The 72089-nt window shown below is 32.6% G+C and overlaps 3 protein-coding genes across 3 annotated transcripts; 1 reads left to right on the forward strand and 2 right to left on the reverse strand.

Annotated features, from left to right (window-relative positions):
- Positions 1-15623: 15623 nt before the first annotated feature.
- Positions 15624-22711, forward strand: LOC139525143 (QRFP-like peptide receptor). Its single transcript, XM_071320329.1, has 3 exons — positions 15624-15867; positions 20256-20755; positions 21400-22711. Exons 1-3 carry the CDS (start codon positions 15624-15626, stop codon positions 21604-21606), a joined length of 951 nt encoding a protein of 316 aa, XP_071176430.1. The 3' UTR covers positions 21607-22711.
- A 12498-nt stretch (positions 22712-35209) lies between these two features.
- Positions 35210-35977, reverse strand: LOC139525144 (uncharacterized). The gene has a single exon (XM_071320330.1). The coding sequence runs from the start codon at positions 35975-35977 to the stop codon at positions 35210-35212; it is 768 nt and encodes a 255-aa protein (XP_071176431.1).
- Positions 35978-57491: 21514 nt separating this feature from the next.
- Positions 57492-63431, reverse strand: LOC139524025 (uncharacterized). The gene is made up of 4 exons (XM_071318550.1): positions 63262-63431; positions 61029-61207; positions 60378-60513; positions 57492-58028 (listed from the first exon to the last, which is right to left on the reverse strand). The coding sequence occupies exons 1-4, from the start codon at positions 63393-63395 to the stop codon at positions 57791-57793; spliced, it is 687 nt and encodes a 228-aa protein (XP_071174651.1). The 5' UTR covers positions 63396-63431; the 3' UTR covers positions 57492-57790.
- Positions 63432-72089: the final 8658 nt, after the last annotated feature.

Consider the following 72089-nt stretch of genomic DNA (forward strand, 5'->3'; position numbering starts at 1 on the left):
GTTTGTAACCCGGATTTGTTTTTTCTCTATCGATTTATGAATTTTGAACAGCGGTACACTACTGTTGCCTTTATTTATTAACCTCGATATACTCATATTGGTATTGAAAATTAAAATCCAGTGACAAACTGTGCTTTGAACGCAATTTACTTAGTCAATCGACATATTTCAGAATAATAAGGATATTATTATGTTTTAGATCTATCTATTAGTTTAAACAATATTTTATTTTTTCAAAAGTTCACAAAACAGAAATACTTGGATTCGAAAAAAAAACTCATATTAATCCGTCTCCCTTATTAATCTTATTTGTATGTATCATAATGGATTTATATAATATGATTCTTAGGTGAATTACAAGTGTTACACCTTTATCAGCTAATTGGAGAGCATAAAATGAAGACGATTTATTAAAAGCGACGAGTGTTAAACCTAACACCTGTCTCTAATTAAGAAGTAAACAAATAGTATTTGTCTGAAATAGCACAGATTGCGTATCACAGCCAATATTCATATATGTATGGCTAAGCGTCTTTCGCCAGCCCAGTAGTCAACACTTCGGTGTTGACATGAATATCAATAATGTGGTCATTTTTATGAATTTCCTGTTTACAAAACTTTGAATTTTTCGAAAAACTAAGGACTTTCTTATCCCAGTCATAGATTACCGTAGCCGTATTTGGCACAACTTTTTGGAATTTTGGATCGTCAATGCTCTTCAACTTTGTACTTGTTTGGCTCTATAAATATTTTGATATGAGCGTCACTGATGAGTCTTATGTAGACGAAACGCGCGTCTGCCGTACTAAATTATAATCCTGGTACCTTTGATAACTATTTTCATACAATAAAAAATAGAAAAAGACAAACAGCAAACAACAGTTTACAAAACACACCCTTGAAAACTAAAGACTAAACACGAACCCAACCAAAAACTAGGGATGATCTGAGGTAAGAAGTATACATCCTGCTCCACATCAGGCACCCGTGTAAAATCCATATTCGTTAGAATTAGTCCAAAGGTCTTTAGACAAAAAATACAGGAATTGCCCAATAGTGTATGAATTTAATTTAAATTATATGAGAGATACATACTAGTAGTATCGATAAAGCAGATATTGCATTGTTTATTAAAGGAGAGATAAATGGTATCGATACAAAAAAATAATCATGGTTATCTGAGGGCCATCAATTTGATAATGTATTCATAATTGGTACACAATTCCAAAGGAGCTTTTTTGAACATAAGACAAAAGATTATACGCAAGTTGATATGATATGATGTGAAATCATATGAGGCGCCGTTTTACTATTTATTCCTTATTTTCTGATATCAAAAAATATTTCTTGATATCAAAAAATAGAATTTCTGATATCAAAAAATTGAATTTCTGATATCAGAAAATATTTTTTGATATCAAAAAATATTTCTTGATATCAAGAATTCAATTTTTTGATATCAATAAATCCATTTTTTGATATCAGAAATTCGATTTCTTGATATCAGAAAATAATCTTTATTTCTTGATATCAATAATTCGATTTTTTGATATCAGAAAATCATTTTTTGATATCAAGAAATCCATTTTATGATATCAAGAAATAGATTTTCTGATATCAAATAATACTGATGATTATTTGATATCAAGAAATACATTTTTTGACATCAGAAAATGATTTTTTGATATCAAAAATTTGAATTCCTGATATCAAGAAATGATTTTTTGATATCAGAAAATAAGAAAAATATCAATGATTGCCCCCTGTGTATCAATAAAAGCCTCCGACCTCACCCATGAGTCCTAACATTTGGTATAGTGTTTCGGTCTTGTTTAAGGAAAGAATATTACAGAGTTTGGCTTCATTAGTTATAAGAAATTTTGTATGATTGTGTATCTCACATATTTTTTTTATAGTCAACAATTGTATTTCTTCATTGAAAAGCAATTGTACGTTCCAGTTTCTTTTATAAGCAATTGTTAGTTTCCTCTGAAACAGATTTGTCCAACTAGGTTTTTGGTAATATCGTTTTCTAAGGTTTTTTTCCAGTTGATGATGTTGCGAATTTAGTAAGTCAATTAGTTCTGTTTATTATATAAAAATCAGGAGATGTGGTATTATTGCCATTGAGACAACTATCCACTAAAGCCAAATAAAATGAAGTGGATATAAGAAATTATAGGCAATCGTTCGGCCTTTAATAATGAGAAAACCCAATACCGTAGAGTAGGCTATAAAATGTCCCGGCATGAAAAATATGAAAAGATTTATTAAGAAAGCTAACGGCCTAATTTATAACAAGAAAAATACGAAAAACAAATATGACAGACACGAACCAACGACAATTGTATATCCTTACAGGCTTCTTACGTGGGACAGACACTTAAAGATTGTGGCGGCCTGGGACACTGGTGTTTTGTCATAACATACTGTAAGAACAAACAATTTATGTTTTTATTGGTATTAATATTGATTTTGTTATCAGTAAATTCAAAGCAAACTGAATATTATTGTCTTTTTGTTGATTGGATATAGAAGTATCCGGCCACGTCCACTCTGTGTAGTATTTGTACTTGTATTTATCTGATGAGTTAAGCCTTTTTCAACGGATTTTTATAGTTCGTTCTTATGTTGTACTGTTACATCCATATCCTAGGTTAGGGGAGGGTTGGGATCCCACTGACATATTAAACACCACCACCATTCTGTATGTATGTGCTTGTCCCAAGCCAGGAGCTTGTAATTCAGTGGTTGTCGTTTGTGTATGTGTAACATATCTGTTTTTCGTTCATTTTTTTTTACATTTTACCGTTAGTTTTCTCGTTTAAATTGTTTTGCATTGTCATTTCGGGGCCTTTTATAGCTGTCTATGCAGAATGAGCTTTACTCATTGTTGAAGGCTGTACAGTGGCCTATAGTTGTTAATTTCTATGTTATTTGATCTCGTGTGGAGAGTTGTCTTATCGGCAATCATACCATATCTTCTTTTTTATATATAAAAATCAGTTGAAATGGTCTATATTCATCAGATCGATACAACGAACAAAAACAGCTAACAAAAAAAAAACACAGACTGGACGTGGCAGTATAACAATACCAAGAAGAAGAATAATACAGTTCGGAAAGCATTCTCACCTACTTACAGCTAGTTCAAAGCCAATAGCAACAAACATTTCTTGTATTTCGTCTATTTACGTGACATTTTTTTAAAGACTGCTATAGCATCTATTATACTGCGCCTTCAGTGGCGGATCGAGAACGTTTTAAAATAGGGGGCCCACTGACTGCCATAAAAAGGCCCACTACAGTAATGCTTCAGTTATTCCCAATTATAAACAACCAAATTCTTGCCATGATGTGTGACCGGGCCATCTAGATCCGCCTATGGCCTTGTATTTAAGAATTGAACGCTCCTTTTTATAAATTCATTGGGGTATAAAAGCGTTGACCGAAGTACATTGTGTATGCAGTGTGGAATATTCTAAAAATGTCCGCACGGTCAAAGGTTTTACAACCCTACGAATTACAAAAAGAAGCATTCGATATTATAATCACATATTTAGCTAGGATAATGAAAACACGATTTCTGTCATTTTTTTCTTTAATTTACATGTGCACTTTATTGTTGGTGCTCGGGTCATCACGAATGTTACATTTCATTGTGTAATGAAAGTTAATTTCAGATTGACGCGAGATTGCTGTTAGCCATTCAAAATAACATTTCATATAAATGAAACATACATGCAATGCAATTATATATCATTTAAATTACATTTGTTTTATATGAGCCTTTACTGTGAAGTATTGAAAAATTTATGTAGGCTTGATGTACGTTTTCATTTCTAAAATACCTTTATTTTGAAAGCGTTGGTCCGCTTTCAAAGTATTACACGACAGTCAAGAAAGGCACAATTCATTTTGAGAATATTAGTATGTTCAATTTAGGTAGGTACATGCATTGCATTAGATATATAGGGCGAAAAGATCGTGTATTACGTCAGTTGAACCTGAATATATCATCAAGCCATCGTATCTAAATCTTGAATACATCATTATTTGTTTTCGATAAGTCAAGTTTTGTTAAACATTTTCCAGTATTTAGTTAATTCTGAGGTCGACTAATTCTTTCGATTGGGATTGTTCGTCGCAAAAGTAATATACTGTGTTATATTTCATAATAATTTCAAATATCTTCAATATATTGTCTTGTTGTGCATCGGACTCGAATTGTGTACTAAGTTTCAAATATTGTTTAGTTTTCTAGAGACTTTAAAGTCTAAATCATCTTTACAAAACTTGAAATGTATAAGAATTTTGTTTTTGTTACAATGGACCCTTTGCCATAATTAAAATGACAAATATCGCCCGGAGAAAAGAAATAGCGCCCGGGGGGAGAAAATAAAGCGACTGGGAAAAGAAAATAATAATATTTTATAACAATAAATGTTTTCCTGAATAAAAAAATAAATAAAAATCATTGCTTGCTTTGTCTAAAGAGTGAAGATAGTGTTGTTGCACTTTTACATTTTGGATTTCAAAATTGTATATAAGTAAGTCGTAAATATAAACAAGAGTAAATAGAAAAATCATGAATGATATTGTTCTCGAACCAAACGTATGCTTCGTTATTAAAAAAACAATCAGTCCCCGAGTCTAATATTCGCAACTGCATGGTGACAACTTTTCAAAGTTTTGTATTTTATTAAACACACTTGAATTGACATTGGAAGATCGTGGAAGGGATTCAACATGCCTGTCACTAAGAATTTGTTTTATACCAAACACCTACTTTTAACATGCATAGTATACTTGTTTTATTTGTTGATGCTAATATACATGTGCGTGTCACTTCTATCGTTCTTAAATAATGTGCAGCTCTTTTAATTTTATAAAATTAATATTTATCTGTGAATTTTAAGTTGTTTTGGCATTTATCATTTTGATATCGTTTTTGAAAAACATGTCTTTTGATGTCTAACATTATATAAATCTTCAGCATAAGCTGTGATCCATTATTATTTGTCTGTCGAAATAGTATTCATATATTATTGTTTAAATTGAAACATTCATACTTGTTTTTGTGCTTTATTACAAATGTCTATTATCCGAATTTGCAAAATACTTGTCTAAAATTTTTTAAAAATCAAATGTTTCATCGACACAAAGTTGTCTCATGCCAACGCAATTTCTATATATTTTCCCCGGGCGCTTTTTTTCTCCCCCCCCCCTCCCCCGGGCGTTTTTTCTTTTCCCCATGCGCTTTTTCTTCACCCGGGCGCTCCCGGGCGCTTTTTAGTAAGACCCAATAATAATTGGTATACCCGGATTTATTATTTCACATTTCACATATTTCCTGATGTTTGGGCTCATGGCTGAGTTTGAATGCTTTTATTGACGCACAGGGAGCCTTCATTTATTCATTTACTTCTTATTTTCTGATATCAGAAAATGATTTTTTGATATCAGAAATTCGACTTTTTGATATCACAAAATCATTTTTTGATATCACAAAATCTATTTCTTGATATCAAAAAATAATTTATATTTTCTGATATCAAAAATTCGAATTTCTGATATCAAAAAATCGATTTCCTGATATCAAGAAATGAATTTTTGATATCAGGAATTCGAATTTTTGATATCAGAAAATATGCTTTATTTCTTGATATCAAGAAATCGAATTCCTGATATCAAAAAATAGAATTTTTGATATCAGAAAATCATTTTTTGATATCAGAAAATAAGTATTAAATAGTGAAACGGCGCCTCATAAAATCATGTTCAAAGTATTTTGATAATGAAAAGCATATCTGAGCACCTGCTGTGACATCATGCAAATGATACATTTGTTCAAATTCTGCTTTCTAGTAGTTTTGGACTTTGTAAAACGATTTCCTTAATCTTATAAGTGTGAAAATAAATAAACATATAATTCTTTCTTTTTTTAATCAATTTTCAATTCATTACACTACAAACCGTTAAAGTCTGAAATGGCCTATATCTGTACTTGACTGTACTGATTTTTACTCGACCAGTCTGAATTGGTCTGACTTTTACTTGACATTACTCGACCCCAGTCTGAACCATACTCGACTGTACTGAATCGTACTTGATCCTTATCTTTGCCGTTGCAAATAGTCTGAACTATTACTCCACCAGTCTGAAAAAGTCTTAACCGATTCTCTACCTGTACTCGACCTTTTTGCAAGTCTAAACCATACTTAACCAAAGGTCTGAACAATACTCGACCAGTCTGAACCATACTAGACCAAATAGGATGAACAATACTCGACCAGTCTAAACCATACTAGACCAAATAATCTCTACTTTTTTAACTGTTAAAATAAATTTCTTTTTAACTGACATATATAACAACAGCCAACAAAATTTATAAATTGTTTAACCTTATATTAGAGATATATTTATTATTATATTTAGGAAAAAAATATATAAATTTATATCAAAAAGGGACAGAATTAAAGAAATAAATAAAATTGTCTTTTTCTGATTAGTGGTGAAATATAGTATTACCTTTACTTGGGGCAAACTCATAAATACGACCACACCTGGTCAGAGGTACTAAATTCTAAATAATATTTATTCAAAATTGTAACATCCTGTTAAACTTGAATAACAAGGCCTTTCGAATATATTAGATAAGTAATACACGATTAAACTGAGGTAATTAGACCATATTAATGTGTTTTATGTATGCCGTTTCTTTAATTTGACAAAAACTGTAATTGACAAAAAATGCTTAAATTAATTGAAATAAATTTTTACTGTTACTTTGGAACACATTTCCTTTTTTAAAAAAAGGTTATCAAGGATTGCTATGGAAATTCTATTATCATGATTATATTAAATTCTTAATCTATATCCTAGACTTTGTTGCATCATGTCTATTTTTAGAAACAGCTTCATTTGCATAATGCCTAAAAAATCACTTAAATATTAGTGAAAATGTGTATAGTTTCAACTCAATAAATTGTGGATTTTGACAGTTTTACTGACCATTTAAGCTTATATTTGCTAAAAATGACCTAAACAGATAAAAATAAACCATGTCTTGAAAGATTTGTCACTAACGATTATTCAGTAGGGGGTTAGTGTAGAAGTCCGTGTTGGCCATATTGAGATTCGAATGAATTTTGAGTCCATCAATCTTCTAAAGTGGGACATATTTTTTCACAAAATAAGTTTCAATGAATAGACAAATGGATATTGTCAAAAATATCAAAAATACAATTTTGGCAAATAATTGCAAGATATTGAATTTTACCTCTAACTTCCCTTTACTTTGATAAATTTCTGATTTTTTTGAATTCTAATTAAAATCCGGTAACTCTCAACTATTAATTTATCTAAGACTTGAATGATATAAAATTATTGCTTGAAACATTTTACACACATTTTGTTATTAGTTTTATGTATAATTACCAATAAATCCTTTAAAAAGGGAAAAAACAGTCACAGGTGTTGATTGAGTTAACTCCCCTTATTTACACTCTTCGTATTGAAAACAGAAAGTTATCATAAATTGTCTGTCATGGAAAATGAGAATGTTTCACTGGTAATTCTTGTGAAAAATCTAAAAATTATCACGATAACCTACTAACAATACCTATTTCACAATGTAATATGAGTACACAAATACATTTGAATGTACTGCAGAGTCTGGAAAGAAGTCTAAGTGCACCAAACTCTATCTCCAACAAGGGCAAAGGTCTTGACTTTTACAATTATCCAGAGGGTTTGATAATTTTATGTCTTACCGGATATTTTAATATTGATGCAAGATTGCTCAATTTAAACAAATAACAGCAACACATAGACTACTTTGGAATTTATTGGGGGAGTAAGCTGGAATGTTGTACCAAATCCAGCATCCAGCAAGGCAAAAGTAAACAGAGGTGCCTCACTAGGAGTTTGCAAGGCATATTGGTTAAAGATAAGAGAGGTCATCCACATAGGAACAGGTAAAAACACAACCCCTTTTCATACAAACACACATAGATAAGATTTATGGAGCAAAACAGACTGAAATGTACATGTATGCTATAAAACCAAAAAACAAACAACAGAAAACAGAAGTACAAATGTACAAATGTGTGTGTGTTTACTGTCACATGATGAAAAAATAGGGTAGATAGGTAGGTATTTTTTAAAAGAAATTTATAAGGTTTTCAAGGTTTAATATCTTTTTTAGTCATAGGCTGAGTAAAATTAATTATTTTCTTATAAGGGTACAATGTAGATCAAGGGAAATAGGTAAATCTGAAACCGAAGCAAACAAATTATTTATTATCTTCATCTGCTGCTACGCATTTATTTTCAACTAAATTATGGTAAAAAAATATTTATATTCCAAGATATTCTCAGACAAAGAATTCATCCAATAAAAAAAATCTGGATTTGGTGTTTCGAGCAAAAATTCTATACTCCGAACTAAGTTTTGAAACCATAGGTACAGAAAGTATGAAATCAGGTATTTTTTGGGGTCCATTGTTCATCAGGTATTTTTTGTGGTCATGGTTATAAATTTTAGTATTCTTTAAGGGTTGAAATTCATTTTTTCTGACAAGCCTTCATACAGAACATTTTAATGTGAATTCACCACAGAAGGATTGAGTAAAGACAACTAAGTACTGCATAGATGACTGTACAAGTCTTGTTTCTCAAACTTTGCTGGTATATAAATAAGATGTGGTATGATTGCCAATGAGACAACTCTCCACCAGAAACAAAATGAAGTAGAAGTTCACAACTATACATAGGTCGCTGTACGGCCTTCAACAATGAGCAAAACCCATACCATAATGCAAGCTATAAAAGACCCTGAAATGACAAATATAAAACAATTCAAATGAGAAAACTAACAGCCTGATTTATTTACAAAAAAAAATGAAAAACAATTATGAAATACAGCAACAAATGGCATCCATTCAATTAGAGGTTCCTAACTTGTGACAGGCACATGCAAAAAGTTGTGGGCATCAAACCTTGCCCCTAACCTCGAACATCTTTCCTATTTCTTGAAATCAAATCTGTATACTACAGAAATGGCACCCCTTTTAAATTTCTTGAAAAGTAATGTTTGAATAATTTTTGCTTATCAATGTATGCATTTTATATAGATATGAATTTGTATTTTGAAAATGGCACAGCTTGACGGGGGCATTTATGTCCTCAGACACATTCTTCTTTTATTTATTGTACAACACTGTTTACTAACTGTTTGATCACTTTGACCTACATATTCAACTGGAAATTATTGTGATATTTTTTTTGGTGAAAAGTGCAACTGGAACTGAATAGCAAAAATAATAAAATGCTCCTCAGGGCACAGATTGATACAACAGCATAGATTTTTAATTAGAAATATTCAGCTCATCTCTAATGTAACTTCTAATCACATGATTACATGTGTACACCCATAACAGTGAAAATAGCAGTAAATGCACCTCTGAACCTCTACAGCATCCCAACACGTACATGTTTTTTTTTGTTCATGCAGGTGAGCACTATCCAACGGAGTGCTCTGAAGAAACAGACTCAAACGCTAGAAATCAAATTGTAAAAATGAAACAGTTATGCTTTAACTGTTTAGGGTCACACCGAGTGGCCGCATGTAAGTCTACAAAACGATGCAAAAAATGTGACGGAATGCATCATACAAGCATATGTAAAGCTAAAGAGGTCATTCCAGGAACGACAGTCACACCGGAGTCTACAATACAAGAGTCAGCAATAAACAAAGTTGAAACACCAAACGAGACTAGAGTAATTTATTCATCACAACAGAGTCACAACATTCTCCTGAAAACAGCAACTGCACCAGTTGTATATAACGACCAAGAAGTAGAATGTAACATCTTATTTGACAGGGAGCAAAGCGTTCCCTTTTAACTCAGAAATTAGCTGATAAATTAGAAATAAAACTCACAGAAAAAGTAAGCATTCAGCTCTTTGCGTTCGAAGATTTGTTTCAGAAAGATCTCAAATTAGACACTGCAACAATACAGCTACAGACCGACACGGGAGAAAATATGGTTAACACGCTTATTTTTCCGGAAATTGCCGTTCCGATTCACAACAGTATTTCACAAATTAGCAAGCTGGTGTTTTTTTTCTTCACCAGAAGAGCGATACAGGCTCAGTTGTTCCTCATGTTTTTTTTTACATTTGTATGTTATATTATATATATCGATGGGTTGCATTTCCACCAACGTAAATTGTCATTGGGTCAGTAATTTTCATCTTTCAATTAAATGTCTGTATATACATGATATATGCTGTTTTATCCTTTTAAATCAGCTGAAGATGTCAAAATTGTGTATGTGATAATTGAGAAACGTATGAAAGATTTTGCATTGAAATATATATAAGCGTTGTGATTTTCGGAAAACTTTGATATATGAATGATGAGAGTTTTTAAAATCAAAGCTGTTCGTTTGTATAAAAAATCTGTTAAAATTGTTAACCAGTACACTTGCATTTAACTTATTGTCTAAATACTTCAAATCTGCCAACAAATCCCTGTGATATTTTTATGCATATAAAATTCTTTGTGGAAACTTATATGAAAAAAATAACACTGTCATTGTATTGTTGTTTTACTTTCCAGTATTATGCCTTAATATTTTGAATTAATATAAAATTAGAAATGATTGCAGCATGTTATTTTATTTTCCAAAAGATCTGACAGTTGGAATCTGGATGAAATAAAACATTTCTAGGGGTCATTTCGAACTAACAGTGAGATGCGAGGTTTCGGTCCATGTTGAAGGCCTCAATATGACTGTTGGATGAAGAACAACAATAAAAGCTCTTTAATTTGTTGGAATGTTACCTAGTACATATAGGGATTTTTTTTCCTGAATTTTCAATTTATATATACCTATTGGTGAGTTGATAAGTTTTCTAGATACATATGCTTTACTCATTAGGGAAGATTAAGCAATTATAGTTTGGGGTTATATTAAAATCATGATGTTTGTTGTCTGTCCCTCTGTTCATTTGTTATTTATCTCTAATCCACAACTCCTCTCAAAGTACTGAGATTTGGATTTTAACAAAACTTTATGTCTTGTGAGGGTTAAGTGAAGTTGTGCACCATGTATTTTTTTTTTTTATTAATTTTGGGTAAATAGGGGGAATTTTGGACCAAAAAAGAGAAAATCAGTAGAAGTGTAATGTAACTTCCTGCGACTTGCAACTCATGCTAAACCACTAAATGGTTTGATGTGAAGTTATATGAGATACTGACTAAACAGTATAGTATTGTGTCATTTATTTTCCACAAGGATCCATAGGGAGGAGGGAAGACAGATTTTAATAGAGGTACAATAATGTAGGGTAATTCCTGAAAAATCACATTTCCTTCCAAACTAATTATATTCACATCGAGTTCTATGATCATTTGCCAAAACTGGAATTTTTATATTTTGTAGATATATGTTCAGGGTTTAAGAAAAATCAAATGGCATTCAAAAATGTTTCCCACTTTAGAAAATATAAACTTTTATATAATCGAAATTTTCACCTTTTTGGCTGTTTCATAAAACATCGGATATTTAGACCAGAATGAGCAAATATAGGATTTTTTCTAACATCAGGTAATAACATATTTTGACAGTTTAAATACAGTATTACAACATTATTTTACCAATTAAACAGTTACATGATGTTAAACTCTGATATTTGTCAGCTAAAACTGCTAAAATTGCATAATTCTCAGCTTTCTTTTGGCCATAAATGGCTATTTATAGATCCCGCTTCATAAAGAGAATACCATTTAATATTTTTAGACAAAAATTTGCACAAAGAGTAATTGTCATGAAGGTATCATGTATGCAAACTTTCAGGTCAATATGATAACATTGCATTTGGAGCCTGTTGCATGGTTTTCTGGCAGACTGGCTCTTAAAGCAACAAAATCTATTGTTGTTTTATACTTTTTTTATATATATATATTATAAAAAAAAAACAATTACTGTATTATTAACTAAACTCAACTGACACCATAAATCTATACTAGGTTTAAGTTAATGGTGGAAATAGTCCAGTTACCATAACAAAAACTTCCAAAATATTCATAAAATTTTGAATACGATTGAAAATATTAGTCACAATTCCTTTTTTAGATTATTTAATCAGTTTGTTTTATTTATATTTTAAAGTTGATATATATTATTATGTAATAACATTAACGGTACCAATTTTCCTGCACCAGACGTGCATTTCGACAATACATGTCTCTTCAATGATGCTCGTGGCCAAAATATTTGAAATCCAAAGCTTATATAAAAGATGAATAGCTCTAATCCAAAAGGTCCAAAAAGTATAGCCACATCCGTGAAAGGAATCAGAGCTTTTCATGAGGGAGATACATTCCTTAATTTATAATAATTTCTAACATTTTGTAACAGCAAATTTTGATAACACAAACAAACCGTATTTTCCTGACAGTACCGAAGTACTGGCTACTGGGCTGGTGATACCCTCGGGGACTAACAGTCCACCAGCAGAGGCATCGACCCAGTGGTAGTTATAACATTAACGGTACCAATTTTCCTGTACCAGATGCGCATTTCGACAATACATGTCTCTTCAGTGATGCCCGTGGCCAAAATATTTGAAATCCAAAGCTTATATAAAAGATGAATAGCTAATATCCAAAAGGTCCAAAAAGTATAGCCGAATCCGTGAAACGAATCAGAGCTTTGCATGAGGGAGATACATTCCTTAATTTATAATAATTTCTAACATTTTGTAACAGCAAATTGTAATAACACAAAAAATCCGTATTTTCATGACAGTACCGAAGTACTGGCTACTGGGCTGGTGATATGTACGTGTTTATTAATATTGTGTTGAAGTATTATTATAATTGATTATTGTGAAATTATAATTTCAATACTATATTGAATATATTTTTAATTTCGAAATGTAAATTCACAAAAATACTGAACTCAGAGAATCCAATAGGAAAGTCCATAACCACATGGCAAAATCAAATGACAAAACACATCAGAAACGAATGGACAAGAATTACCATATTCCTGACTTGGTACAGGCATTTTCAAATGTAGAAAATAGTTGATTAAACCTGGTCTTAAAGCGCTAAACCTCTCACTTTGTTGACAGTCTTATCAAATTTCGTTATATTTACAACGATAAAATTTTCAAGTTGTTGTTCAAATTTCATTTTTATTAAAAATATTTCTTAGATTGAAAAAAATCAGTTGATAGATACAAAGAATAGCTCTAGGTTGGTTAAGACTTGGTCGAGTATGGTTCAGACTAGATAAAGTACTTCAGACTAGGTCGAGTATTGTTCAGACTAGGTCGAGTATGGTTCAGACTCGTATAAAATGGTTAAGTACTGGTCAAGTACAAATTCAGACTGTTAAGTACTCGGATTTCTCTTGAACTGAATTTTAATGTGCGTATTGTTATGCGTTTACTTTACTACATTGGTTAGAGGTATAGGGGGAGGGTTGAGATCTCACAAACATGTTTAACCCCGCCGCATTTTTGCGCCTGTCCCAAGTCAGGAGCCTCTGGCCTTTGTTAGTCTTGTATTATTTTAATTTTAGTTTCTTGTGTACAATTTGGAAATTAGTATGGCGTTCATTATCACTGGACTAGTATATATTTGTTTAGGGGCCAGCTGAAGGACGCCTCCGGGTGCGGGAATTTCTCTCTACATTGAAGACCTGTTGGTGACCCTCTGCTGTTGTTTTTTATTTGGTCGGGTTGTTGTCTCTTTGACACATTCCCCATTTCCATTCTCAATTTTATTCATACTACAGTCGAGTATTATCAAGTAGATTTAAGACCAATTCAGACTGGTCGAGTAAAAATCAGTACAGTCGAGTACAGATATAGGCCATTTCAGACTTTTACTGGTTTATAGTGTTACATTTGCAAAATATTTCAGCAATCCTGTATTCATATCACAATATCATAATTTAAACATGTGATATTACTTAGTGCTCCAGAAATTCAATTTGCAATTATGGAACAGATATTTGTTACGCCATTTTTATCAAAACATATGGTGGTAATACTAATAATTGCTAGTGATTTTGAACAAAATATTGGCAGTTGGGACATTGACAGGCACATACAATAGGCTACTACACAGTCTAGACTATGATATGCCCTTAACTTTATTAATCAAAATAAATATCCCGTCTCTTACTTCAAGGATAGGGTTCAGTAACTGGTTATGGTAATGTAAGGGTTAAGGGCAAACACCTTCGTTATGTTTGGATAATGGTTACTTTGATGGTTGTTTGAAGCCCTATTTGTGTTTGGTCCCTAAAAACGAAAATGAAGGCCGCATGGACAGTGGTGAAAGGTGAAAGATATTTATATCAGAGTACATTTTTTACGACAACATAAACTCTTAATTTCCATTTATTCATTTAAGAATTTTTGAAACATAAACATGTTTTATTTACTTTGATGCACATCAAGTAAAAAGATTAAAAATGAAGCTTAAATACATAACTGACTTTTTGCTATTTAATATTTAAAAATGCGAAAACAAAGTTTGCTTTACAAGTTCCTTTTAATTTATTTTGTTGTTGATTTGTTCAACAAAATTAAATAAAAGGTGGAAATTGACAACACAAATACTCATATTTCAACTTTCTTCAGAAATTAAGATTTGAAAAATATCAAGGGTAATATCCGTTTTTTAAGTAAATTTTCATAACGTTTTTTGATTAATATTCATCATAATTTTAAAGAACAAAGTAGTCAAAAAATCAGTGAACATAATAAATCTACCTTTTTAAATTATTTTTTTCAACCTTCCTTGGACAGTTCAGAGAAGTGTACTACCCTATCAGATGAGCCTACGATCGTGTTCACATTAAGCTTAACTAAGTTCTACTACGTTCCCATTGATATAATCAATGTTCACATGGATTGAAAACATGCAGTCGATAGCCAATTAATTGTGTGGATTAAGTGTTCAGCTGTAAAAAAACGTGATTTTTTAATGAATATTTAAGGTCGAAATATATTTGAAATAATAATGAATATAATAATATAATGAATTATGTAATTTGTATAAAAAGAAAAAAATGCTCAGTTACAAGCAGGTTTCAATTGAAAAAAATCATAGGGGATGACTAGTTGAATGTCATTGGAAGGGAGTATTTTTGGCGGATGAAATATTAACACCTTTTGATAGTGCTGCTCATTTAATTGAGCGCGAAAATTATTTTTACTTTTTCTATATGTTCTACATTTTTTTGGACAACTTATTAATTTTCAAGTTTATATTTTCAATCAGCTTTGAGAGACATCAAGTTTTAATAGCCATAAATTCTTTATGTAATTATCTAATTTATTTCGATAAATTATAGAAAAAACAAACGTATTGCAGCAAGAATGGCAGAGAAAATATAAAATGAAATCAAGAGTGCCTTAATTATGCCGATATTTTTGTTCTATTTATGGTCTCTTTAATATAACCGGAACAAGTTTTGTCAAGACTGGTACATAGAGGATTAATTTGCTTATAATAATCAATATATCATTATTTTTTTTCCTGACCATGTTATAACAGACAATAGGAACATTGAAATCGTTTTTATAACATAATGTCAGGGGATGAACACCTAGGGGATATTCCTGGATTAACGCTTTCATTATCATTGATGTGTATATTTGCTGTATGTTTAAACATTTTATTAGCCACAGGCATATTGTTTTCCAAAAAACAACAATATTCTTCAGTAGAACTGTTCATCGTCAACTTGTGTATAAGTGATATTCTTCTTGCTGGAGTTGCTGTTCCAGTAAGGATAAACAACGCATCTCATAAAGGGGAAAGTTTTGTTGGAGGTAAACGCATTTTTGTTTATTATTTACCGCTTAATTATATCAAAACGTATACATGAGTTCTGCTATAAAATAATATAAGTCCAAACACAAGTAAAATATTCATCTTATGAATAAAAATGAAGAGGTGATCAGTCTACACTAATTTTAAAAATTAAAAATCTAGTAAAATTTCCATTCGAATTATAACTAAAAATAAAAAGATACGAAGAAATAAAGAGACAAACGAAGAAATAATCATTAACCATTTCAATTATACTGTAATTTATGTCATAAAGTCATCAACGATTCCGTTTTCTTCTCATATTGCAAATCTTATCCTGGTTCAAATAACAATAGATGCTGAAATATTTTTTAATTATTGCATTGACCATTCACTTCTGGTAAAAAAAATCTACTACAAGATTTATGATTGAATTAAATATTTTTGGAAAGTGTTTGACGATTGCAAATGGTGACAAAAAGAAAATGTCGTTATGATTAAAAGTGAACTTTACTGAAATATTCAAAACTGAAATATAAAATACGCAAAACATTCATACCAACAACTTTTATCAATTAAATAAATTGAAAATAAACATGCTCTAACAACAATTTGACTTAAATCTGTTCTCTTACAACTAATGTGCATACTTATTTTTGGCTACCTGAATTACACAAAAAGTAAAATAATAAAACCGAATTCCGAAGAAAATTCTAAACGGAAATTTGTTAAGTAAATGGCAAAACCGTAAGCTCAAACACATCAAACGAATTGATAACAACTGTCATATTCCTGACTTGGTACGGGATTTTGTTATGGAGCAAATGATTTATTAAAATCTAGTTAAACCTCTCACTTGTCGCCTAAAATTCCATTTTATCAACTTCTATATGTGGACACAACAAACTGACGTAATAGGTAAAAATGACAAAAATAAAAATATGTATAAGAGAATCACATAATGGCGAATGCGAATGCCTCTACAAGTCAGCACTCACACCAGTAAAGTGGAAAGGGATTAGTATAAGTTGTAATTACTTCTTCCCAAATCCACTATAAATAAATATGTTTAAACTTATAAACTAACAAATAAACACAAAAGGGCATCAAGACAAAACACATTAACTAAAATGAAAGACAAGAATACAAAATATGCAACATAGAACAATAACACAATGACGGGATGTATAAGTACAAAGCTCGTAAAATGAATTTCACAAAAAAAACCCAGACTAAACAATTACACTAACAGTAATATTCATAAAGACAAATGAAAGAAAACAATAACACGTTATTAAGATGATAAACAACGTTAGTACCCGGAATCTATACCTCAAAACCATCTAGATTGCTTGAGAAGTTGATACGGAATATTTATCTACAAGGTCTTGGTACCTTCTATTGATTTATTTTAAAAAAAAACAGGACGAGACGTTCTATGTCATACCCCTTGATTATCAACTTTCTGCTCAGACACTGGTGACGTTTTACAAAGTCTATGTAGAAGCTCTTAGTTATCGAATAAGTTGGGACCTGCATCTCTCATATGCAGGTGAAGTTGGTATATTGATACTAAAATGGGGGAAATCGTCTCGTTTATCATAGATTCTGGAACTGAGATGACCGTGTATAAATTCGAAGTATAAGTCTCAAAAATAAGCCGTGTCATGCCGTGTCTGGATGATTCATTAATGGAGCCCAATCAGAAAATTTTGGATTGTTTATGAAAAGAACATCATCAATATATCAGAATGTGAAATTATTGAAAGTGTCTGAAGGAACTCCGATTCATATGAAAATAGAGGTCGGCAAGTAGAGTCGCACAGTTCGTTCCCATGGGAATCCGACAATTTGTTGAAAAGTTTACTACCAAATTCAAAAATATGTTTTCAATAAGAAACTCCAGCAAACTGATCACTTTTCCCTCTGTGAAGCATATGAGAAACATAAAGCCAGTAAGGTTGAAACATTTTAATTTGCAAAGCATGATGTTGCAAATTCTATTTTCAATGCAAATGATGTATGTAATGTTTATGGTACATGTTGTTGTGTAATACTAAATAGCATTTGAAATTACTTTTTCCATAAACAGATCCAAACCAAATTACAAATGTAATTACTATTTAAGGAATCTTCTGCACGAGTCCACATATTCTAAGGACTTACAACAGTCATATTTGCATTGTTGCGACATACATTTTCTTTTGCGACATCAATTTTAAAGGAACGTCTAAGGTGTCCAAGAAATAGCGACAAGGTTTAAGCTATATCGTATAATTTATTCAATGAATTTGGTATTTACTTGAGATGACGAACAGGAAGTTTAGAAAAAATTAGATACAATATCAGCAGTAGTAAATAGAAAGTGTGCAACTAAAAGATGTGTTCCGGAAACATGGGAAAGGCATGTTAGCTTCGGATTATTAACCACTGAATGGATGAAGTGTTTAAATATCATTCCTTTTATAAATTAAGCACAAAAGAGAAGCACAACATACCAAGGAGACATTCAAACTCGTAGGTCAATAATGATCTCACACCGCGATCTTTTTATCTGCACCAACTATCCGTCATACTTTTTCAAAACTCTGATTGGCTTAACATGCTTTTTTGTTTGTCTTCCCTTCTTTTCTTCTCATCTTCGCCATCTCTCCTTTTCTGTGAATATCTTTATCTGGTCATGTCTTGATATTCGACATTAACCGTTCTTGGGCATAATTATTATTCTTTTTAAATCTTACACTGAAAAATGTGTATGATAGTTATCAAAGGTACCAGGATTATAATTTTGTACACCAGAATCTCGTTTCGTCTACATACGACTATGAACAATTAATAAATAATGTGATTTGATGTAACCTGAACAAATGGACACCTATACTCGATGTGGCTGGTAGTAGGCTTTGCCAATCGTTTCGTTTTCTATTGGCTTTATCTCAAATCTTATGTATCTGTCTGTGTTGCCTGTTGATTTCTTTTGAATTAAATCTATCTTTATGGCAAATATGAATGCATTCGTGTATTGTGTATTACTATACTAGGAATAAGAGGATAAGAGGATACTTATCTGATAAGTAAACTAATAGTGCCAACATAATGCAACAGACATGATAACTAAAATGATAGAATAGATCAGACTTATGTCCTCATTTCTATCTGGAATTACTTCCCTATTATTGTTTAATCAAATATAGAATTATAGAGTAAGGGATAAAATGTATATACCCCGGAATAGGTTACCGAAGCTGTATTTGGCAAAACCTTTCCAATGTTTTCTCTTCTATGCTGATACTTGTTTATTTGAACTTATGATTTTTTTATTTGAGCGTCTGGTTTACAAAACTATAGGTCTGGTAGCTTCGGTTTTACATTGGCGAGCTAAAACAAAAACACACTGGTCTTTCCTACACATTTTAAGGCAAATAAATTCATAATAGATACCAGGATTAAATTTTTATATTTACGCCGACGCGCGTTTCGTCTACAAAAGACTCATCAGTAACGCTCGAATCCAAATATGTTTAAAGGCCAAATAAAGTACGAAGTTGCAGAGCATTAAGGACCAAAAATTCCTAAAAGTTTTTCCACATACAGCTAGGGTAATCTATGGTAATCTATTCCTGAGGTAGAAATAAACTTATCATAGATACCAGGACTAAATTAGGTATACACGCCAGACGCGCGTTTCGTCTACAAAAGACTCATCAGTGACGCTCGAATCCAAAAAAAGTTAAAAAGGCCAAATAAAGTACGAAGTTGAAGAGCATTGAGTACCAAAATTCCTAAAAGTTTTTCCAAATACAGCTAGGGTAATCTATTCCTGAGGTAGATAAGCCTTAGTTTTTTTCTTCAAAAATTCAAAGTTTTGTAAACAGTTAATTTATAACTATGCAAATAAATTCAACAGATGCTTTCGAATACCTAATTGTTTGAATCGTCAGCACACAAAGTGAAGACCTAACTTTGAGCGGATTGATAATTCTAACATACGTCATAGAACAATCTACTTTACTAAGCAGATCATTAGTATAACAGTTATCTTCGTCACCATGGTGAGTTTATTAATTCAATATTAGTCTCTTTTCACCTGGAGTACTTCATCTTAGCAAGTTCCTTAAGGCTAACTCGATATTCGTTTGAATTTCATACGTATCTGACAACAAACCCTTTTCACATTCATTATCAATTAGCTGTTTCGGAGCCTCTAGTTGTAATTTCATTTGTGTTTGTTACTAGCCGTTGCCTGTCTTCGTCATCAAACCCAGGACAATTTCACAAGCTTCTGGTTAACATTTTGTTTTAAGCCCTCTCCCCAATTTTGATTTTGAATATAAGAAATGTTAATATTAGTAGTAGTATTTAAAATTCATTGTAAATCATTGAAATTACTGAGATCTTTTTGTTGCAGGTGATGCAGTCTGCAAGCTGGTAATGTTTCTTCCCCTCCTGACAGTATCGTCATCGATCTATACAATGGTTGCCATTGCTGTTGATAGATACAAAGAAATACTAAAATTAAAGAAGTTGACTACAGAGAGAACATCAAACATCGTTCTGGGAACATGGATTTGGAGTCTCGTTATCAGTTCACCTCAGCTTTACGAATACAGCACCTACCGGAAAGAAGAAGATGAATACAATATTACATCATGCGGAGCACATGGCATTGTTGAAAATTTTGAAACACTGTACGCATGCTTTGCTATTGTCCTTTCGTACGCTGTACCCTTGATAATCATCACAATCTGTTATTTTAAGATAATGCGCTACGTCTGGAAAGTCGGGAAAACTTCATCTGAAAACGACATACAAGTTCTCAAGCGAATGAAGGTTGTCAAAATTCTTCTACTGATAACAATTGTATTCATCCTATTGTGGTCACCATTTTTCGTTTTGTTTGGGATGGAGGTGAGTCATCTATACTGGATGTGTAGTATATTTCATTTTTTACAGAATGGGGAGTTGTGGTATATTTGACAACAAGATAACTGTCCAACAGAGACTAAAGAACAAGTCTGAAATTTTCTAAATATTTTTATGTATCTGAAACACTTCTAATATTACAACTTGTTTAAAACATTTGAAGAAAATAATGTTGAAGTCATATGAATCTTCCAAAAAAAAATTATGCATATGTTTTTTTCATAACTAAATGGCTAGTTGTTTTATTATAAAACTCTAAGTATATATACTTTTTTCTCAAGAAAATTCTATTAACTACGGCTTCAAAGCACGATAATGAATTAGCTGCCATATTTTCACATCATAACAGACCGAAATATTTTTTTTTATAATTATATGATATGGATGCGTAAAAATGAAAGAATCGTGCACAGAAGGTATATACGTTCACGAATTGAATAAACATTATTTTCCCCAGTCACTCGTTTCATATGACTTTAAGATTAAAACAAAATCAAAAATTAACTTAGAGGTATCTACACAATATATAACAGTCGATTTTAAATCCTAAATATTGTATTTGCATAAACATGAAATATTTTCTGCATTTCAAAACTATATTTATCACCAGTTTACTTCATGCTTTACAGGAAATACTTGGTTTAGATGATACACTTCATACAGCATCATGGACACAGGTGGCCAAGAAAGTGCTGGTTGTTATGAGTACGATGTCGAATCCAATCATCTACTTTGCCTCTAATTCGATATTTAGAAGACAAATCTTGAAATTTCTGACATGCGGAAAAGTGCAGTTAAGTAGAGTTAATCCTGAAGCCGTAGATGAAACATTTTAAGTATAGAAGTAGCAGAACAGTTATTTGTCAAGATGTTTTTGAATTGGGTTTTTAACGTTGTTTGCGTTCTTTGCGTCTTTTATTATGTTTCCGAATCCATTATTTATAGTCTATTCCGTGTTTTTTGCTGTTAGTTGTCTTTTTCCCTTTCCTGGTCATGATTTTGTCTGCCTTTCTTTGAAAATGTAGACTTCTCTTGGTGTTTTTTTACTTGATTGTTTAAAATAAAACACAAAAAAAAACACTTGACACACCAAATAGACAATAAAAATTCATAAATCGAAGAGACATCGGCAAAACTATGGCAAAAAAATCGATGATAAGACATACAAATGTCTATAACAAAATACTAGAACTCCTGTCTTTTTGAAATGCTTTGAATACATTTTTCTTTTCAGCGATCAATAAATAGTTACCAAAGGTACCAAGTTTATAATTTGACGCCAGACGCGCGTTTCATTCACAAAAGACTCATGAGCGACGCTCTGATAAAAATACATAGAAAGTCAATAAATAAAGTCAAAGGTAAAATTTTATTTATGGTACATGTATAACTGGATACGAAAATTAATTGCATTAACCCAAACAACAAGGCTGTCTGACGCAACTTGACACCTTAATGACATCAACAAGATTTAATTAATAAATATAGAATAATAATATCATATATACCAACTTGATGATATGTAAAATTTCTGACAAAGTGTAAAATTAATATATCCTTATTTAACAAATGACAAAATTAAAAACCTAATCCCGATTTATATACATTTATTGAAATTTACATGTGATTAATTTTTGTGGCGTTGATACATTCGTGTGACGCACAGTTTGTAATTCTGTTTAATTAATTTAAGGTATTCGTGTTATTCTGTAGTACACATATCGAAATGTACTATTATATTATTTATATATGTATTTTTCTGTACCGGTTGTTCTTGTAATGATTGGTACTGTACTCCTGTCATGTAATGTTGTCATTTTAGCTGTATATTTAACATTGCCTTTAAATGCGAGGTTTGGCTAGCCGCAAAAGCACGTTCAACCTACCATTTTTGTCTTAAAAAGTCCTGTACCAAGTCAGGAATATGGCAGTTGTGAACTTCTATGTATGTTTTATTGTCGTTTGTTTTTGATGCACTTGCATGAGTGTTTCAGTTGTTTTTTTGTGTTTTTTTTCTCTGTGTTTTCCTCGGTTTTAGTTTGTAACCCGGATTTGATTTCTCTCAATCGATTTATGACTTTTGAACAGCGATATACGACTGTTGCATACATATGTGTATTCTTAATCATTGCTGTTTGCAATATCATATTAATACCTTCATATAAATACATGCACACGTCTCTGAAATTGTTTTTGGTACCTATATACGTTATATTAAGGTATGTAGGTAATTTTGTGTTGAAAATATAACATGTAAATGTGAATAATAACCCATTGTAAAAAATATCGTCATAAAAATTTACACAAAACTGAGTTTCATTATTGTTTCTATCTGTACTACTGACCTAGTTATATAGAGTTCTTCACTCAGGAATTAAGCCCAAGTTGTTGTGTTCTTTTGCTAAAGTATTGTCCATCTTTCTCAAACTGATGGGCTTTTTCAACTTAGCGGAAAGTATGTGTTAGATTATTTAAAATTTACTAAGACTACTGTATAGTAAGTAATTTGATAAAATCTAAACATGAACAATCCAAGATGAACGCTGTATTTGCAAATTCTTAACAGATAATGCAGCTTGTCGATAGTTAAATAAAGAAAACACACGAATAATAGCGGGGTCAAGCCAATGTGGTGGTACAAGACAGTGACAAAACATGTATTCAGCTTAATCTCCAAAATGCCACGTGTTTCAAACAATGTGTGAATGAATTCTATAGAAAATTAAAACTATTGATATGATAATTTACTGTTACATGAAAACAACAACTGAAAGGTAACTTGCAGATGGTTGGCAAATTATAGCTGGATGCATATTAAGCTTTAATAATTAAGTGAAATAATAATAATTGCACACGCTCATCTTTATAATTATGTTTATTTTGTTTTTTAATTTAGTTTACAATAATATAAGAATTTCAATAAACTTGATACTTATGTCGTGTATAAGAATAACTTATAATCTAGTCCGCACCACGCTTTGGTACTACGTCTATTCTGTAAAACGACTTCAATCAAGATTCTGAAAGACATAAAGCTGTGCACATGGTATTTTAGTTTTGTATTAAGATTGTTTGGTTTTCCCATTACAAACATGGGTTTCATTTCATGTGTCTGTTTTTGGGGAGACTCGCAGATATATTAAAAGAAGAGTTCTCTTTTGTCCATAAAGAGAGCAATTCTCGGAGTGTAGAATAACTTAAAGGATTAACCTATCGAAACCTCCTAAATACCAGTATATCGATCACCCGACAGATTAATAGCCATTTATCGTATTTGAAATAGATAATATTTATAACAACCATGTAATGCTGATCAAATACCCAATCCAATTTATATACCCTCAAAGGCATCTAAATAAATAAATTGAAATCGATTCTGTTGAATGGTATAACAGGAAAGTTTGTTATTTGGATGAAGTCTTGGTACATATACCTTCTGAATGTCACGAACAGTATAAAAACAATTCTGATTCGGATGCCATCAGGTACAAGATCTTTTTGAATTTGAATGTCATAAGTTTTCTTTTCTGTTGATGTGCTCATATCTATTAATTGGGTACTTTTAAAAGGCACACGCCCTTCACATCCGACATAAATACCCCTGCAGACAAACACAAAAATTATCGCAGTTACGGATATCAAGTTCACAGTACTATGAAATCCTGCCACCCAAACCCTGATATCACAGGCTGCACTTCGGAGTAAATTATATACTGTAACGGCATCAAGAAAGAAAAAAACGAGTACATGTATGTGAAATACTCGGAACAACACTGTTTTTGAACTACTTTCTGCATTAAAAGTAAAACAAAGACAAAAGGATAATTCTAAACATAAAAGATGGAATGTTTGAATAACAGTATAATAATAGTCTTCTCATTAAGTTTTTTATACAAATTAAAGATAACAATGACAATTTCCAAACTTTTGTTAGCTTTATCATCAGAATTGACCACAAGAAAAGGTATAAACGCGGAACCCTGACACCGAACAGCAAGCTGTAATGGGTTCCTGAAAAGACCAGCGTAAAACCATTCAAAAAGGAAAACCAGCAGTCTAATCTATATAAAAAAAAAAAACGAAAAACGAAAAACGAAAAACACTTATGAACTATATGAACAAACGACAACAACTGAATATAGTTATCAGAGGTACCAGGATTATAATTTAGTACGCCAGACGCGCGTTTCGTCTACATAAGACTCATCAGTGACGCTCATATCAAAACATTTATAAAGCCAAACACATACAAAGTTGAAGAGCATTGATGATCCAAAATTCCAAAAAGTTGTGCCAAATACGGCTAAGGTAATTTATGCCTGGGATAAGAAAATCCTTAGTTTTTCGAAAAATTCAAAGTTTTGTAACAGGAAAAAAAAATCAATTTATATTTTCCGTGTAATCTTTTTCTATTTATTTGGTGTATTTGACATAATTCTAGAGCAAAAGCTAGTATAAATCCGGAGAATAGACATTTTTAATAAGAAATAAAATGGACGATGGTCAACTTGTATCAAAACTAAACCACTTTTTGCATTTATATCACCTGCCATCTTTTCGTAATTTACGTCTACTTAAACTTGCATTCTACATTTCTCTTACTAATTCACACATCAGAGTCTAATGGCAGTACTAAAACACGCTTTCGTAGTACAACTTTTGGTTGGTATATAATAGAGTAATGGAGGATCCAGTTGAATGTGATTGGTTGAAAACCCAACTGAGAATTGAAACGAGACTATAAAACTAGAGAGTCTTTTTTTTACTCCATCTTCGAACTGTTGTTCTACTTCCAATGTGAAATGTTCCGTATATTAGACTATAGATTATTTAAGTCAGTTCCCAATTATAATTTATAAAGAACGGAATGTAAATTGTCCTAAACACAAAATGATGACCATAAAAACTGTTTGGACATTACATATTTGTGAAAGAGAAGATACCAATACCGTAATCTAAATACAATCAAAACCCATAACTTAAAAAAAACACAAGACAATGACATTGCTCAAAGAAAAAAAAAACACAAAAACAGTTCACAACTCAATAATATAAACTGAACTATTGAGCAAAAGGAATCCCATATAAAAACCAGGGATGAAATCTTGTTGTTTATTTGATGATAAAAAATCAAGACCAGGCAGGCAAAATTTGACAATGATTTATTTTTGGCTCACCTGGCCCGAAGGGCCAAGTGAGCTATTCCCATCACTTTGCGTCCGGCGTCCGTCGTCGTCCGTCGTCGTCCGTCGTCCGTCGTCGTTAACTTTTACAAAAATCTTCTCCTCTGAAACTACTGGGCCAAATCAAACCAAACTTGGCCACAATCATCATTGGGGTATCTAGTTTAAAAAATGTGTGGCGTGACCCGGTCAACCAACCAAGATGGCCGCCACAGCTAAAAATAGAACATAGGGGTAAAATGCAGTTTTTGGCTTATAACTCAAAAACCAAAGCATTTAGAGCAAATCTGACATGGTGGTAAAAATGTTTATCAGGTCAAGATCTATCTGCCCTGAAATTTTCAGATGAATCGGTCAATCGGTTGTTGGGTTGCTGCCCCTGAATTGGTAATTTTGAGGAAATTTTGCTGTTTTTGGTTATTATCTTGAATATTATTATAGATAGAGATAAACTGTAAACAGCAATAATGTTCAGCAAAGTAAGATCTACAAATAAGTCAACATGACCAAAATGGTCAGTGGACCCGTTTAGGAGTTATTGCCCTTTATAGTCAATTTTTAACCATTTTTCGTTAATTAAAGTAATCTTTTACAAAAATCTTCTCCTCTGAAACTACTGGGCCAAATTAATCCAAACTTGGCCACAATCATCTTTGGGGTATCTAGTTTAAAAAATGTGTGGCATGAATTGGTCAACCAACCAAGATGGCCGCCACGGCTAAAAATAGAACAAAGGGGTAAAATGCAGTTTTTGGCTTATAACTCAAAAACCAAAGCATTTTGAGGAAATCTGACAGGGATAAAAATGTTTATCAGGTCAAGATCTATCTGCCCTGAAATTTTCAGATGAATCGGTCAATCGGTTGTTGGGTTGCTGCCCCTGAATTGGTAATTTTGAGGAAATTTTGCTGTTTTTGGTTATTATCTTGAATATTATTATAGATAGAGATAAACTGTAAACAGCAATAATGTTCAGCAAAGTAAGATCTACAAATAAGTCAACATGACCAAAATGGTAAGTTGACCCGTTTAGGAGTTATTGCCCTTTATAGTCAATTTTTAACCATTTTTCGTAAATTAAAGTAATCTTTTACAAAAATCTTCTCCTCTGAAACTACTGGGCCAAATTAATCCAAACTTGGCCACAATCATCTTTGGGGTATCTAGTTTAAAAAATGTGTGGCATGACCTGGTCAACCAACCAAGATGGCCGCCACCGCTAAAAATAGAACATAGGGGTAAAATGCAGTTTTTGGCTTATAACTCAAAAACCAAAGCATTTTGAGGAAATCTGACAGGAATAAAAATGTTTATCAGGTCAAGATCTATCTGCCCTGAAATTTTCAGATGAATCGGTCAATCGGTTGTTGGGTTGCTGCCCCTGAGTTGGTAATTTTGAGGAAATTTTGCTGTTTTTGGTTATTATCTTGAATATTATTATAGATAGAGATAAATTGTAAACAGCAATAATGTTCAGCAAAGTAAGATCTACAAATAAGTCAACATGACCAAAATGGTCAGTTGACCCCTTAAGGAGTTATTGCCCTTTATAGTCAATTTTTAACAATTTTCATTAATTTGGTAAATTTATGTAAATTTTTACCAAATATAGTTCTCTGTTACTAATGGGCAAAGTTCATTATAGATATAATTGTAAGAAGCAAAATCGTTCAGTAAAGAAAGAACTTCAAACACATCACCATCACCAAAATACAATTTTGTCATGAATCCATTTGTGTCCTTTGTTTAATATGCACATAGACCAAGGTGAGCGACACAGGCTCTTTAGAGCCTCTAGTTTTAATTATTATTTTAACTTTATATTCGAACAAATCTGTTGTTCTATAGGATATAATTACTATTAATTGTGTTTTCTGGCTAAAGATTAAATCGTATAGAGCTGGTTGTATTTTCATTTATAATCCAACGGAGGGCGTCAACCACCGTACAAATCGGTTGTTTTTTTATTTATCAAACATATATGATTTGCACAGCAAACACCTCCGCATGCCATCTCCTTGTTGACGTGAACATAACATTTTGATTTCTCTTAAATGATCATTATTTGGACGGAAAAATCTTTCTGACATATGTGTTCGATTTCATCATTGTTAATGCGTTTCTGTCAATGTCATTGTTCCCAAGCGCATGCTTTGCCAATTTCTGTGCTTCCGGAAGTAGCTTGTCTAATTCAACGACAGAATCAACAAGGCTTAATGTTTTGGCTTCCGGTGCTGTAATTCGTTTTCCAAACACAATAGCTTCACGCATAGCATCAAGATTCCAAACTTTTGTGCTGAAACAAATTTTAAATATACATACTGCACATAGTCTACAAATTGTTGTGACTGTGAAAAATCCAAACAGTTGGTAGTTATACCTTTATGGTTCGTTTTATAACCTTTTTAGCTCACCTGGCCCGTAGTCCGTCGTCGTCCGTCGTCGCCGTTTTGTTAATTTTTTACATTTTGAACTTCTTCTAGAGAACCACTGAATGGAATGAAACCAAACATGGCAGGAATGTTCCTTATGAGGTGCTGACCAAGTGTTGTTACTTTGTAGCCGATCCATCATCCAAGATATCCGCCAGCGGGGGACTTAGTTTAACATAGGACCCTATGGGAAATGCATACAAATGACTTCTTTTAGAGAACCACTGAATGGAATGAAACCAAACATGGCATGAATGTTCCTTATGAGGTGCTGACCAAGTGTTATTACTTTGCTGACCCATCATCCAAGATGGCCGCCAGCGGGGGACTTAGTTTAAAATAGGACCCTATGGGAAATATATACAAATGTCACCTTTTAGAGAACAACTGAATGGAATGAAACCAAACATGGCATGAATGTTCCTTATCAGGTGCTGACCAAGTGTTGTTACTTTGTAGCTAATCCATCATCTAAGATGGCCGCCAGCGGGGGACTTAGTTTAACATAGGACCCTATGAGAAATGCATACAAATGACTTCTTTTAGAGAACCACTGAATGGAATGAAACCAAATTTAATATTTAAAAATGGGAAAACAAGGTTTGCGTTACAAGTCCCAGTTAATTTATTTTGTAATTGATTTGTTCAACAAAATTAAATAAAAAATGGGAAATTGACAATACAAATACTCATATTTCAACTTTCTTCAGAAATTAAGATTTGAAAAATATCAAGGGTAATGTCCGTTTTTTAAGAAAATTTTCATAACGTTTTGATTAATATTCATCATAATTTTAAAGAACAAAGTAGTCAAAATAATCAGTGAACATAACAAATCTACCTTTTTAAATTATTTTTTCAACCTTCCTTGGACAGTTCAGAGAAGTGTACTACCCTATCAGATGAGCCTACGATCGTGTTCACATTGAGCTAAGCTAACTAAGTTCTACTACGTTCCCATTGATATAATCAATGTTCATATGGATTGAAAACAGGTTTTGACAACATACAGTCGATAGCCAATGTAGGCCTTGTGTTCAGAAAACAAGATGTCAGGAACATGAATTTTATTATGAATATTTAAGGTCGAAATATATTTGAAATAATAATGAATATAACAATATCCTGAATTTAGTTGCTGTGTATGACAAAAAAAAATGCTCAGTTACAAGCATGTTTAAGTTTTAAAAACCACAGGGGATGACTATTTAATTTTCATTTGTAGGGGGTGATTTTTGGCGGATGACATCTTTTGATAGTGTTGCTCATTTAATTTCGCGCGAAAATTATTTTCACTTTTTCTTTTTTTATAATTTATTTTTTTTATTCATCATGGATTAACAGGCATTTACATAAGTTATCTATAGAGGCACATAATAAAGCAAGCGAGAAAAATAAGCATAATCAAGCAAAAAAAAGTAAACAAAAATAATACTAATAATACGATATATGAACGAAATATGGATGAAGTATAACATTTTCATCAAAAAATATATAGTGATAATGGAAATTACATTTCAAGCACATCTATACATAATAATTCACTATTAAATTAATTAATGATTTTATCCCAGGGGTTCCAGTACATGTTATAATCTTTCACACTCATATTTTTTGAGGAAATATGTTTTTCTAAAATTAAATTTTCTTTGATATAATTTTTAAGTCCCTCTATATGAGGTTTTTCCTCTCGCATCTTTGATCTGTATATAAAATACTTTACTAGTAAAATGACTTTATTTTTTATAAAATTAAGTTTATAGTTATCGTACAGACCAAACATGACTATATCTATATTAAGTGGAATTTCAATATGTGTTGTTTAAAAAATCCAGGCATTCAGGTGGTGCCAAATGTCTGCTACAATATGACAGCCCCACAATAAGTGTTCTATGCTTTCTGGTTCTTCCTTGCAAAATGTACATAAATTACACTGTACTCGGTTCATCTTTAAAAGTAAAGTATTAGTACCTTAAATACGGTGAATAATTCGATATTGAAACCAACAGAGCTTGGTATTTTTTTGAAATTTTAGTGACACAGTTATGGATTTTTTTCCAATCCCCTACAACGTTATTCAATATACCCTCCCATTTTCGCTCAGCTGCTATTACAACTGGTATCGCACCTTGATTTAATATATTATACATGTCTTTTGAACCTTTGTTTGACTTGAAAAAAATGTTAATATTAAAAGGTAACAGAGCTTGTTGTTGTTTTTCCCTTTCAGTGTTGATTCCCATATATTGTAACCATTTTTTTAATGCTACTTTAATACCATAAAATTGTAAAAATGTGGGTTTAAAAGTATATAGCTGTTCAAAATGTTGATAAGACAATATATTTCCTTGTTCATCTAGAAGGTCATTTACAGTCCATACCCCGTTTTGTGCCCAACTTCTATAATAAACACTGACGTTATCAATTTTAATGTTCTCATTATTCCATATAGATGAAGATATGACTTCCTCAAAATAACGAGGATGTCGGAATCTCGACATGTTTTTCCAGGCACAAATAACTTCTTTCCAAAAAACGTTATCTAATTTTTTAGTTGTTCCAAAATAAGCCAACTTTAATAATCTCCTAACCCAGGTCAATTTTAGCCCTTGTATAAAATTTCTCAAATTAATCATTTTTAAACCACCTCTGCAGTATTCTTGACATAAGAGCTCCCGATTTACCTTGCCAGGTTTACCATCCCAAATGAAAGCATAAATTTTACTATTGAGTTGTTGTAGTACATTTTCATCTGGACTTGGGATGGATAAGAACAGATGATTCAATTTTGATATAATTAAAGATTTTATAATAGTTATTTTACCAAACGGAGTAAGCGACTGTTTTGACCATTTTTGTATAATACTTTCTATTTCTTGAATTCGAGGAGCATAATTTAGATTTAGCATTCTATCCAAATCAACACAAAAAGTGATACCCAATAATTTGAAGGTACTGGAACCCCATTGCAATCCCCATTTTACGCATATTTTATCTTGACTATGTTTTTTACTTCCTATCCATATAACATTTGTTTTATCTAAGTTAATTTTCAGTCCTGATATCTCAGCATAGAATTGTAAGATACGGAGGGATGCATCTAAAGAGGAGGGAAATCCATCTAAAATAAGTGATGTATCATCAGCATATTGAGACAATATAAACTCTGTATCATCTATCGTAATACCTTTAATATCATTACTATTTCTGACTAAAATGCCAAGTATTTCTGCACATAGCAAGAAAAGGTAATGAGACAAAGGATCTCCTTGTCTACAACCTCTTTCCACACGAAAAAAATCTGATAGACAACAATTTTGAGTCACTGTTGAAGAAATATTATTATAAAATGTTTTTATCCAGTTCATGATGGATTCTCCAAAATTAAAATATTCAAGTGTCTCAAATAAAAATGACCAGGAGATAGAGTCGAATGCTTTTTCAAAATCAATTAATAGTAATATACCGGGGATGTCATTTTCCTCTGTGAAATGTAAAATATCGTATATAAGTCTACAGTTCTCCCCAATAAATCTCCCCGGAATAAAGCCTGTTTGGTCAGAATTAATTAGTTTATTAAGAACTGACTTAATTCTCTCTGCTATACAGCTAGATGCTAATTTATAAGTTGAGTTTAAAAGGGTAATTGGACGCCAATTTTTTAATAACTGTCTTGATTTACCTTCCTTTGGGATACATGTGATTACTCCCTGCTTCTGTGTGACAGACATTTCCCCTATTTCATATGCATCATTTTTTGACCTGAAGACAAATTTTCCAATATCTATCCAAAAAACTTTAAAAAATTCTGCTGTGAAGCCATCTGAACCAGGGCTTGTATTATTTTTCATCCTTTTTAATGCTTGTGTTAGCTCACTAAAGGTAGTATTACCTTCTAAAGAATCTTTTTCATTATCTCTTAATTTAGGTGTTTGAAATGGTAATTCCCCTGATAGATTGACATCTTTTATGCACTCTTGTCTTCTGTAAAGCTTTTCATAAAATAATTTTGTTTGCGTCAATATTTCCTTTTGATTTTCTACTACAGTGTTATCATTAATAATATTTTTTTTAATAGTTTTATTTATAAAATTTTGGGTTTCTAGGTTACAAAAATAATTAGTTGGCCTCTCTCCTCCTTCAATCCACTGGGTTCTTGACCTAACATATTGACCTTTAATCTTGTTTTGTCGCAAAATTCGAAGTTCACATTTTTTAATCTCTATTACATTTAAATTATCCTCAGTGATTGTGTTTTGTTCTAATTTTTGTATTTCTTCTGTAAGTTTTTTTCCTGTTTTACCCTTTCCCTTTTTATATATGTCGAATAAGAAATAGTCTTACCTCTGATCTCATTAAGAAGTGTTTCAAAAAATAATTGGTCACTGATTGTAAATTGTATATCAAAATCATCAATAATACTGTTTAAGCATCTCTGCTATAACCTAGCACTGCATATTGCTCAACTGTGCTAATAATTGTTTTTTTAATTAATTTTACATATTCAGTATCTTGAAGGAGAGAGTTGTTGAATTTCCAGAGGCCCCTGCCTTTTATAAACTCATTTATCTTTAAAGTCAAAATTACTGGTGAATGGTCTGATCTGTAGCTATTGCCAATGTTTATATCACATATGTCATCTATAAGGCTTTCTGAGATCAAAAAGAAATCTAACCGTGATTGTTTAAATGGATTTTTTTTTCTCCATGTAAATCTTTTAAGATCAGGGTATCTCTCTCTAAATGGATCCACAAGAGTCTTATATTTTATAATTTCTAAAATTTTATCCCTTGATTTTGGATTATTTATATGTTTATAATTATGGGTATCTAGGTCAAAATTCTGAACAAGATTAAAGTCTCCACAAATCAGACACAATTGATTATCAAAAAAGTCTATGATTTCTGTTAGTTTGTCATAGAAGCAAGGATTATCAGTATTCGGCCCATACACATTTATCAGAGTAAATCTCTTTTCTTCAATATTAATATCCAATCCCAACAAATTGCCATCCTCATCTTTTTTAACTTGGTGTATTTTATATTCAAAATTATTTTTAAACAGGATAGCAACTCCTCGTTGATTAGATGCATAAGAATTGAAAATACATTGACCTTTCCACTGGTTTCTTATCAGGGTTTCATCTTGTTCTACAAAGTGTGTGTCTTGAAGACAATATATATCAAAATCTTTTGAATGCAGATAATTAAAAATATCCCCCCGTTTTTCTCTCATTTGAAGTCCTTGACAATTATGAGACATTATTTTAATATTTTTACCCTCCATTACAATAATAAATCTTCAAAGAATTGAAAGTGGATAATTGCCAACACAAAGAAGTGAAAGGTTTAGTTGAGATATCAGGACTGTTTACATAATGCTCTATTTGCTTCAAAAATATACCATATATGTGCCAAGTAACAGAATTCCATATTTTATATAAAATATATACATGAAATAAACAAAAACAAGTTAAAGGGAAACACATTTAAAAGACTAAGATATTTCATATTCTAATGCAGATTTACACTTGTGGTCAAGGGGAGATAACTTAAATTAGTTTTTAGTATATGTAAGCTTTAATGTATATTGATCTACTTCATTATTTGTAATACATGTCATTATCTTGACACCTTTATCATAAATATTTATTCAAATTGGTAAACTATATTATACATTTAAATAATGAACAGGATTAATATGGCAAAAGAGAAGAGATCACACAAGAAGCACGTTACCACAAAATGTCCATTGTTTTGTGCTCTCTCATCTGATCTGGTCAAACTTGCCTAAAATTTTTATCACCACCAGTACTGCATGGTGTCATCTGCAATTCACATCTCGATGTAAGCTTACACAAGCCATTATCATGATTATGAAGATAGATAAAAGAGATATAAGAATCATCAACATATAATATCAGCTCAAACTGACAGTGATTTCCTCTAAAAATTCATGCTTGATGTATAGTTTAAATCCAAAGTTTTTGTTTTTGAAATGTAGAGTTAAGTGGTAATGATACATGAATAAAGGATATAAACTTCATTGTATTTTACTTGAAACTATCAATGTTCTGACCGTTACACTGTTGAGATGTAAAAAAAAATTGATATCTTGCGTCAAAAAATTTGTAATCATGAATTTCAGTAATAATCTTATTGGACTATTTAAGAAAATTTTGTTTTACAAATTTCTGTAATTGTGTATTGTACAAGTTTTAACCATAATGCTGCCCATTGACTAAGCTATACCTCAAGCATACATTTACTTAATATAATATGAAACAAGCAAAACTAAATCAAAAAATTTAGCATATAATATTACATCTTGTAGCATATCTATAAGTATCTATAACAAGCTATGACATGCATTTACTAAACATATGAAAAAAGCAAAACTAAAACAACAGAATAAGCATTCATATACATGTAGCATATAACTATATATAACAAGCTAAGGCATGCATTTATGCGACAAAAAGAGAAAGGAAAACTAAAGATGGCAAAGTAAGCAAATTGAACTATTCCACTAAAAGTTGAGCAAAGTCAAAAAGCTAAATAAAAAGAAGCAATTAAAAAGAACACAAAAATCTTTTTTTTTCTTTCTTTTCTATACTTACTTCAAATGTTCATATCAAAGCCTGCAAAAAGAGGTCTAACATTACAGCATCATTGATTTACTTAAATTATAGTACTTTTTTTTTTAATAAAGATTAATGTAAGAAAATATATGCACTGAAAACACAAAGCTAAATTAATTATTAAATTTTGTATTTATAAACTATATTTTTCTAAGTGTATATATATGTTACAGACAATAAACAGTTATTCCCATAACGACCAATTTTCTGTGTTGTTTTTACGGGTCTCTAAAGTCATATGGGCCCCTTTTGCTCTAATACGTGTTTGCACTTTGTCCCTTTTTCTAATTGTGAATGCGTTATGAGATAACAAGAATCTTTCCTCCTTCATAGAAACTGGCAGGTCATCTAGTAGGCGAATCTTTGTTCCCTTCAAGTTATAGGCTTTGGACATTACAAGTTGTTTATCCCCAAAATGTACAAAACGAACAAGAATAGGCTTTGGGCCCTTCCCACGTGTTGGAACTCTATGCGCGTTAGCAATCGGCATGGAATTGGCTTTTGGAGCATCTCTTAGCAACTTTTCGGAGAATAGCTTTCGTGTTGTTGCATAGACATTTTCCTCTGGATTGCTGTCATCTATACCATAAATAAGTATATTATATTTCCTGTCATGCTTTTCGAGTAAAATGGCCTTTTCTTTAAGCTCATCAATTTGTTGTTGCAAATCAATTTTTTGTTTGAATAGCTTTTCATTTTCTAATTCTTGAAGCTGTAAGTCCATACCTTGGACACCTTTTTCTAGCTCTGTAAAATCATGTCTAAGAGTTTTTATTTCTTTTTGCGACGTTTCAAACTTAACATTGAGGACTTTAGCATCGGCTTTAACCTCATGTATCATACTCGTAAGGTTACGTTCGACTTTAGTTAACTGTTCCGAAAAAACTTTGACCTTCTTATCCACACCCAAAATAAGGGATTTTAATTCCTCAAATTGTTCTATTGATGCCATATTCGGTTAGAAACACTTTTTATGTAAATATTTACAAAATTTATATATGCAATGTCAATGAATACACATATACTACGCTCTACACAGGGTCTTCATGTACGATATAGTTTTGTGTATACATGTAGTAAACAGTTTGTTGAATTGGACCTGTATAAACGTTATTGTTCGTTACACTGATAAAAAAACTGTGTTTAATACAACACAAACTATGGTTCTTATATTGTTAAACACACAAAAAATGTTAACTCATCATTCAAGATATATGATATATTGACTCTGTAACTAGCGTTCACCTTATCATCATAATCATTTTGCCGTGTAGTATCGAGACCTTATATTTGTGTGGATATTATATATAGTCGTTGAAAATAATCATCTCTACAACTTTTGACGACTCTACATCCCCTTAAACTGTCAAATATCTCAGTTTCTGTTGCTACAAATTTTCATTCATGGGCGCAGCATTTTCTACACGTTCTGCATTTTGGGGACAAAATTTTTATTTTCATTTTGTTGTAGACAAGGTTATTTTTACAATTAGTATCAAAGTATTCATTTCTAAAAATCCCTGTTTTCGTCTATTGTGATGCTGTGTTCGACTGCGTAATCGTGGCATTTTTAGAACTCTCAAAGCAATCATAGTCTGTCGATCGATTTTTTGAAGGCACTAACCATTTATTTTCGTGGGAAAAACATTGTTTTACTTTGATAAAAAAAAAACCAACTACTGAAATCACTAACCACTCAACGCTGAGGTTGTGAGTTCGAATCCCGCTCGTGTGGGTGCACCCGACTCAAAACTTAATTGACTAGGATTGTCAGTTTTCCTATCGAAGGTCGGTGATTTTCTCCGGGCATTCTGGCTTGCGATGCTTAAAAGTGGCGTTAAAACACCAAAAATCAATTCAACCATGCTGACATTGCCCATTCACTGTTACTTGGCCTTCAATTAAATACGCGTGTACATGTAGTGTACAGATTAGAACAGTTCGCATACACAAGTAGTTAAAACCGCTGTACAGATGAATTCAATTGAAAACAATGCTCGTTACATGAAGATAATTGTAAACAGTACTAAGTACGCGACTTTTGGTGTGAAGACGGTCTTTGTCAAAAAATGAATCAAATATATCACAAGGTGAATAAGAGAACGCAAAATAGAATTTCTTCCTTTGCCCCCTAGTACCAACAGAGTGGGCTATCGATTCAGCTTCAAACATACCACATTTGTTGCATTAAAAGAACGTTTTTGCACTAACCTTTATGAGCCAATAATTTATTCAATACAAGTCAGCTTTGAGAGAGATTTCTATATATTCCACCATCTTTTAATAGCCATAAATTCATTATTTAATTATCTTATTTCCCCGAGGGTATCACAAGCCCAGTAGTCAGCACGGTTTGTGCTGACATGAATTATCATTGATATTGTTATATTTATAAATTAACTGTTTACAAAATTTTGAATTTTTTGAAATACTAAAGCTTTTCTACCTCAGACATAGATTACCTTAGCTGTATTTGGCAAAACTTTTTTTTTATCTAAAATCTGATTTATTGCATTATTGCTGTTATAATGAATACCATGTCTACAGCATTTGACAGGGCACCTCTGTAGTGTTAGTTTTACTGAACAAACAGGGAGATTGTTCAGTAAATTAATAATAATAATAAATGGTTAGATTTACATGTAACAATATTATGTATACAGATTACTACAGAAATTAATTTCCGGAAAAAATTACATTCTTGAACCGCTTCGACTCTGTAAATATGCTAGTTGACCTGATCATGACCTATTGATCAAGGATCACACGATGGAGGCAAGTTAACAGGCGAAGTAGTTTGTATAATATTAATTATGTAGGTGTACATACTTGGTTGTGAATTGAAGTACATTATATTAGTTTATTTAATTATGAATATGTGATATATTAAATGAAGGATGCTTCAAGGATAGCAGGTGTTTAATCTTTTATCACTGATCATGATCATGACGAAGTCCACAACACGTGGTTTTAAGAATAAATAATGTTGAGACACATGTTTTGCTGAATAAATATAGCATATAACATATATGCAAGAATAATAATTATATGTACAAACTTACTTCTTTCAAAATTTTACCATGTTTACCATCTGAAAGTGTCGAAATATTTAAGTAGTTCAAAAAATCTTTTTTGAACAGGGCATATACATCAAAATTTGTAGTTTTATAAATTGAGCTGCGGGTGCACTTGTGGATAGCAAATGTAATGAGTGTCACCAAAAGATTTATATCATAATAATTGATATCACAGATTTTATATCCTATAATGAGATTTCTGTAGTTTAGGATATGATGACCTATTTTTAACTTTATTTGATAGTATTTTGATATTTCCCCAAAAAGTTTTAAAGTACTGACATTCAAGAAAAAATGTTTATAATGTTCTGTTACATTACATAAGTCACATTTACTGTCTTCTTTTATCTTTCATTGCAAAAGCAGTTGTTTACAAGTAAGGATATGATGCAGCAATTTCCATTTAAATATTTTTAACCTGTTATCTTTTAAATAAGTAAATACAAAGTTAAGCATTGATTTAATTGGGATTAAAGAATCTAAATTTAGTACACGTTTCCATTTAATGAAACCTGAAGGCGTGTCTTCATTTCCACTATTAATGTGTGTGTATATCTGTTTTGTTTCCATTATTTTTAAACTTATTGTCTTATTTTTTTCTTTTGTATTAATGCAAAGGTTAAGTTTATTTTTTACGTTTGGTTTTATTGATTTTTCTGATTTAAGTACTTTGAGCCATTCATTTGGTAGAGCATATTTAAGTTTTGAAATTTCAAACATTAAATTGGATTTTGAGGATATTTATTAGATATTATTTCTTGAGAGATATTACCATTTTGGTCATATATATCATTAACATATATAATACCTTCTTTTATTCATTTTATAAAAACTAAACACTTTCCTTGAAATTTATCAGTTTGTTTCCCCATAAGATTTGTTGTCTAATTTTTTTTAAATTCATATTGAGTTTGGTATTATTTAAATCTTTTACTTTGAACCAAGACTTTACAATTTCTAAGTAGAATTTTGGTAAAGTTTTATGTAGGTTTTGTATAGAGTAAATGTTGTCTGGATTCATGTAAAGTAGCATGAAATTAGCACCAAATTTATTAAAGTAAAATGTCGGAATTACTTTCCAGTTAGCAAAATCATCTGCAGTAAGTTTTTTGATCCATGCTATTTGTAGTACATTTCTGTATTATTTTTTCAGTATTCAGCTTATCACATTCAGCTCGATCTGTTCCAAAATAAACTCCTAGACTTTTTATTGGTCCTTTATTCCATGTTATATTTTTAAACTTATCTTTACAATGTTTTTATTTTCCTAACCAAATGCCCTCTGTTTTTGATCTATTTAATTTTAAACCTGATAGTGTTCCAAAGATTTCAATAATATTAAGAGTGTGACGTACTTCATCTTTTGATTTTAGAAAAAGTGTTGTGTAATTTGAAAACCTTTGGTGTTGTTGTCTTGTCTTATTCTGCAGAACAAAATTTCTACGGCAATAACAAAAATTAGGGAACTTAACGGGCAGCCTTGTGTAATACCGCGTTTAATGTTGTATGGTGATGAGACCCACCCATTGTTTAACATACAACCGGTTATATCTTTGTACAGAGTTTTAACCTATTTAATAAAAGGATTTGGAAGGCCTAATTTCTTGAGTGTTTCATACATAAATGGCCATTCCAATGAGTCAAAGGCCTTGGAAAAATCTATGAAGAGCAATGCTCCTTCAATATTAAAGTATTCTGCAGGGTCTATTATGTCTTGAATTTGACGAATGTTGAAACCTGTATACCTATTTTTTATGTAACCGTTTTGCTCACTATGGATGATTTAGTAAGTATTGGTTTAAGACGTTGTGCTAAAGAATATGCCATAAGTTTTGTGTCAACATTGAGTAAAGTAATTGGTCTATAGTTGTCCAAAAGAAGTGGGTTTCCTTTTTTATATAATAAAGAGACTACTCCTATTTTTTGTAGTGTGCTCATTTCTTCTTTTTGATAGCATGTGTTAAATACTTTAACAACAATTTCTGTTAAATTTGTCCAGAAAGTCGATACCTGGTGATTTATTTAGTTTCATAGATTTAATAGCTTCTGTACATTCTTTTATGGTAAGCTCCCCTTCTAGATTTTGAGTTTCCTCATGAGAAAGAGTTTTATCTACTTTTGTTTCTGTTATATGTTTTTTTATTTCATTTTCATTAGGATTTGTACTTTTATATAAATTTTCATAAAAGTTTTTTTCTAACTTTAAAATTTCAGATGAATCTGTTATAAATTCTCCTTTTTCATTCGTAAGTGCAGAAATATTTTTATGAGTTTGTCTGGATTTTTCAAGGCCTATAAACAATCTTTTTTTGGTCCTCAATGCTCTTCAACTTCGTACTTTATTTGGCCTTTTTAACTTGTTTGGATTCGAGCGTCACTGATGAGTCTTTTGTAGACGAAACACGCGTCTGGCGTATATATAATATTTAGTCCTGGTATCTATGATGAGCTTATTTACAACCACTGGGTCGATGCCACTGCTGGTGGAGATTTTGTTTCCCCGAGAGTATTACAAGCCCAGTAGTCAGCACTGTTTGTGCTGACACGAATTATCATTGATATTGTTATATTTATAAATTAACTGTTTACAAAATTTTGAATTTTTTGAAATACTAAATCTTTTCTACCTCAGGCATAGATTACCTTAACTGTATTTGGCAAAACTTTTAGGAATTTTGGTCCTCAATGCTCTTCAACTTCGTACTTTATTTAGCCTTTTTAACTTTTTTGGATTCGAGCGTCACTGATGAGTCTTTTGTAGACGAAACGCGCGTCTGGCGTATATATATAAAATTTAGTCCTGGCATCTATGATGAGTTTATTTATTGAAAACTCTTTCACTGTAACAAATTCATTGCATGAATAATGGTAGAGTAAATATGAAAAGAAATCAAGAGTGGCTTATGCTGGTATTTTTGTTCTATTGCGGTCTCTGTAATATGACCGGAACAAGTTTTTGTCAAGACTGGTACATAGATGATTAATGTGCTAATAATAATCAATATATCATTATTTTTTCTCCTGACCATGTTATAACAGACAATAGGAACATTGGCATCGTTTTTATAACATAATGTCAGGGGATGAACACTTTGGGGATATTCCTGGATTAACGTTTTCATTATCATTGATGTGTATATTTGCTGCATGTTTAAACATTTTATTAGTCACAGGCATACTGTTTACCAAGAAACAACCATATTCTTCAGTAGAACTGTTCATCGTCAACTTGTGTATAAATGATATGCTTCTTGCTGGAGTTGCTGTTCCAGTAAGGATAAACAACGCATCTCATAAAGGGGAAAGTTTTGTTGGATGTAAATGCATTTATTTTACTTTTTACCACTATATTATATCTTAAGTAATACATGAGTCCTGCTATAATATTATAATTGGTCCAAAACAAGTAAAATATTCATCTAATGAATACAAATGAAGAGGGTGATCAGTCCTAAAAATTAGAAAGCTAGTCAAATTCCCTTTCCAATTATAATTAAAAGTATAAAGAAACCAAGAAATAAAGAGCCAAACGAAGAAATAATCATTAACCTTTTCAATTATACTGTATTTTATGTCGTAAAGTCATCAACGACCCCGTGTTCTTCTCATATACCACATCTTGCCCTGGTTCAAATAAAAAAAGATGCTGAACTATTTTTAACTATTGTATTGAACATTCACATCAGGTAATTACTTTATAATATCATTTTACTACAAGATTTATGATCGGATTAAATATTGTTGGAAAGCGTTTGACGACTGCAAATGGTGACCACAAAAAAATTGTTATCTTTTAAAAGTGGACTATACTGAAATATGCAAAACTGAAATATAAAATATGCAAAACATTCATACCAACAACAGCTACCAAAGAAAATAATATCGAATGGAACCATGCTGATACAACGCTGTGATTGAAATCTGCTCTGTTACCACTAATGTGCACACTATTTTATTGGCTTCCTGAATTATACAAACAGTGAATAACCAAACCAAACTCCAAGGAAAATTCTAAACGGAAAGTCCTTAAGTAAATGGCAAAAGCAAAAGCTCAAACACATCAAACGAATCAATAACAAATGTCAGATACCCGATTTGGTACGGACATTTTCTTATGAAGCAAATGGTGGATTAAACCTGGTTTTATAGCTATGTATCCCCTACGGGGTGTTAAATTACAAAAACCATGTCATATGTAACAAAGAAACAAGAGCAGGCTAATGCCGCTACAAGGCAGCACTCGCACCAGCAAAGTGGAAAGGGATTTATATAGGTTGTAATAACTTCTTTCCAAATCCCCTAAAAATAAATAAGTTTAAACGAAACTAACAAAATACACAAAAAGGCATATAGACAACGCACATTCGCAAAAATGATAGACAAGAATGGAAAATGTTTAACAAAGAACAATAACACAATGATGGAAAGTTTAAGTACAGAATCACGTAAAATGGATATCACAAAAAACAGACTAAACAGTAAAGTAATATTCATTATACAAATTAAAGAATACAATAAGATGATAAACAACGTAAATACCCAGAATCTATAATTCAAGACAATCGAGTATTATTTGAGAAGTTGATACGGAAAATAACTTATCAACAAGGTATTGGTACTTTCCGATGAACATTTTAAAGAAAAGGGACGAGCCATTCTTTGACTTACCCCTGGTTCATCAACCTTTTGTTTAGATACTGGTGACGTTTTACAAAGTCCTAATAGGAGCTGCAAGCCTTTGAATACCAAATAAGTTGGAAAATGTTAATTTCATATGCAGGTGAAGTTGGTATATTACTACAAAGGTAGTGGAAATAGATATTTTCAAAATTAAAATCGTCACGTTTGTCATAGATTTCGATTCTGGAACTGAGATGATAAGTCTCGAAAATGAGGCGGAGTAAGCCGTGTCTATTTTTTTCTTTAATTTCTAGTTCTGGAGTATTCATTAATGGGGTTAATCAGAAAAGTTTGAATTGTTATTGATTGAAAGAACTCCGATTCATATGCAAAGAAGAAGAGGTCGACAGTTAGAGGCGCATAGTTCGTTTCCATGGGAATGCCGACAATTTGTTGAAAAGTCTACCTTAAAATTCAAAAATATAATTTCAATAAGAAACTCCAGCATGTGTTTCCCTTTGTGAAGCATATGAGAAACATATAGCTAGTCATAAAAGGTTGAAATAATTTTAATTTGCAAAGCATGATGTTGCAAACGTTTTTGATAATCATTGCAAAAGGTATATTTTCAATGAAATGATGTATGTAATACGGCACATTCAATTAAGTTACAGTATTTGATTACTAGTATTATGTAATACTAGATAGCAATTGAAACTACTTTTTCCATAGACAGATCCAAACCAAACTACAAATGTTATTTCTATTTACTGAATCTTCTGCACGAGTCCACATATTTTCTACATTTAAATTTTGAAGACTTACAACAGTTATATTTGCATTGTTGCGACACACATTTTCTTCTGTGACATCAATTTTAAAGGAACGTCTATGATGTCCAATTATGGTTAAGAAATAGCGACAAGGTGTGTGCTATATCGTATAAAAGAGGGACGAAAGATACCAGAGGGACAGTCGAACTCATAAATCGAAAATAAACTGACAACGCCATGGCTAACAATGAAAAGGACAAGCAGACATAGAAAACTAAAGAATAAACAACACGAACCCCACCAAAAACTAGGGATGATCTCAGGTGCTCCGGGAGGGTAAGCAGATCCTGCTCCACATGTGGCTCCCGTCGTGTTGATTATGAGATAACAAATCTGGTAAATAGTCTAATTCGGTAGGTCACATTTATGAAAGGGAAGGGGATTGTAGTTACGACGTAAGGAACATATCCGATATCATTTGTGAAACGGCTATTCCACAACGGTCAACCAACTCGTGATGGCGTCCGTAAAATTTACAAAGAGATGATTTCAATTTCACCATTTGGAACTCTTGATTTAATAGCTTCCTTGTGAGCAACAACCCTCTAACAAGAAAATCATGATAGGAAATGCAAGCACGGGAATATCGTATCAATTGGGAGACATATACACCGTATGCAGGTGCTACTGGAATGTTGCTACTTAGAAATGGAAAGTTCACAATTGGAAAGCTGAAATTATCTCTTTTGTCGTAAAGTTTTGTTTTCAATCGACCCTCATTGTCAATTTCTAGATGTAAGTCCAGATATGAGGCCGACTTAACTGTATCTGTTGTATCCTTTATCTCTAGTTCAATGGGATAGATGCGTTCGACATAGTCACCAAATTTTGAATTATTTAGTGAAAGAACATCATCTATATAGTGGAACGTAGAGTTAAAGGATATTGCTAACTTCTTATCTTTCTTCCAAAGAAGTTCCTGTATGAAGTCAGCCACATAATAATAAAGAAACAAGTCGGCAAGAAGAGGGGCACAATTCGTTCCCATTGGAATGCCGAGAGTCTGTTGAAAAACACGTCCTCCGAACGTAACAAATATGTTGTCAATTAAGAAATCAAGCATCTTGATAATGTCAGTTTCAGAGAATTTTTTGTTTGAATCAGAGTGATCCTTTACAAAGTAGGATTTATCCCTTCCTAAGACAAGATACTTGTATCTTCGTTGGCCATTCTTTTTAATGAAACAAAGCAATACCAACTCTTTCAATTTGTCTTTTAGTTTATAATGTGGAATACTTGTATAAAGTGTAGAAAAGTCAAATGTTTTAATACTATTACAAGATGAAAGAGAGTTAGATTGTATGTACTCTAAAAGATCTTTTGAATTCTTAAGTATCCACATCTGATTCACGCCACCTCTAGAATAGGCAGTTTCACAATAACTTTGAAGCCCGTTTTTGATTGCTGATAAAATAGATGTTAGTAATTTATTCAATGTATTTGTTATTTACTTGAATTGACAAACAGGACGTTTAGAAAAATTAGATACGACATAAGCAGTAGTAAAATGAAAGTGTATAACAAAAAGATGTATACTGGAAAGGGATGTAAGCTTCGGATTATTAACAACTGAATGGATGAAGGGTTAAAATATTATTCCTTATACAAATAAAGCATAAAAGAGAGGCAAAACATACCAAAGAGACATGCAAACTCATAGATCATCAATAATCTGACACTGCGATCTGTTTATCTGCACCAACTATCTTCTATACTTTTGCAGAACTATGCTTTCTTAAACATTCTTTTTGTTTGTCCTCCCTTCTTTTCTGCTCATCTTCACCATCTCTCCTTTTTTGTGCATACCTTTATCTGATTCTTTCTTCATATCCGACATTAACCTTTCTTGGGCATAAGTATTACTCTTTTTAAATCTTACATTGAAAAATATGTGACAATTAATAAGTAATGTGATTTGATGTAACCTGATCAAATGGACACCTATACTTGCTGTGCCTGGTTGTATGTTTTGCCATGCGTTTCCTTTTTCTATTTGCTTCCTCTCAAATCTTATACATTTGTCTGTGATGTCTGATGATTTCTTTTGAATCAAATCTATCTATATGGCAAATATGAATGCATTCGTGTATTGTGTAGTATTACTATACTAGTAATAAGAGGATACTGTTCTGAAATGTAAATTAATAGTGCCAAGATAATGCAACAGACATAATAATTCAAATGATAGAATATATAAGACTAATGTTCTCATTTCTATCTCGAATTACTTCCCTATTATTGTTTAATCAAATATAAAATTATAGAGTAAGGGATAATATGAAAAATGTATTTCACTTTGTAGATATATGAAGCAATCGAACAAATAGCTTTTAAAAAAACATATTATGGTAAACATATCTACCCCGGAATAGATTACCAAAGCTGTATTTGGCAAAACTTTCCAATGTTTGGTCTTTTATGATGATACTTGTTTATTTGAACTTATGACTTTTTTAATTGAGCGTCTTTTTTACAAAACTATGGGTCTGGTAGCTTCGATTTTACATTGGCAAGCTTAAACAAAAAACACACTGGTCTTTCCTACACATTTTAAGGCAAAATAAATTCAACAGATGCTTTCGAATACCTAAATTTTTGAATCATCGTATCAAATATTGAGCACATAAAGTGATGACCTAACTTTGACCGGATTGTTAATTCTGACATACGTCATAGAACAATCTACTTTACTAATCAGGGTTGAGTTCAATATCGTAGCAGCTACGTAGCCGCTACGTAGGGGCTACGTAGCTGCTATCAATATCTATGTAGCAGCTAGTCTATAGCTACACGGTCAATAGTCAAAATCTTCGTAGCACTGCATGGCAGCTACGATATTGAACGCGGCCTAGATCATTAGTATAACAGTTATCTTCGTCACCATGGTGAGTTGATTAATTCAATATTAGTCTCTTTTCACCAGGACTGCGTTCAATATCGTAGCTGCTACGTTGTGCTACGTAGAATTTTGTTTATTGAACGTGTAGCTAGCCTATAATTTCTACATAGATATTGATATCAGCTACGTAGCCGCTACGTAGTTGCTACGATATTGAACGCAACACTGGAGTACTTCCGATGAGCAAGTTCCAAAAGGCCAACTCGATATCCGTTTGAATTTTCTACGTATCTGACAACAAACCCTTTTCACATTCATTGTCAATTAGCTGTTTCGGAGCCTCTAGTTGCAATTTCATTTGTTTTTTTTTACAAACCGTTGACCTTCTTTGTCATCAAACCGAGGACAAATTCACGGGCTTCTGGTTAACATTTTGTTTTAAGCCCTCTCCCCAATTTTGATTTTTTAATATAAGAAGTGTTAGAATTAGTAGTAGTATTTAAAATTCATTGTGAATCATTGAAATTACTTACTGATATTTTTATTGCAGGTGATGCAGTCTGTTAGCTGATAATGTTTCTTCCCCTCCTAACAGTATCGTCATCGATCTATACAATGGTTGCCATTGATGTTGATAGATACAAAGAAATACTAAAATTAGAGAAGTTGACTACAAAGAGAGCACCAAACATCGTTCTTGGCACATGGATTTGGAGTCTCGTTATCAGTTCACCACAGCTATACGAATACAGTACCTACCGAAAAGAAGAAGATGAATACAATATTACATCATGCGGAGCACATGGCATTGTTGAAAATTTTGAAACACTGTACGCATGCGTTGCTATTGTCCTTTCGTATGCTGTACCCTTGATAATCATCACAATCTGTTATTTTAAGATTATGTGTTACGTCTGGAAAGTCGGAAAAACTTCATCTGAAAACGACATACAAGTTCTCAAGCGAATGAAGGTTGTCAGAATTCTTCTACTAATAACAATTGTATTCGTCTTATTGTGGTCACCATTTTTCGTTTTGTTTGGGATAGAGGTGAGTCATCTATACTGGATGTGTAGAATATTTCATTTTTGATAGTAAGAATGAGGAGTTGTGGTATATTGGACAACAATATAACTATCCAACAGAGACTGAATAACCAGTCTGAATTTTTTTTTAAATATTGTATGCATTTGAAACACTTCTAATTTTACAACTTGTTTAAAACATTTGAAGAAAATAATGTTAAAGTCATATGAATCTTCAAATTAATAAAAAAAATAATGCATATGTTTTTTTATAACTAGATAGCTAGTTTTTATTATAAAACTTATGTATATACAATGTATACTTTTTTTCTCAAGAAAATTCTGTAAACTTCGGCTTCAAAACACGACAATTAATTAGCTGCCATATTTTCACATCATAACAGACCGACAGAATGTTTTATGACTATACGATATGGATGCGTAAAAAATGATAAAATCGTGCACATAATAATAAGTTTATGATAAATTCATGCACTGGTTCACGAATTGGATAAACATTATTTTTCCCCAGTCACTCGTTTCATATGACTTTAAGATTAAAACAAACCAAAAATTAACTTGGAGGTATCTACACAATATATAACGGTCGATTTTAAATCATAAATATCGTAATTGCATGAATAGTAAATCACGGGTAGTAAGGTCGTCATATCGAGGAGCGTTTAGTTCAGTGATTTTGTCATAGTTTGGATAAGTTTGACATGGTTAATTTATGTTGCTTCCCTAAACTATTGCCTCAGTTCTATTCACACGAGCAGATAAAAAGCAAATAAGATGCTTGAATCTGTATTGGAGGTCAAACGATCTATATTGGAATTGTTGTTTCACGAAATTAACGCAGAATAAGAAAGATATCGGAATTGCTATGGTTTGGTTAAGCGATTGACATGGTTCGGTTAAGAGTCTAGAAATTCGTCATGGTTTTGGTCAAGATTGTCATGGTTTAGATCGAAATAAATATATATGTGTTTCACTTTTAATACTGAAAAGTTGATTGATAGCGCCTGTTATTGAACTAAGTTGCACTATATATTAACTGTCTGAGAAGAAAAAAAGCCTGTTTAACCAAATTTAGTGGGTATAATCGTCAAAGCGTATGTTAAACATGTCATGTTACTTTTCGTAAGTTTTCTACAATATAAATTTAAAAGTCACTGCTCTCTTTCGATATAATTTAACCAAAAAAAAAGACAAAGCGTTCAACTTGCTTCTGTTTCACATATAATCGTTTGTCCATATGTCCATGCTAGACTTTGCCGGGGATATCATGAGCGGCATCACTAGCCAAATAGCTAAAGACTTCTATTCAAAAGTGGCAGCCAGTCAAAAAGTAATTCTTGTTTTTCATTTTCTTTTCTAGAAAACTATTCATTTGTTGGTTTTTCTTTATTGTAAATTTTGAAGTAGTTAATGATGAATAAAAGGAGATGTGGGGTTATAGGTCCATGATACAGTAACCCTACTACAAAACTAACCAAAGGATATTAAGAGGACATCATAAGTCTTCAACCATTTACGAAACCGAATAGTTACGCGTGACATGGACAACAGTTTTAAAACTTATTGGTTTTAAAACTATAATAGGTGAAATTACAATAAAAAGTACTTTCAAAGTTTGAATTAAAAATATGAAAGATCACAACTCCAATTTTGGATTTAAGCCGATATAATGTTCAAGTTTATCAATTATTATTAGGAATCAATAAAAATCTTTGTAATATTGTATAAATGCATCGTGTATAGTAACATTGAATTATTTCAAATATTTTACTTTTTATGTAATACAGTTTCTATACTATCTGAAAAAAAACTCCTGCTATCTAGTTTAAGTATGAGGTGGTATATTATTAAATGTGATTGAGAAAAGGATTGAAATTCAAAGAAACACGTGTTATATTGTCTGCTACATGTACATTTAAACTGTGTACGACCTTAATTGACCTGGCTAGACAAGAAATCATCGTTTGTAATAGGACATAACGCATTATAAGAGGAACGAAGATGAAACAGATGGTACGTTTGTTGATATATATCACAAGTACACTTCATTTGAACATCTTAGAACATTCAATGATATTTTTATGCTATCTATATTTGCCCTTTATCCTTTTTGCTTATTTGATTTTCAATTTACAAGGTAATATCAAATGTAAGATGACGTGGAAATACATAAATGAGACAGCAAACCAGCAACACAAACATGAGTTCTTCAACAATAGGATGAATTAAATTGGCCAAACTCTATATCTGCCTGTTTCTATAAAATGGGTAAATAAATTGAACAGAGACAACCAGAAATCTGAAACCATCAAACTATTCTCAGTATAGCGTAAAACAGTAAGGTATGACATAGGACAACTTGTCGCGTCACTAGGTTCTGGACTTTTTTGGTGAGTCGCAACTTCGGAATTCAGTAAATATGTTTTTGAAATTAAATATGTAAAACCCTTCCTTTCACAATAGTTAGCACTTATGAATGCCTTTTTGGTGTCTGTGTTGAAAACTTATATTTTCATGATTTCGTAGTTTATAACTTCTTTTCAATTTGTGTAACTAAATATGTTTAGCATAAAAAAAACGCAGCCAAATTCATAATTGTTTTTTTTTTTGCTGTTATTTATTTAAACGATAAGGCTCTAAATTTTACACAAATGCATTGAATTGGACTCGTACAATTGTTCAGAGGCAATTGCATCTATTGCTCCTTTAGACGGGTCATTTGAAGCTGTTGGTGATACTGATTTAATTGAAGAAACAGTGGTTTCACTCAATAAAGATGATGACAAATTAGATGAAAACAATAATGAAAATCAACAGGGTTTGCCAAAAAACAACTAAAGTTCAGTGCGACATCTGTTCTAAAATTGAGAAAAAAAGAAGATGTCTAACACGCCACATGAGAACACACGGGGATCAACTGATTTGTTCGCATTGTCAAGCGAAATTCTCAGATAGATGGGCCTTGACGGAACATGAAGCACGACATTCAAACCCTTTAATGTGCGATGTTTGCGGCAAAAAATATGCTTTAAGAATCGATCATTCCGTGACCAGACACTGTAAAATATGTAAAACAAAATAATATTTTATAAATTTAACATTTGATTTTTGATTAATTTCTAGCATTCATAAAGTTTAAATGATATATTGTCTTATTTTCAAGATAATGACATTTTTATATATCATAACATGCTCTTTTATGAGGAAGGATTTTTTCTTCATCTTTCCTATATATGGTACTGGCGAATTCCTTGAGCACCATGTGCAAATCCATCATATGGGTTCACGATTGCACTATTTACGTTTAGCAGTAGATCTTCGGGGTTGGTCAAACTTTGCATGGCTTCTGTAATAAATAAACGTAGTATTTTTTAATTAATTCTTTTGGATTTAAGTTTATCATATGACTGCGGCAACAAAAGATTTAAAGATTAAAAAGCAAATATTGAAAAATAGGATCCTCTCAATATTGTTTCATATAATGCTATATAATGAAACTACAGTGTTAAATATATATCGTTATTTATTTGTGTCTTTAGTGTTTCTGTTACTTGAATTTCTTGTTTAAACCCGATCTGATGAGTTTACATGTGTGGCATGGTTAAGGCGAAAAAGAGGTTGGGGAGCCCGCAAACATGTTTTACTCCGCAATATTTTGTATATACTGTCTCAAGTTAAGTGTCTGTAATGCCGTGAATATCGTATGTAACTGTGTATCATATTTTGCTATTTATTTTGGACAGAAGTTAGGCTGATGATTTTCTAATTGGAATTCCTATACATTGAATTTTGTCGCAGCCTTTTATATCTTGCTAAGAAATATGGTTTTGCTCATTGTTGAATGTTGAAGGCCTCTTGATGACAAATAGCTGCTAACATCTATGTCATTTGATCTCAGGTGGATAGTTATCTCATTGGCAATCATATTGCATCTACTTATAACATATTACTACATTGTTTGTGCGTTTTTATGTCCTTTTGTGTTTCAAATGGAACGATTTTTGTTAATTTTGATAGTAACTCTTCATTATACACGAAAAGAACTACATAACTGAACCATGTCGAACATGCACTTAACCATGACACTAATGAACCAAACCATGACACAGATATTTCAGTAATTTTGAATTGATTGCAAATGTAGGTATTTTTCAGAATAATTGACCGCAGTGTTATATCACGAAGTTATATGTGATGTAACAGACTGTAAGAAAATAACTTTTTTTATGCACGATAAACCAATTAGCAAGTTTTAAATTTTGACATACGCAAGCTTTGTTCTGTGTTAAATCATTAAACATATGATACCACTTGTGATGTACTAACATATTTACTTTATACAAAGGTACTTACCAGCTTGAATTAATGATCAGAAGTTCCGTTTACAAAATATCCCAATGTTTACATTTTTGCATTGATTGTCATCAAAAAGACTTAACACCGTCATGTCAAACTTATCCAAACTATGACAAAATCACTGTACTAAACGCTCCTCGATATGACGACCTTACTACCCGTGTAAATATTTTCTGCATTTCAAAACTATACTTATCATTACTTTATGCTTTACAGGAAATACTTGGTTTAGATGATACACTTCATACAGCATCATGGACAGAGGTGGCCAAGAAAGTGCTGGTTGTTATGAGTACGATGTCGAATCAAATCATCTACTTTATTTCGAATTCAAAATTTAGACGACAAATCTTGAAATTTCTGACATGTGGAAAAGTGCAGTTCAATGGAGTTAATCCTGAAGCCGTAGATGAAACATCTTAAGTAAAGAAGTATCAGAACAGAATAACTTCAAGCTATTTTTTAATTTGTTTTTAACGTTGTTTGTGGGGTTTTTTTTCTTCTTTTATTATGTTTCCGAATCCATTATTTATAGTATATTCCGTGTTTTTGCTATCAATTGTCTTTTCCCCTTTAATGGTCATGAGTTTGTCTGCCTTTCGTCGAAAATGTAGACTTCTCGTGGTGTTTTTTTTTTACTTTATTGTTTCAAAATAAACAAAACAAAAAAAACCAGGACACACCAAATAGACTATAAAAATTTATTAGTCGAAGAGACGGCAAAACTATGGCAACATAATCGATGATAAGAAAACAACAGTCTATAACAAAATACACGAAATCCTTCCTTTTTTTAAATGCATTGTAACCAATTTTCTTTTCAGCGATCAATAAATAGTTAGCAAAGGTACCAGGCTTATAATTTGAAACGCCAGACGCGCGTTTCATTTACAAAAGACTCGTGAGTGACGCTCTGATCAAAATACTAAGAAAGTCAATAAATAAAGTCAAAGGTAAAATTTTCTATTATGGTACATGTATAACTGGATATGAAAATTAATTGCATTAACCAAGGAACAACAAGGCTGTCTGACGCAACTTGACACCTTAATGACAAGATTAAATTAATAAATATAGAATAATAATATCATATATACCAACTTGATGATATCTCAAATTTCTGACAAAGTGTAAAATTAATATATCCTTATTTAACAAATAACAAAATTACAAACCTAATCCCGATGTATATACATTTATTGAAACTTACCTGTGACTTAATTTTTGTGGCGTTGATACATTCGTGCACAGTTTGTAATTCTGTTATGCTGTGTTTGTGTACTGTCCTAAATTAATTTAAGGTATTCGTGTTATTCTGTGGTACACATATCGAAATATAAGTTATTATATTATATTTATATATGTATTTTTCTGTCCCGGTTGTTCTTGTGTTTATTCGTACTGTAATGCTGTCATGTAATGTTGTCATTTAAGCTGTATATTTAACATAGACTTAAAATGCGAGGTTTGGCTAGCCGCAAAACCGACGTTCAATTACCCACTATTTTTTCTTCAAATGTCCTGTACCAAGTCAGGAATATGGCAGTTGTTATCTAATAGTCATTTCTATGTATGCTTTATTGTTGTTTGTTTTTGTTGCACTTTAGTGTTTCTGTTGTTTCTTTTTTTTTTCCCTCTTATAGTTGATGTATTTTCCTCGGTTTTAGTTTGTAACCCGGATTTGATTTCTCTCAATCGATTTATGACTTTTGAACAGCGATATACGACTGTTGCCTACATATGTGTATTATTAATCATTGCTATTTGAAATATCTTTTAATACCTGCATATAACTACATGCACACGTCTCTGAAATTGTTTTTGGTACCTATATACGTTATATTAAGGTATGTAGGTAATTTTGTGTTGAATATATAACATGTAAATGTGAATAATAACCCATTGTAAAAAATATCGTCATAAAAATTTACACAAAACTGAGTTTCATTATTGTTTCTATCTGTACTACTGACCTAGTTATATAGAGTTCTTCACTCAGGAATTAAGCCCAAGTTGTTGTGTTCTTTTGCTAAAGTATTGTCCATCTTTCTCAAACTGATGGGCTTTTTCAACTTAGCGGAAAGTATGTGTTAGATTATTTAAAATTTACTAAGGCTACTGTATATTAATTTGATAAAATCTTAACATGAACAATCCAAGATGAACGCTGTATTTGCAAATTCTTAACAGATAATGCAGCTTGTCGATAGTTGAATAAAGAAAACACACGAATAATAGCGGGGTCAAGCCAATGTGGTGGTACAAGAAAGTGACAAATAAAATTGAGAATGGAAATGGGGAATGTGTCAAAGAGACAACAACCCGCCCAAATAAAAAACAACAGCAGAGGGTCACCAACAGGTCTTCAATGCAGCGAGAAATTCCCGCACCCGGAGGCGTCCCTCAGCTGGCCCCTAAACAAATATATACTAGTCCAGTGATAATGAACCCAATACTAATTTCCAAATTGTACACAAGAAACTAAAATTAAAATAATACAAGACTAACAAAGGCCAGAGGCTCCTGAATTGGGACAGGCGCAAAAATGCGGCGGGGTTAAACATGTTTGTGAGATCTCAACCCTCCCCCTAACATGTATTCAGCTTAATCTCTAAAATGCCACGTGTTTCAAACAATGTGTGAATGAATTCTATAGAAAATTAAAACTAATGATATGATAATTTGCTGTTACATGAAAACAACAACTGAAAGGTAACTTGCATATGGTTGGCAAATTATAGCTGGATGCATATTAAGCTTAAATAATAATTGCACACGCTCACCTTTATAATTATGCTTATTTTGTCGTTTAATTTAGTTTACAATAATATAAGAATTACGATAAACTTGATACTTATGTCGCGTATAAGAATAATTTATAATCTAGTCCGCACCACGCTTTGGTACTACGTTTATTCTGTAAAACGACTTCAATCAAGATTCTGCAAGACATAAAGCTGTGCACATGGTATTTTAGTTTTGTATTAAGATTGTTTGGTTTTCCCATTACAAACATGGGTTTCATTTCATGTGTCTGTTTTTGGGGAGACTCGCAGATATATTAAAAGAAGAATTCTCTTTTGTCCATAAAGAGAGCAATTCTCGGAGTGTAGAATAACTTAAAGGATTAACCTATCGGAACCTCCTAAATACCAGTATATCGATCACCCGACAGATTAATAGCCATTTATCGTATTTGAAATAGATAATATTTATAACAACCATGTAATACTGATCAAATACCCAAGCCAATTTATATACCCTCAAAGGTATTTATATAAATAAAATGGAATTCGATTCTGTTGAATGGTTTAATAGGAAAGTTTGTCATTTGGATGAAGTTTTGGTGCATATACCTTCTGAATGTCACGAACAGTATGAACACAATTCGAATTCGGATGCCATCAGGTAAAATATATTTTTAGATTTGAATGTCATAAGTTTTCTTTTCTGTTGATGTGATTATATTAATTGGGTACTGTTAAGAGGCATACGCCCTTCACATCCGACATAAATATCCCTGCAGACACACACAAAAATTATCGAGTTACGGATAGCAAGTTCACAGTATTGTGAAATCCTGCCACCCAAACCCTGATATCACAGACTGCACTTCAGAGTAAATTATATACTGTAACGTCATCAGGAAAGAAAAAACGAGCATGTGCAATACCCGGAACAACACCGTTTTTTAACAACTTTCTGCACTGAAAGTGAAACAAAAACAAAAAGTAAATTCTAAAAATAAAAGATGGAATGTTTGAATAACAGTATAATAATAGTCTTCTCATTAAGTTTTTTTTATACAAATTAAAGATAACAAGGACAATTCCGAAACTTTTGTTAGCTTTATCATCAGAATTGACCACATGAAATGGTACAAACGGCCATATATTTTTTTCTTTGTTTCTATGATGTCTTATATATCTCAGTGGCGGATCCAGAACTTTTCCTAAGAGGGGGGGGGGGGGGGGGGGCGCTGACTGACCTAAAGGGGAAAGGGGGGGCGCTCCAGTCATGCTTCAATGATTCCCTATATAATCAACCAAATTTTTCCCACGAAAGGGCCCCGCCTCTGGATCCGCCTATGTATCTCTGCTTCAATTTTTGGTATGGAAATAATACGTTTTTTGCTATCTTAGGCATCACTGGAAGCATCTGTATAAGAAACCACCTGAGAATGTACACTACATATATAAGATGGAACAATTAAGAAATTCATACAACATAGCCGACTATATAGATATAAGAAGATGTGGTATGAGTGCATTTGAGACAACTCTTCATTCAAGTCATAATTTGTAAAAGTAAACTATTATAGATCATAGTATGGCCTTCAACACGGAGCCTAGACACCGAACAGCAAGCTATAATGGGTCCCAAAAAAGACCAGCGTAAAACCATTCAAAAAAGAAAACCAACAGTCTAATCTATATATAATAAACGAGAAACGAAAAACACTGATGAACTATATCAACAAACGACAACCACTGAACATCAGGTTATAGTTCTTAAATGTTTTACCCTTTCCTTCAACTTCAACATTTTATAGCTGTTTCATTTTTTAGAGAAAAGAGGAGAAACCTGCGCGAAAATGTGTCTACTACTCTAAGCAAATTAGGCAGCAGTGTCCAAGTCCGTGAACAAACCTGTTCATCAACGCTTCAAAGTGATCAATACAATATTCCTGGCAGAATTTGTCCAAAACAAACAATTTATCATTTTCACACTGGATCTCCAACACAGACCGATATTGAGTGGATGCCTCCACATAATTCAAACTCATTTCAAAATCTGACCTATGAACTTGAACTTCGAAAAAATGGAGTGCGCACAAGACTGACCAATCGTCGTGTCCCAGTTATACGAATATATACCACAGACACAAAGGCAATACTAGACAAACATTGTTGGTCCTTCCAAAATTCCGACACTTATTCGTGTGAACTTTTTGTACGGGCCGTTGATATCTTACATGTGACAATTTTAACTGCAGGACCTTGGTCGGATGCTATTAAATTAACATTCGTTCCATCTACGTAAAAAAATCAATTAATATTTTCCGTGTAATCTTTTTCTGTTTATTTGGTGTATTTGACATAATTCTATCTAGCAAAAGCTAAAGTAAATGCGGAGAATAGTCATTTTGAATAAGAAATAAAAATGGACGATGGTCAACTTGTATCAAAACTAAACCACTTTTTGCATTTATATCACCTGCCATCTTTTCGTATTTTACGTCTACTTAAACTTGCATTCTACATTTCTCCGACTAATTCACACATCAGAGTCTAATGGCAGTACTAAAACACGCTTTCGTAGTACAACTTTTGGTTGGTATATAATAGAGCAATGGAGGATCTAGTTGAATGTGATTGGTTGAAAACCCAACTGAGAATTGAAATGAGACTGGAGAGTCTTTTTTTACTCCAACTTCGAACTATTGTTCTACTTCCAATGTGAAATGTTCCGTATATTCGACTATAGATAATTTAAGTCAGTTCCCTTATTATAATTTATAAAGAACGGAATGCAATGTCCAAAACACAAAATGATGACCATAAAAACTGTTTGGACATTACATATTTATGTGAGAGAAGAAACTGAACTATTGAGCAAAAGGAATCCCATATAAAAAACAGGGATGAAATCTTGTGGTGTATTTGATGATAAAAAAATCAAGACCAGGCAGGCAAAATTTGACAATTATTTATTTTTTTAATTATTATTTTAATTTTATATTCGAACAAATCTGTTGTTCTATAGGATATGATTACTATTATTTTGTCTTTTCTGGCTAAAAATTAAATCATATAGTCTAAGAGCTGATTGCATTTTCAGTTATAATCCAGCGGAGGGTGTCGACCGCCGTACAAATCAGTTGGTTTTTTTTATTTATAATTTATAATAAACATATATGATTTGCACAGCAAACAACTCCACATGTCATCTTCTTGATGAAGTGTACATAACATTTTGATTTTTCGTAAATTATCATAATTTGGACGAAAAAATCTTCCTGACATATGTGTTCGATTTCATCATTGTTAATGCGTTTCTGTCAATGTCATTGTTCCCAAGCGCATGCTTTGCCAATCTCTTTGCTTCCGGAATTAGCTTGTCTAATTCAACGACAGAATCAACCAGGCTTAATGTTTTGGCTTCAGGTGCTGTAATTCGTCTTCCAAACACAACGGCTTCACGCATAGCATCAAGATTCCAAACCTTCGTGCTGAAACAATTTTAAATGTATTACATACTGTACGAAGTCTGCAAATTATTGTGATTGATTGAAAACAACGTCTGCCAAAAATTTATATAGATATTGGACAAAATTGAGTTCAATCTAAAAAAAAAATCATTTCAACTAAAATCATTATAAAAAGAAATATTGCTGAATAATTATATGACCGATTTTTATGAAATAAATACCATAAATTTTTATGTTTAATTTGTCAAAAAAATGTTCAGGCTAAATTATCTTCTCATATGTCTCTCCGGAATCAAGATTTTTTTTAAGGTTGCTATGTATTCTATCCAAAATAAAATTGGAAAAATTTGCATTTGTTTTCAACTTATCACAAATCGAGAAATAAAAACTATCCTTACGTAAGTAATTGCCTTATACATGATAAATTTTGAAACATTTCTTCAGCTTATAGTATTTATTCGATAAAAGTCGATCGAGTAGGTACTCCGCTCTTGATAACAAAATGTCAAAGTTAGTATATGGCGTCAAATTTGTCAATTATACATGTTACGTCTCAATACCGTGCGTAACGTCTTAGTGGTTACCTTGATGGTTCGATTTTATTGCATTTCTGAGTTTTAACTACAGAAATATCAGATAAGAAATAATTTATTACAATAAATATTTTGAAAGAATGGACATTTACTGTTAAATTAGTTTACAAATTTTCCAAACTTGAACGCTTTTATCTTGTCATATATTGCCGACATGTAGTTATTGTAAATAGCTTTCTGTAGTTATTGTAAATAACTTTCTGTAGTTATTGTAAATAACTTTCTGTTGACCATTCATTACAACTCACAAATATGGAGCAGCTCGTCGTCGGAAGTTTTAACCGATTTCTCTGAATAATGACAACAAAGTTTTACTGTTGAAGACCGCATGTTGATCTCTAAAGGTATTTTAGATTTCTAATGCATGATATCCCATTGACGTATAACCTAGATCCCTTTTATTCATTACTAAACCCTTTTCATTTTTGAGATGACCATGTAGTAAACGTGATCGCTTATAGCTGTAAAAGAGGGACGAAAGATACCAAAGGGACAGTCAAACTCGTAAATCCAAAACAACTGACAACGCCATGGTTAAAAACGAAAGAGACAAACAAACAACAGCACACACGACACAACATAGAAAACCAAAGAATAAACAACACGAACCCCACCAAAATACTAGGGGTGATCTCAGGTGCTCCGGAAGGGTAAGCAGATCCTGCTCCACATGTGGCACCCGTCGTGTTGCTTATGTGATAACAAATTCGGTAAATAGTCTAATTCGATAGGTCACATTCATAAAAGGGAAGGGATTTGTAGTTACGACGTAAGGAACATGTCCGATATCATTTGTGAAACGGTTATTCCATAACGGTCAACCAAATCGTGATGGCGTCCGTAAAATTTACGAAGGGATGATTTCAACTTCACCATTTGGAACTCTTGGTTTAATAGCTTCCTTGTGAGCAGCAACCCTCTATCAAGAAAATCATGATAGGAAATGCAAGCACGGGAATATTGTATCAATTGGGAGATATATACCCCGTATGCAGGTGCTGCTGGAATGTTGCTACTTAGAAAAGAAAAGTTCACAATTGGAAAGCTGCAATCATCTCTTTTGTCGTAAAGTTTTGTTTTCAACCGACCCTCAGTGTCAATTTCTAGATGTAAGTCAAGATATGAGGCCGACTTAACTGTATCTGTAGTATCCTTTATCTCTAGCTCGATTGGATAGATGCGTTCCATATAGTCACCAAATTTTGAATTATTAAGTGAAAGAACATCATCTATATAGCGAAAAGTGGAGTTAAAGGATATTGCTAACTTCTTATCTTTCTTCCTAAGAAGTTCCTGCATGAAGTCAGCCTCATAAAAATAAGGAAACAAGTCGGGAAGTAGAGGGGCACAGTTTGTTCCCATTGGAATGCCAACAGTCTGTTGAAAAACACGTCCTCCGAACGTAACAAATATGTTGTCAATCAAGAAATCAAGTATCTTGATAATATCAGTTTCAGAGATTTTTTTGTTGGAATCAGAGTGATCCTGTACAAAGTAGGATTTATCCCTCCCTAAAACAAGATACCTGTATCTACGTTGGCAAATCTTTTTTACGAAGCAAAGCAATACCAACTCTTTCAATTTGTCTTTTAGTTTGAAATGTGGAATACTAGTATAAAGAGTAACGTTATCTATACTGATTTTGGAAACTGGAATGTATAATGTCATTGGCTTTTATTTACTTTTTGTAAAATTTAAACTTAAATCGTACGACCGGAAACTTTTGAAATCACATTTAGCAATGACAGCATAAATGATTAACATTAAGTTATCATACTTCAAAACTTCATGCAGAGGTTCACCAATTGGCAACTTGAGGTGCGTTTCGTTCCAACATATCCATCCACGATCGGCCCTCATAACTCTGTAATCATGTGAAATTGCCATGAAGGCTCCTCCAGCAAACGTGTGACCTGTTGATAAAAAAAAAATTCAATTCTTTGGCAATTTAACCCTTTCTGAACCCTTTGATAATAAATGTAATCGACGTCTGCATGTCGATGACCTTATTAGATAATTGGCAAAGATCATACATAGCCTTTATCGGCTATCAGGGTGAATAGAAATGTGCTAACACGTGTAAAAGAAATTGAAATAAAATTGAGAATGGAAATGGGGATTGTGTCGAAGAGACAACAACCCGACCAAAGAACAGATACCATTTTAAAAACTTGTTAAACTTTTACTATGAGGAAACAGTTCGACCTTCAGACGTTGTTGTTAAAGTTGTTAACTTTATGAAGCACGAATAACACCCATAAGAGGGGGTGCAAAGCATAACAATTACATGTTTCTATGTAATTAGTTATCCATTATTTTCTAAATACCCCGTTTCTGTAAACCAATATATTCCTGGATAAAATAATAATCAATAATCCTTAAAACAAATCCCACTTTGTATATTAAAATATAACACTACTGTACATACCATTTAGTGCTGCCACAGTCGGTAGTGGAAAGTGCATGATCCTCCATAGTGTATCGTGTAAAAGGTTGGAAAACTTCTTTGCTATTACTTCGGGCTGTTTTAATAGCCAATCCAAATCAATCCCATTGCTGTAAAACTTTCCTTCAGATGTTGTAATGAGAGCTTTGCAATCTTTGTTACTGAAATGAATGACGAATGACACAATATTAACATTTGTTAGGAGATATATTGTTTGGCTTTTTGGAGACAAAAATAATCTTGACCGTCCTTGTATATGGTATCGTCTACGTGTTGATCAATTAAGACGAGACCATGTTGGTGCAACATAGAAAATAAACTATCAGGGTATCTTTAGAGCCTTCTAGGTGCTTGAGTAGTAATTACGGTCCCCTTTAATAAGATAGGTAAGTCCTGGTGAAAATGTGTGCATAAGGGGGGGGGCACAAGTTGATAGTGTAAAATGTCAATGGTTACAGAATTTACTAAAAAATAAGTGTAGGACATGGTTTTTTTTACTAGCTATGGAATTATTTCCCTGCAAAATTTATCCTGGGACTTATTGTCCAGCATAAGTAACAATATGGCCTTGAATACTAAAGGAAACAAAGTTTGGGCTGCGGGACACATTTTACTTAGACTGGACCGAATTTACTGATACACATATAGCGAATGTATAAAGTCTAAGAAGGACAGACCATGCAAAAATACCATACATTGGAAAAAAATGTACAAAAGCAGTTGAAAAAAACACTTCACAAATCTTCAATATTTAACAATAAATTATCCACTATAGAAACGGGGTAAATTCGTTCGCTTCTAACGGGTTAGGTGTTCCTGCTCCACAAGTGACAACATTCGTGTTATTCGTCAGTGATAAAACCCGATAATTAAGTCTGAATGGAGATATATGGCTTCATTCCAAATGTCTTAGTCTAATCCTCATAAATTACTTAACACATTAACCATCTATATATGAAGTTATTCAACCCTATATAAAATGACTAAATTAGAATTTGAAATTAAATGAGAATAATTGTATGCTAGACCACGAGTGACAAGCAACACCTGCATAATTTTAAAATGATGAAATCATGGAAGTAAGAAAAGTGCTCTGTAAGAATGTGCGGTTCCAGCTAGCTTTACTTGTGGTACCCATCGTGTTGGTCATCCAAAGCAACGATGTAGATGTAGAATGACCGGAGCGAAACCGTGAATGATATCGATGGTATTGTCAACCAAGGCGTGGTCTCTCCCACTGAACTTTCGAAGGAATTACTTCAACTTTGCCATTGATACTGAGATTCATTCGGCTTTCTTAAACATGTTAAAAGCAGCAACCGCAACCATGTGTTTCGTATTTAATAAAGACTACTAAATTTACAGCTTGCACGTAAATACATCTGTTTATCATCATGCCAAGAAATCCTCGCTAAAATTCCGGTCGACCCCCTACGGCAGTCATTAGTAGCTAAAGGTTTGATTTCATTCAAGAAATTAATGTATGACCTTCATGTACGTGTCGCTTAGAACACGGCCATATACCAAATGGTCAAAATTAATCATCCATGTAATTTGCTCTATGGGGTGTTTGCAGAATTTCAACGGAGGCAATTTCTTAGCATGTGTTTATTTCTGTTTCTGTTTCTGTCGGATAATAGCCTCCTTCAACAAACTGAAGATTCTGTTATATGTTTCTGACGAGTTCCGTTTGCAGGAGAAGACATCCAAGTAAATTAATTGTTGAAGTAAAACCGTGGAACTAACTATATACAGTGATTTTTTTATTTTTAATTAGACTTTAAAAACTGGCTAAAACTTTATATACGATATCATCGAAATTTAGCATGTTTAGTGATGCAATGTATTTACAAACAGTGATCGATCTACGTTTAATAATAGTCCTATGATATAAGACTCTGAAGGTTCATATCATTTACATTCAACGTTTTTTATCGGATATTTTTTTTTACTATCAATGTTGAATCTGAGGTTCAACTTGACATGTATTGATAGTAAAAAAAAATATCCGATAAAAAACGTTGAATGTGAATGATATGAACCTCCAGAGTCTTATATCATAGGACTACGTTTAATAACTGTCGCAACAAAATTTAGAGTCGAATATAACAGTATTATACACGGACCATGTTTATGAAATAGTCAGTAAAATAGCCGTATTACTATTAACCAACTGACTATGATATAAACCAAAAAATAATATATATAACTCTACCTTAAAACACGATCAAGTGCTGAGTTTAATTCAGTGAGAAAGTCGATATTTAACCGATTCTGTCCATTTAACATTCGAATAATTCCAAATCCATCAGCAGTAAACTCTGTGGTAATCTTCTGTGTCGTTCCCATTTCTGACCCTAATGTCACATGATAGATAACGTGACCTTTTTCGTACGCAAACAGATTTCTTTTTTAAAAAGAAAGACAACACGTGAACCTAATCTATAAGACGCATGTAATCATCATTTTAATTTGAGATGTAGAAAACTGATTTAAATAACTGATATTTATGTTTTCTATATTTTTAATACAAGAACTCATGTTGGAAATATGATTCGCGTTTCCTGTGAGTCCAAATGGATTTGCATGTATACTTAATCATTAAAAGGATAAGTCTACGTGTTAAGAGAAATTGGTAAATTTGATAAAGACACTTGGCTCATATAGACTGTTATTAATTCAAAGTGAAACACCCGATTTTAAAATAGTTGTTTTGAGAAACGCGAGTAAGCTAAAGGGAATAGATAAGAAATATAATGCCATATCATTGAGCCACGACATGACAAAATCAGAAAAAGAGGAGGAAAAAAGTTATTTGCGGAAGTCAAGGAAAAAGAAAAGAAGAGCCAGGCAAAGTACACCTTCAAATTAAGAGGCCCTCCGGGTGCTCGACGAATAATAAGGGTGCAATACAAACTAAAAACATAACAAAAAGAAATTGTACAAATGTAGATAAAGATGTAAATATGTTTCATGTTCTTAATAGTTTGAGTTGTTTTTATACGAACGCCGACCAATTTAGAAATAAGTTTGCAGAATTCCAAACTAGAATTAATACTTATCGTCCAATGCCATAATTGGAATAAGTGAAGTTAAACCTAAATACAGTGCTTATAAATTGAATCCGGCAGAGTTTAATTTAGATTTAATAGACAGTTATGATCTTTTCTCAATTAACATTGACAGTGACAAAGGAAGAGGTATGATATTATATGTACACAAAACACTAGGAGCGAAAGAAGTAAATATGGAAATAAACTATGAAGAAAATGTATTTGTGAAAATTGCACTAAATAACAATGACGCTCTTTTACTGGGACTACTATTATATATAGGTCACCGTCAGAAACTGCTCTCAGCAACAATAATTCAAATCTTTTAAATCTAATTACTGAGTCAACATAAAATAATTTCTTACATATACTATTAATGGGAGATATAAATTAACCTAATATTGATTGGGAAACACACAGCTATAAGAGTGATAACATAGAGTCGGATGAATATAAATTTACACAGTGTGTTCAAGACAATTACTTGTACCAGCATGTAACAAAACCAACCAGATGGAGGGGATCAGACACACCACATGTATTAGACCTAATATTCACGAACGAAGAAAATATGGTAAGCGATATTGAGTACCTAAGTCCATTGGGGAAAAGTGATCACTGTGTGATACAATTTTAATATAACTGTGACACAAAATTGAAAATTGACAATAGAACAAAAATATGCTACGATAGATGTAACTATGCAGATTTTAACAATGAAATATTGGAGACAAATTGGGAACAGTGCTATTAAACCAAGGTGATCATCTATACTATTAAACGAGAAGACCTCATTTTGGGTGTCGCTTCTCTTCTTTCCAAAATAAATTAATCAACACGCCTCTGTGTCCTATCGGTACAGTGTATAGTCGCATTTGACATCCATGCATATGATTATTCAGATTGAGTTATTTTGGGAGAAAATCGAGAAAAAGGGCATCCGGATATTGTCCCGTCATTGGACAAAATTTTAAGTCAGATTATACTTCCGGTTTGCGTTTTTCTGTATACTTTGAACATACATATACTACGAATAAAGTGTATTTTCAGAATTCTATCTGCTATCATTTTCAAGTTTACTATCCACGGTGGTCACAGAGTTTATCTGTATACTATATCAATGACCACCATGGATCGATTAGAAAACTTAGAATTGAAAGTAAATACACTTTATTTATATAGTGAATGTTCATAATATACAGATAAGCGCTAAAATTATTCATGTGCACTTTTGATACCTTTTCTGAAATTCTCCAGTCATTAAATCTTTTACAAAATTCATTGATTACAAAAAAAAAGAAGATGTGGTATGATTGCCATGTTGACAACTCTCCACAAGAGACCAAAATGACACAGAAATTAACAACTATAGGTCATCGTATGGCCTTCAACAACGAGCAAAGACCATACCGCATACTCAGCTTTAAAAGGCACCGAAATGAAAATGTAAAACAATTCAAATGAGAAAACTAGCGGCCTTATTTATGTACAAAAAATGAACGAAAAACATATATTTAACGCATAAACAAACGACAACCACTGAAGTACAGGCTCCTTACTTAAATGTTCATAACATACTTATTGTATATTCATATTGAAATTGATAGAAAACCACACATTGGGAATTTTGGAAATAAAGGAGGAGGGATTAAAAATAACATTTTGCTGTCCCCAATAACCTATGATTTATGAAAATTTTCCTGAAATTCTCCAGTCATTCAATATTTCACAAAATTCTTCCAACAACACTTTACATACTTTATACTACGTTCTGAATGCCCGCGATTTCGCGGGTGTGTTCTAGTATAGATAAAAATTGGGACAAATTTCATGAGAAATTATTAGAGATGGAGAAGCGTTCAAGAAAATAAAAACAATTGCTACTAAAGATCCAAGTATAAGATTTGAATACAATAAAGTACGAAATCAGGCAAAGACGATGACAAATAAACTGAAAAGGGAACACGAAAAGAAACTCTCAACAAATGCTAAGAAAAATTCAAAAGCAATATGGAAATACATAAAGTTCAAGTCTAAAACAAGATCAGGAATAGGTGAACTATTAACAGACCAAAACGACGAAACGCCTAGAAAGACTGATGACGACAAAGAAAAGGCTGAAATTTTAGCAACGTTTTTCAACAGTGTCTTCACCAATAAAAAACACTAAAAATAAAATGCTGCAAATGAATATAAATAAGGAAGACATAGCTAAGATACTTTAGGGACTGAAGGTAGAAAAATCTCCAGGACCAGATAGGATACATCCAAGAATACTCAAAGAGTTAGCAGAATCAATATCAACACCATTATGCATAATATTCAACCAATCAATAAGAAACAGTACTGTTCCAAGTAGATGGAAAGAAGCACAAATTAACGTTTTTTTTAAAAGGAACAAATGTATTGCTGGTAACTATAGACATGTTAGCCTAACATCAGTGGTGTGCAAAGTAATGGAAAAATTGGTACGTGAACATATTGTCAAACATATGAAAATCAACAAATTCTTTACTGATCGTCAATATGGATTTATATCAGGCAGATATACATCTCTTCAACTTTTAAATGTATTGAACAAATGGCTATAAGCCCTTTATGATGGGAAACATATCGATGTTATTTACATGGACTATGTGAAAGCATTCGACACTATTCCGCACAAAAGAATATATGAACAAACCTCAGAGCATATAGCACAGAACTTTCAGTTCTGAATTGGTCGATAGTGACAGGATACAACACGTTTCAATAAACAATAAAACATCATCATGGTCAAAAGTAACTTCAGGTATACCTCAAGGATCTGTGCTTTGGCCTCTACTTTTTGTAATTTTCATAAATGACCTTCCAAACCTGGTTGATTCCGACGTATACCTCTTTGCAGATGATACTAAAAATTTTAACACAATTAGTCAGAAAGAGGATAAAACTCAATTTCAAAGTGACTTAAATAAACTATCGCAATGGAGTGATACTTGGTTATTAAAGTTTCACCCCGACAAGTGCAAACATATGGGTAAGCGGAAGAAGGGATCCCGTAGACCGCCCTACGTCACGATTCATGAATTATGCATATTCTATTTATAGGCTATTTATAAACGATTCTGAAAATACTTATTCTAAAAATAGAATATTCTCAACATGTACAACTATTAAAAAAAAAAAACCGATTCAAAATCATTAACTTTCATGTAACACGGTGAATTTGCTTTATTTATTATTCTTATCACATGAAAAAAAGGAAAATGTACCGCATTACAGTATAGCATATATCATAGTACAAATATATATATACAGATTCCTTTTTAAAATACACATGATACATTTCATATAGATATGATAAACAGTAGGACTTAGTGCCTTAATTATGTTGTAAAGACCTGCAAATGTCACATGCACGTGGTCCCATGGCTTTGGATATACTATGGAGTTAATAATATTTTTATTATCCGTTTAAAAGAGTATTTTTATGTAGGCAAATTGAAAAAAGATGTAGCTTACACATGTTAAACATGTTACACGTACTAAGGCTTTACAGGAGTGTGAGAGGGTGTTTAAACTGGTCTGCGTTTAAAGAAACGAATCTGTAATCTGACCCCCTGTTGTCTGACCATTCTACTATAGCTGGACACTCTATAGGAACCATTGTTACTTGTTTACAATAAAGCTACTGTTAGGGCGTTCTACAGGATCCCCTGGTCGTTCTACATGATCCCCTGTTGTCTGAACCTTATATATCTACTATATACAAAACGTTCTATAGGATCCCTTATATTGTTTGTTTATCATGTATACACTAAAGGACGTTCTACAGGATCAACAACATTATATATCTACTATAGGACGTTCTATAAGATCCCCTAGGCGGTCTACAGGATCCCCTGTTTTCTCAACATTATATATCTACTATAATAGGACGTTCTATAGGGCCCGGGTGTTCTACAGTATCCCCTGGGCGGTCTGCAGGATCCCCTGTTTTCTCAACATTATTTATCTACTATAAGACGTTCTATAGGATCCCCTGTTGTTTGTTTTTCAAGTGTATACTATAGGGCGTTCTACTAGATCCCCTAGGCGGTCTACAGGATCTCCTGTTTTCTTTACATTATATATCTAGCATATGACGTTATATAGGGCCCCCTGGTATTTGTTGTTCATGTTTATACTATAGGGCGTTCTACAGTATCCACTGGTTGTCTGCAGGATCCCCTGTTTTCTCAACATTATTTATCTACTATAAGACGTTCTATAGGATCCCCTGTTGTTTATTTTTCAAGTATATACTATAGGGCGTTCTACAGGACCCCCTGTTGTCTTAACATTATATATCTACTATAGGACGTTCATAAAACCCCCAGTTGATTGTTTTTCAAGTCTATACTATAGGGCGTTCTGCATGATCCTCTGGACGGTCTACAGGGTCCCCTGTTGTTTATGAAAATTATGCATTTAAGAAATGGACCTTCTAAAGGTTCCCCTGTTGTTTATTTGTCATGTATATACTATAAGGCTTTCTATAGGATCACTTGGTTGGTTTGCAGGATCCCCTGTTTTCTCAACATAATATATCTACTATAAGAAGTTCTATATGATTTCCTGTTGTTTGTTGTTCATGTTTATACTATAGGGCGTTCTACAGTATCCCCTGGGCGGTCTGCAGGATCCCCTGTTTTATCAACATTATTTATCTACTATAAGACGTTCTATAGGATCCCCTGTTGTTTGTTTTTCAAGTGTATACTATAGGACGTTCTACAGGATCCCCTGTTTTCTCAAAATTATATATCTACTATAAGACGTTCTATAGGATCCCCTATTGTTTGTTGTTCATCCACTGGGCGGTCTACACGATCCCCTGTTGTCTGAACATTATATATATACTATAAGGACGTTCTATAAGACACCCAATTGATTGTTTTTTATGTTTATACTATAGGTCGTTCTACAGTATCCCCAGGGCGGTCTACAGGATCCTTTTTTGTTTATGCATCTGAGAAAGGAAATTCTATAGGTCCCCCTGTAGTTTGTTTTTCATGTATATACTATAAGGCTTTTATGATCCCTTGGGCGGTCTGCAGGATCTCCTGTTTTCTCAACGTTATATATGTAAAATAGGACGTTCTATAGGTCCCCTGTTGATGTTGTTATTGTTTATTTTAAAGGGCGTTCTACAGTATCCTCTTTTGTCTAAACATTATATATCTACTATAGAACGTTTTATAGGATCCCATATATTTTTTGTTTATTATGTATATACTAAAGGGCGTTCTACAGGATCCACTGTTGTCTGAACATTATATATCTACTATAGAAAATTCTTTATGATCCCCTATTGTTTGTTTATCGTGTATATACTAAGGGGCGTTCTACAGGATACCCTGTTGTCTGACCATTATATATCTACTTAAGGACGCTGTACAGGTTCGACTGTCCCATGGGCGGTCGATATGATCCCCTGTGGTTAAATAGTTGTGTATCTGTATAGGGCGTTCTATAGGATCACCAGGGCGGTCTATATGATCCCATTGTTTGGTTATCATGTATTCACTAGATTTATCTACTAGAGAGCGTTCTGTGGGATCCCCTGTTGGGTCTATAGGATCACCTGTTGTGTTATAATAGTGCATCTGCTATAGGGTGTTCTATAGGTTCCCTGGGGCGTACTATAGGATCCCCTGTTGGTTGTTAATCATGAATCTATAACATGTTGTTCTATAGGATCCCATGGGCGGTCTATAGGACCCCGTATTGTTTCATAATCGCGCATCTGTTAAATGGAATTCTTTGGGATCCCCGGGTCGGTCCATAGGATCCTCTGCATGTTGTTTGTTCAACATGTTTCTTCTAGACGGTGTTCCATAAAATCCCAGGGTCGGTCTATAGGAGCTCTTTAGTTTTTTCATCATGTATCTATTAGAGGGCGTTAAATATATGCTCCCATGGGCGGTCGATATGATCCTCTGTGGTTTAATAGTTGTTTATCTGTATATGGCGTTCTTTAGGATCCCCGGGGCGTTCTATAGGATCCCATTGTTTGGTTATCATGTATTCACTAGATTTATCTACTAAAGAACGTTCTATGGGATCCCCTGTTGGGTCTATAGGATCACCTGTTGTGTTATAATCGTGTCTGCTATAGGGCGTTCTATAGGTTCTCCGGGGCGGTGAATATGATCCCTGTTGTTTGTTCAACATGTTTCTTCTAGAGGTGTTCCATAAAACCCCAGGGTCGGTCTATAGGAGCACTGTAGTTTCATCATGTATCTATTAGAGGGCGTTATATTTATACTCCCATATGCGTTCTTTATGATCCCTTGTGGTTTAATAATTGTGTATCTGCTATAGGGCGTTCTAAAGGATCCCCGGGGCGGTCTATAGGATCCCCTGTTGTTTGTTCATGATGTATCTATAACAGGTTGTTCTATACGATCCCCTGGGCTGTCTATAAGATCCCCTGTTGGTTGTTCATCATGTATTTATAACAAGTTGTTCTATACGATCCCCTGGGCGGTCTATAGGAGCCCATTTTGTTTAATAATCGCGCATCAACAGTATGACATCCGCCTTTGCTCGCAATGCCAATTCTATTTGTTTTTGTTTTCTTATATATTTGTACAGACAGGAGAAAAGAAATTGACCCGTCTTTTAATATCCCTTTCCGATATATTGATGATGTACTGTCTATTAATGATAATAGATTCAATGAGTATATATGGCAAGCCGTTTTACTATTTATTCTAACTTCAAGATAGCTCATATAATATATCAGATATTTCAAATGATATATAAAATCTCTCTCTCATATATAATATATGAGATATCTAATATACTATACAAGATATCTCATATAATATATAATATATAAGATATTTTATATAATTTACTCTTTATAAGATATCTTATCAACTTTAAAAGATAGCTTATATATATATATACTTTATAAGATATCTTATTAATTCAATAAGATATATTATACACTTAAGAAGATATATAAGAAACGAAATGGAAAAAAAAGAAACGAACAATAACAATATGCCCCCTTTGAAAGGGATAACAAAGAACGTCCTATAGCAGATGCACGATTATTAAACAAGAATGGATCCTAAGACCGACCCGGGGATCCTATAAACCGCCCAGGGTATCGTATAGAACACCCTATTATAGATACATGAACAACGAATAAGGGATCCTATAGACCTCCCTGGGAATCCTATAGAACGCCCTATAGCAGATACACAAATATTGCACAACAGGTGATCCTATAGACCCAACAGGGGATCCCATAGAACGCTCCCTAGTAGATACATGATTACCAAACAACGGGATCCTAGAACACCCTATAGCAGATACACAATTATTAAACCACAGGGAATCCTACAGACCGCACAGGGGATCCTGTAGAATGCCCTCCAATAGATACATTATGAACAAACAACAGGGCTCCTATAGACCGACCTAGAGATTTTATGGACCGACCCGGGGATCTTAAAGAACGCCCTATAGCAGATGCACGATTATTTAACAATACGGGATCATAAAGACCACCAAGGGAATCCTATAGAACGCCCTATTATAGATACATGATGAACAACCAACAGGGGATCCTATAGACCGCCCTGGGGATCCTATAGAACGCCCTATAGCAGATACACGATTATTCAACAATAGGGGATCCTAAATAGGACACCTTCAAGTGGATACATCTAGCAGATACACAAATATTAAACAATAGGGGATCCTATAGACCGCCCAGGGGATCATATAAAACGTCCTGTTATGGATACATGATGCACAACGAACAGGGGAACTTATTAACGGTCAAGAGAATATTATAGAACGCATTATACTCGAAACATAATAAAAAAAATAACAAGGGGATCCTATAGACCGCCCCGGGATCCTATATAACACCGTATAGTAGCTACACGATTATTAAACAAGAAGTGATCATATAGACCCAACAGGGGATCATATAGAACGTTCTCTA

Source organism: Mytilus edulis, chromosome 5 (assembly GCF_963676685.1).
Source record: "Mytilus edulis chromosome 5, xbMytEdul2.2, whole genome shotgun sequence".
Lineage (NCBI taxonomy): Eukaryota > Metazoa > Mollusca > Bivalvia > Mytilida > Mytilidae > Mytilus > Mytilus edulis.

Coding starts and splice junctions, on each gene's coding strand:
- LOC139525143 (XM_071320329.1), top strand. CDS start 15,624: ATGTCAGGGGATGAACACCTAGGGGATATTCCTGGATTAACGCTTTCA. Junction 15,868..20,255: donor AGGGGAAAGTTTTGTTGGAG/GTAAACGCATTT, acceptor TTTTTGTTGCAG/GTGATGCAGTCTGCAAGCTG. Junction 20,756..21,399: donor TCGTTTTGTTTGGGATGGAG/GTGAGTCATCTA, acceptor CATGCTTTACAG/GAAATACTTGGTTTAGATGA.
- LOC139524025 (XM_071318550.1), bottom strand. CDS start 63,395: ATGGGAACGACACAGAAGATTACCACAGAGTTTACTGCTGATGGATTT. Junction 61,208..63,261: donor GCACTTGATCGTGTTTTAAG/GTAGAGTTATAT, acceptor CATTCATTTCAG/TAACAAAGATTGCAAAGCTC. Junction 60,514..61,028: donor GACTGTGGCAGCACTAAATG/GTATGTACAGTA, acceptor TTTTATCAACAG/GTCACACGTTTGCTGGAGGA.
- LOC139525144 (XM_071320330.1), bottom strand. CDS start 35,977: ATGGCATCAATAGAACAATTTGAGGAATTAAAATCCCTTATTTTGGGT.